Source organism: Heteronotia binoei, chromosome 1, assembly GCF_032191835.1.
Source record: "Heteronotia binoei isolate CCM8104 ecotype False Entrance Well chromosome 1, APGP_CSIRO_Hbin_v1, whole genome shotgun sequence".
NCBI classification, from domain to species: Eukaryota; Metazoa; Chordata; class Lepidosauria; order Squamata; family Gekkonidae; genus Heteronotia; species Heteronotia binoei.
The window spans coordinates 102,534,935-102,607,023 of NC_083223.1; the positions used below are offsets into that span (position 1 = coordinate 102,534,935).

The following is a 72,089-nucleotide window of genomic DNA, read 5'->3' on the forward strand; positions in this document are numbered from 1 at the left end:
GGAAAGAGGCAGTTCTTCAAGTACGTACTCCAGTCCAAATCATTTAGAGTCTTAAAGATTAGGAACAACATGATGCATCCTGTGAGGAAATAGATGGGCAACTCTTTTACCAGAGGAGTGATACAGTCATTGTATTGGGCCTTCAACAATAATCTAGCCACTATATTTTTAAACCATCATTAATTCAATCAATCAAATCAGACAGATTTTGAAGACGTGTTTCTAATATCGAATTCAAATGTCAAATTCTGAAGCCAAAAATCATTCTAACTCTCTGCATTTTCTTCCACTGTGCTGGTTAACTGTAGAAATAATAAATGAATTTTTAGGTACAAAGCAGCCTATAACTTCCTGATAACAACAGGTGTTTTTTCTCTCTCTAAGTATTATAGTCTCATGAAATAACATAATGGTCTGTTCATATGCCCAGAAAGTCTGCAGATGATTTTATCTTTTCTTACATTTTCACATGTTCAATGAAGATGTAATGTAAACAGCAAAGCAAAGTAACTCACCTTTGGGGCTCTGCAATTTAATGTGATTTCAAGATGATGCTTCTGGTCCAAACCATCTCCTTTGTCAGCATCATATTGAAATCAGGCCTAATTCTGCTGCCTAAGGGGTCTTAGTGTCCCTGTCTCCCTGCCACATGACACTACTTTAAAACTATGGGGAAGGTCAAAAGAAGTTTGTGATATGACACAAGAGTCTTTTTTAAATAAAACAATTCCACTATATATGACCAAGACCTTTGATGCACCAAAAGTAGCTCATTGACTGATGGCCTTTTTTCAGTGGTTTTCTTTTTTGCTTTTTTTTCAGTGGGAAGTACAACAGAATTGCCATGCATTATACTCCTTCAGTCAAGGTTATTATAGTGCTAATTTCAGTGTTATTATAATGTTAATTTCGATATTTGAATACATGGATACAGGGGGCAAATCTCTCATGTTTGCTTACAGTGAAGCAGGAATTTGCAGAGATATTCTCAAAAGTTGCTGTATCAGCTCCAATGTTAATTTCATTTGGACTGATCCCAAACATGAGGCAACTCTGACTCTCATGTGTAATGTATTGTCTCTATGAAAATAAATCCATTGTAAAAGCTATTAAATAGCCATTAACAAGGAGAAACACGTATTCTTTTGTATGACATCATGAAGAAAGATTAATTTCATTTGGAACTCTGCTAATGCCCCTAGTGTTGCTTATCAACACTCATCAGAGAAAGAACAGGTCAAATTTTTGTTACAATAGAAACAAACATTGCTTGCTTTCATAACCCTGATCTATATCTTGGTATAATTTTATGATCCAAAAACATCTGTAAGTTAACTGCAGCAGAGTATTGTTGTTGTTTATTATTGTATAATGTTTATACAAATTGCTCCAGACTTTTTTTTTTTTCACAAGGCCTGCCCAGGGTACTGTTAAAAGTGTGATCATGCTATAGTTTACTGGTCCGTGTTGAGCTTTTGTCAAAGATATTCGGGGACAAGGACACATCTGTCCACACTTATGAACAAATGGGATCCCCACATTAGTGGACCTGACTGTCTGATACAAGGTAGAATATCAGCTGAGGGAGCATGGTGGGGGGCTGCAGAAACTGGTCCTATGTAATGCTCTAGGGATTTCTCAGACCAGAACTTTTCACAATACCAGAGCTTTAAACAAAATCAATTTTTCCTCATTTTTTCTCCTGCTGCTCCACTGAGCAGCAGCAGGAACTTGGAGGCTGAAAGGTGGAGGTGGCCTGCCATAGAACATAAAGAAACACAAGGACAAGTAAGCATCATATAAAACTTCCTGCTGTCCTGTCCACTGAAATCAGCAGGAAACTGTTGAGAAGAAGAAGACAGAAAGGCAGGACAAGATTGGATTTATACCCCTCCCCTCTCCACAACAGACACCCTGTGAGGTAGGTAGTGCTGAGAGAGCTCTTCAAGAACTGCTCTTGGGAGGAACAGCTCTGAGACAATTAGGATTGACCAAGGTCATATCATCAAGGTGGAGGAGTGGCAAATCAAACCTGGTTCTCCCAGATTAGAGTTTGTGCACTTAACCACTATACCAAACTGGTGCTCTGAATGCATAGAAGGCAGAATACCAACAATGGGATTTAACTGAAGAGGACTGTCTCCCACAGTCCCCATGCAGTAGTTTTAAGTTCTAAGTACAAATGTACATTCGTGAATGATGAGTGTTCTGCACAATTCTGGCTTTGTGGCTTGTCAAGTATGGTACCCAATTTAACCTGTAACTTATTATGTTTGAAACTAATGGGGTAGGAAGAATTGTCATATAAGAAGGAAAGGGCTGGGGAAAAGAATATGCAATTGTACAGCATGCTACTAATTTCTTAACAATGGATGGATATTAAAGGTGTTATGTGTGTTTGGGTCCCAGTCTACCGCATTTTTTGATCCCTGCCTATGATACAGTATGATATGGACTGTAAAATAATAATTTTATTAGGCCTAGCCAATGTTCCCAATATCATTGTGACCTTTTAGTTTATGTAAAACTCTTCATCAGGATGGAAGGTATTTAAAATTTTAACGAAGAAAAAATATATTTTGGGAAGGGAGAATGGTGTTGAAATGTTTCTGTCATTTATTTCAGTCTAATGATAATGGGGAGGAAGTCCTCTGCAGACTAATTAAGCTGAAATATCTGAAGCATACTGGGATACAGAAGCATAGAAAAGAGGGGGAGGAGGAGGAGGAAGAGATTGGATTTATACCCCACCCTTCACTCTATGTCTCAGAGCATCTTACTATCTCCTTCCTTGCTTCTTCCCACAACAGACACCCTGTGAGGTAGGTGGGGTTTTGAGAGCTCTTTCAAGAACTGCTCTTGAGAGAACTGTGACTGACCCAAGGTCATCCAGCAGCTGCATGTAGAGGAGAAGGGAATAAAATCTGGTTCTCCCAGATTAGAGTCGGCCCTCTTAACCACTACAACAAGCAGACCCCCCCTTTGTCTCTTTGAAAATATAAAATATATAGCTATCCCTTTGAAAATATAAAACCTGCAGTTATCCTAATTTGTCTCTGGCATTAGTTCCATGTGTCTCTCATTATGAAATTATTGTAAAAAGTCTCCACTGAACAGGAGATGCTTGTTCACATCCACCTTTTCCAAGACTTGTGTGCAGAATTAAAACTGAATTTTGCTTTAGAAGGAGGAGGAGATTGGATTTATACCCCTCCCTTCATTACCTGAAAGAGTCTTAGAGTGGTTTATAATCTCCTTTCCCTTCCCCTCCCTGCAACAGATGCCCTATAAGGTAGGTGGGGCTGAGAGAGCACTCCCAAGAACTGTCCTTGAGCAGAACAGCCCTGAGAGAACTGTGACTGATCCAAGGTCACTCCAGCTGTTGCATGTGGAGGAGTGGGGAATCAAACCTGGTTCTCCGAGATAAGAGTCTACACACTTAACCACTACACCAAACTGGAGATAGAAAGTATATTTTATTATTTTCAACAACTATAGCATGATAGAAAGAACTCCAACTATAACTATATCTTGATAGAAAGAACTCCAATCGCAGATCATATCATATTTAAGAGTGTGTTAAAAGCAAAAAGTTTCTTAGGTTGAATAGCTCAGGCTCCCTGAATATGATCCCAGGGTGAAAATTCTAAAAAAAACCCACATTGGCCTGTTGGTTCACTTTCTTATACATTCCAGAATCCATGAACAGAGCCTATGTACAAATGTTGTACATAAGTTGGAACAAGTTCTGCAACATCCACACAGGGGAGCTTACTTATGTATAAACCCCTACAAACACTTGTTCAGACTTCAGTGGAGATTAGCTTGTGTGTTGGTGCAAGGAGTGGAAAACCAAGATCTTTTACTTAAAGAGGTAGTGGTGAGTAGCAAGTTTTCAGTAGGGAAAATCCGGCCCCTTCCTGCCCGTGCCACCGCTCGGCGGCATAGGGTGGGGTCCGCGTTTGCCTCCCTGGATGGAGCCGAGGCAAATGGACCGCAGCCCATCCGGGTAGTTGTTGGGGTGTGGTCTGGGGCTTTATAAGCCCAGCCGCGCCCTGAATTGCACAGTTCTTTGGCGCTTTCGGCAAGGGAGCGTCTTTTCCAATGCTGCGACAGCACGGCCTTTGGGGCTTGTCAGCGGCGGCGGTTTCAGGCTGGGAGCCTCGGATCGGGCCAGGCATCTTAGTTTCTTCTTTTTAAGGCGTCGGAGGCTGCATGGGTCAGGAGTGGCGTTGGCGTGGTCGCGTTCAGCGGCCTCCCTCCCTTTGTTATTTAAGGGAGGGAAGCAAGTGGTTTCACCTCCCCCCAAGCGGCATCGACTGTCGGGTTGGGACCCCCCCTTTCCCCCCCCTTTTCTTTCCACACTCTCCTTTGGGGATTGTGGGTTGGGTGTGTTTCTTATTGAGTATATTGTTGGGGGTTTAATTACCTTGAGTTTGGCTATGGCACCCAGGAAGGGCCAAGGGAAACCCAAGGGCAAACAGCCTCTTAAGGCTGTGCCCAAGTGGCCTATTCCCGCGGAGCGCCCGGGGGAGGAGGAGGAAGCACGCACCAGGCTTGCTATTGGGAAGTGGCTTGCCGCTTTGGAGCGTCAGCAAGGTCTGGGTCCACTGGGCTTCCATGGGGGCGTAAAGCCTCTCGGACTTCCACCAGGGCCTTCGAGCAGGAGGTCCTGGCTCGTCTTTCTCATTTACAGGATATGTCCGCTCTGTAGGGGTCCTCTGGGAGCACCGGGCCAGGAAGCAATTGACAACTGCCCTGATTCAGATGAAGAAGGTAACACCCCTAATTTGCCAAGTCGTCCCGGGGGAGGTGGTGGTTCGGTACCTGTAGTTTTGGCAGTCAACGTTGATGACTCTGAGGATAAGTATTCGAGGCCAGGTAACACTGGGTGGCCCTGGCGGGGGGGCTTGGGGGCCCCTCTACTTGTCAGGAATGGCGGGCTCCATGGCTACATGAAGTCCTGGTGTGGTTGGTGGGTCCTCTGGCTTGCCCGGGGTTGCTGGTGGTTGGGGTCTGGTTGGTCATGGGCAGATTTTGCCTTGGAGCTCTGCGCAGGTTTCTGCAGCTCCCGCTATTCCATCTACATCACAGGGAGCTTCAGTACAGCAGTCCCCGGGTGGGTCCTTACCATGGGGACATCAAATGTGTGGGCAATGGTCTTCCGGATGGCCTGTTACCCAGTGGGGTGGTTGGGGTTTGACCCTGACCCCCTTTGGGTCAGTACCTTTTCAGTGTCATCCCTTTGGCGACACTGCTATGCCGTTGGGGGATCATTTAACGGTGGCTACTAGAGAAAAGATACTGCGCGGGGAGTATGTTGATGTCTTTAGTCTTCTTTATAGGGAGCTGGAGAAGAAGGACAAAGACAAACTTGAGGAAAAGGATAAGGAGAAGCTTAAACACAGAAAGGTTGAAAGGAATTGGGCTAACTGGTTGCCGGGGTTTCTGATTTATGCTGGGGTAATAGCGTGGGCACAGCCTTTATGGATGGCTCCGCTGTTCCAGTATTGTGATATCATATATAAGGCCTATATATATATGGGGCCTATATATAAGGGGTTTTTCTGATGCTTCGGATGTTTTCAGGCTCCGCAAGATGTTGGAGGGTTGGGCTCGAGAGCAGGGTCCACGGCCCGATACCCACCAGCCCTTTTCTCCATCTGTTTTAAGGGGACTTCAGGCTATGTGGCCTGCAGTTTGTTTTTCAAAGTTCGAAGCATTATTGTTTCATGCGGCAGCTATGACTGCCTTTTTTGGGGCCCTTAGGGTTAGCGAGCTGGTCGTTAGCTCGTGCCAAGATTGTTCGGGTCGCGCCCTGCAGTCTGGGGATTTAAAAATTGACTGTATCTATTAAGGTATGAAGATCCAAGACTGATCAGAGACAGAGAGGTATGGTACTTACCTTGGGCTCATGTCTTGATCATGGAATTTGTCTGGTAGTGGCACTGAAGAAATACATCATGGTGAGGGGAGATTACATCGGCCCCTTATTTGGTCATGAGGACCGGTCCCCAATGACCAAGTATCAGTTTTGGTCCATCACCAGCAGGGCCTTGGAGAGGCTTGGTCTCGGTGGGGTCAGGTTTGGGACCCACTCTTTCCGTATTGGGGCGGCATCTACTGCGGCTGCCATGGGGTACACTGGACCGGCCATACAGCATGTGAATCGTTGGAGGTCCACCGCATATAAGGGTTATGTTCGCCCATTGTTACCCAGCGGGTGATAGTTTGATTGTCCTGTTATGCAGTGTTGGTTCAGTCTGTTCTTTCTATTTTTTTTTTTTAGGTGCTGTGGTGTGGCGTGAGAGGTGGAGGATTTTGATCGCTGGCCACAGCATGTTTTGGGCAGCCCACCAGGCCTGGCGCTCACCAGTTGGATTGCAGTTGGGCCTCAGCGAGTGGGCAGTTGTTGAGTGGCAGGGGCATCGGGGCGCCAAACTCCTGCCTCTCCTTTTTCAGGGGAGGAATGGTCCTCCGCCTCGTGTGTTGGTCATCCACCTTGGTGGTAATGATCTTGGCCTGCTGAAGGGGAAGGCCCTTTCACTCCAGGCGATCGAAGACCTCAAGGTGATACGGAGCAGGTGGCCCGAGGTGCTTATTTTGTGGTCTGCCATCCTTCCTTGCAGGGTTTCGAGAGCCGCCTGGGATCCCGCTGGGGTCGAAAGGGCTAGGCGCAAGGCCAATGAGGTGATTAGGAAGGCGCTGTGTGGTGGCCTTGGCGTTTATTTGCCTAACCTTGCTATAAGGTTGGATTTGGCGGACCTACATCGGCAGGACGGTGTCCCCCTGTTTGTTAAAGGCAACAGGGCATTTTTGCTTGAACTACGGTGGGCCCAAGTGCCTAAGCTGAGGCTTGGCATTGTGGTGGTTGGAGTTTGATTTAGGTATGTAGGTAACTGGTGTGCACCCTTGGTTTTCCCAGTTTCAAGGGAAGTAGCGGGATGGGATGGCAGCGGGCTGTATGGCTCTCTGCTGTGATGCCCGCTATAGGGTTCCCTCCTCTGGCAGGCTGTTCCTGGGTGGGTGGCATTGCCACTTGGGGGTATACCCAGCCTTCGCCAGCCTGGCAGTAGCCTGTACAAACTGGCTGCTGCTGGGGGCTGGGTGGCTCGCCATATCCGGACAGGGAAGGGTCAGGTGTTTTTCCTTGGCCTGTCCGGGAGTTTTAGGTTGCCCCATGCCGTTCTTGTTCAATAAAGTTGCCCTGTTTGTTTACCCAATATACCATGTTGTCTCATTCTTCCGACTGGGGGGGGGGCAATCCGGCCCCTTCCCGCCCATACCACTGCTTGGCGGCATAGGGCGGGGGCCGCGTTTGCCTCCCCGGATAGAGCCGAGGCAAACGGACCTCAGCCCATCCGGGTGGTTGTTGGGGTGTGGTCTGGGGCTTTATAAGCCCAGCCACACCCTGAATTGCGCAGTTCTTCGGCACTTTCGGCCCATCCTCCCACCCTGCAATAGTACAGGCTTCTCCAGTCGCTGTGTTTATGGGGCCAGGTAGGAATTTTTTCATCTCAACTATTGGCTATGGTTGGGATGTGTTTCGCCTACCTTGTACTGTTTGCTTTGAGGTTGGGTTTTTTTATTTTGGTAACTTTAGTTGGCTGGAGTTTGATTTAGGTATTTAGGTAAACAGTGTGCACCCTCAGTTTTCCCAGTTTCAAGGGAAGTAGTGGGATGGGACGGCAGTGGGGCTGTATGGCTCTCTGCTGTGATGCCCGCTATAGGGTTCCCTCCCCTGGCAGGCTGTTCCTGGGTGGGTGGCATGGCCTGTCCGGGAGTTTTAGGTTGCCCCATGCCGTTCTTGTTCAATAAAGTTGCCCTGTTTGTTTACCCAATATACCATGTTGTCTCGTTCTTCTGACTGGGGGGGCAATAATTGTTTATTTATTTATTTAGATGGTTAAGCCACCCTCCCCTGAAAAACAAGACTCAGGGCGGCATACAATAGTGATAAAAATTTACAAAGATTTTGAAGATAAAATAATACATAAAATACATTTAACAACAACCTAAACTAAACTGATGGCAGAGACCTGATTTAAAGCAATAAAAAGAAATTGGGGGTTTATTGAAGGATTTGGTATAATAGGGAGATTTTTCCAAAGCAAATATTAGCAGATACTAAATCAAAGTATAGACAGTACATTTTTTATACAAACTAGCAATATAACAACAAGAGCAACTCCAGTTTAGAGTAGGAATTACATTTAAGTTAATGGTGTAAAATGTAAGGAAAATGGGCACTAGGGCAGAGGAGAACTGAAATCTGTTGGAGGAGAGGTTTTCAGTCTTCCAGATGCGAGGGTCTAATTAGCAGAGAAGAGTAAAATAGCCACTCTCTGTATAATGCAGTGTTGGTTTGGAAAATAAAGAGAGATTGAACAAGATGGTGAGCAAAGATATACCCATTGATGTCTGTGAAGAAATCAGATTAATGAAGGAGGAATCCAGTATGTTAGAAATCTTTTTTGCAGTCAGACTCAGTGATTTCAGCAAGGAAGTAGACCAGCCATGAAACTGGGATAACAGGTTGGATCCAGAAATCAGATACAAAAGTTTTGGGGATCCGAGGTGACTTATACACCTTTAATCACATTGAGAAGGGGACAGCTAGAAACTTTGAATCCTATTGGAAGGTATGAATTTTAGGGGAGTTGAAGTTAGAAAGAATTCCAAATATAGGCATGATTAACAATGTTTAAAGTATGAGGAAATACGGAAAATTTCAACTTGGGGTAATTATGTTACCTGACTAGATTACCACCTTGGCCTGGTTTAACAAAGGGCTAGGTAGGGATCAGTGGCCCTTCTGGAGTCTCTGATTATGTTTTTTATGCGCAGTTGTGGAAGCAAGAAAAAATACCAGAGAAATGGGATTGGATTGTAAAAGTTATGACATGGAGTGAAATGGACAAGTTGACAAGAATCTTAAGAGATTATGATTTAGAAGTATTTAAGATGGAATGGAAAAAGTTCAGAAGAGTCGTAGAAAAAGAGTGGAAAATAAAAGGACATTGGACAATTTTTGATAATGACTAAGTACAAGAGGGTTCTTGGTTCTTATTAATTAAGGGTACCTTTAATATTAAGATTTTAAGTATATAACAACGGCGGGGGTCAAGAGACAGGGGGAGGGTGGGTAGAAAGTAATATATGGGATAGATTTAAAAAAAGTAATTATTAATGAAGTAAGAAATTGAAATTTATTACCATATGTTACTAATAAAATTGTTTAAACCACAGAGTCTCTGATTGTGTTATTGGCAGGGGTTGTTTTGTAGAAAAATAGGTGGTGGAGCTCACCCAGGGATTGTTATGCAGCTGCACATACTATTCAATGGACAAGAAAGTGGAACTCTTAGAAGGAGGAGGTGGAACTCTCAGGTTCAGGAGCTATGCTCCTGTGAGCTCCCACAGAATCTGAGGCCTGTTTATTGGAGTGGCAAGCTTGATTAACAAAGGTAAGGAGATGGCTTCGTTTGTTACTGTATAGTAAGAAAGATTTCTTGATGGTCCTACAAGGCAAGGTACTCTTCTGCAAATCCTTCCCCATCCTCACTTGTGCCACTTCAGATACTGAAGAGGGAGAGGGCTGGGCAAGGGGTGGGATTCTCACTCAGCCCACCCCTTGTGTAGCCCTCTTCCCCACTTCAGAGGGAGCTGGCTGGGTAGCAGCCGCCTGCATCTTTCTTCCTTCACTCGAAGAAGGATGCAGGTGGCCGCTGCCCAGCCAGCTCCCTCTGAAGAGAATGCTCGGCCTTCCCCTTCCCCAGCCCTCTCCCCTGCTTCAGAGGGAGTTGGCAGTGCACCATCACGATTATGTCACTTTCAGATTAGAGTCGGGGGGGGGGGGTTGCGGGGTTCTGCCTAGGGCAGCAGAACCCCTAGCACTGGGGCTGCTTCTGACTCAAGGCTGCTTTTAGAGTTATACATGTAGATGGTTTCAAATCTATATGTATTACATGTGTATCCAAATAAAGCTTGAAGGGTTGTTATTTTAATGTCTGGATCAGATTTGAATCAGCAGGTCTACAGAGAGACATGACTCAGGAATTTTTTGAAAAACTGCAGTACTCCAAAATACTACAGCAGGTGAAATCAAGTTTTCTCTCTAGGAGGTTATCTAAGTTTTAAAGGAACAGTGAGGACAAATGATGATATCTGAAAATTGCAGCTCAGTTTCAGGAACATTAACAGAACAAGACTAGCTGCTGTTCATTTTTAAATGGCACTTTTTGCAAGTGGAAACTAATGGGATATCAGCATACAGTGTATATGCATACAGTTATCTTCTGCAATTACAGCCAGTAGTTTCTGCTGCCAAAGAGACAAACCCCTTTTCAAAAAGAACACCTTCATGCATTTTTGTGGCCATGGTAGCTGCTGCACTGAAATAAGTAAGAGATGTACACACATAGTGTCTCATGCACAGTCACATATTTTGTAATCAAAGTCCAATTCCAAAATTATGCATAAATTATGGAAATAAAATAGATTGTGGAAATCAAATTAATTTCCAGTTGCAAACTAGTCTTGTGAAAAAATAAGCATTTTGCATAGTACTGGAGTACAGTTTTAAAAAGCATGTGTAGAAACAGGAGGATGGCCATGGCCATGGACAAACCGTATTAGGGATACCAACATAGCTGATTCTCAGTGTGGCCCAATACTCCCTGTAAGCTGTGGAGTGTTGTGAGCAAATTGTTCCAGCCTTAAAGTTGTGAGTTTCTGCATAAATTAGTTTGCTCTGGGGCCATTTTTCTTGCGCTAAGAGAAATGTGTGAGCTGGAGACTAAAAACTGTGAGCTAACTCACACTAACTCAGCTTAGAGGAAACACTGGTGTGGTCCCATCTGCAAATATTTAAAATAAAGCATTGAAATCACAGACAAGACAGAGTTTTCTACAAACCTGAGGAAAATGCCAGGTATGTAGAAAAATCTAAAAACTAAACAAAAATACATCAGAGGGTTAAAATAATAACAAATAGTATTAATAGTTTTAGTTTAGTTTATTAAATTTATACCCTGCCCTCCCCGCTGAGGCAGGCTCAGGGCAACTTACAACATTGGTCATAATAACAATAGTAATAAAATTTAATCTCACATTAGTAATAAAATCAGCCAGTTAATAAAACAACTTAAAACAGTTGGTGCTAATAACATTTTGGTATTATCCAGTTACCCTGGCATCATTATTTCCTGGATTCCTCAAGTCAGAAGAGTATGATCTTACAGGCCTTGCGGAACTGAGTGAGGTCCCGCAAGGCCCTAACCTCTTCCAGCAGCTGATTCCACCAATAGTGAGAAGGCATGATTCCACCAATAGTGAGAAGGCATGATTCAGTAGTCCAGAAGGCTACTGAGAAGGCATGATTCCTAGTAGTCATCAGTCTCGCCTCTCTCGGCCCAAGGAACACTAAGAGATGTTGAGTTCCCGATCTTAGTACCCTCTGGGGACAGACAGTCCCTCAGGTAGGCAGGTCCTCAGCCATAAAGGGCTTTAAAGCCACATTCAATGTCGGTTTAGAAGCAGTGCCTATAGCTTTCAGAAACAAATGCCCTCAGTGATCATCATTAGGAAACCATAACAGTATTGACAGCCTTTCACCCTTGGTTTCTATCAGTAAAAGGCAAGGGGAAGGCCACAGAGCCCTTTCCAGAGCCTTTTTGGGTGTTTGATGGAGGAGTCATCAGGACCAAGCAACTATATGACTAGCTACCATGTGATTCAGGATTGGATGTTTGCTAGTATTCAACGGAACTGCAGTATAGTGGTTAGAGTTTTAGACTATGATCTGGAAGTCTCAGGTTTGAATCACCACTCTGCCATGTAAGCTCATTGAGTGACCTTTCACCAATCACTCTTCCTCAGCCTTGTTTATTTCACAGGATTGTTGTTGTGAGGATTACTAGATAAGAGGAGGAAGGGAAAGAGAAAATAGCAGGGAAGGGGGAAATTAGATGCCCCCAACAAATCCTTGTGGACTCTCTTCTTGTAATTATATTTAATTATATTTAATTTTCAATATGATCTCATTTGTGGATATTTAAAGCCTGATACTGTAACCATAAGCAAACAACATGCATCTTTCTACAAACCTGAGATACCCCAAGTTTGCAAAAAAAAATATGGAAATCTAAAAAAGAGGAGTAGTTAATTCCCTCCCCAATATTAGAAGCAGTGCGTGTAACTTTAAATAACAAATGCTGTCAGTGGGAATTGCTAGGCAACCACAACAGCATTGCCCGCCTTCTAGCCTTTGTTTTTTATAAATAAAAAGTGGGGGAGGGGTCCAGGGCCCTTTCCATGGCTGTTTTAGCCTTTGAGGGCCTATTCACCAGGACCAGGACTGGCAGCAATCACCAGAAGACTTGCTGCTACCAGGCTTACATGACTTAACCCAGCTCCAGCTGCTTACTTCAATGAAACGAAGTATAGGGAAACAAAACCGTGGAAACATAATAATTATATAAATCATAAATCTAAATACATACTCAACAATTTGCAAATATAACAAACATCCTAAACCAAGTTCATATATCTTAATAAAGGACGGAGGATTGCTCTAAGCAATAAGTATAAAGTCAGTAAATCCAAGACCAAATGGACTTTTCAGCCATAGACAGGTGTGAGGTCAAATAAGTCCAAGCCCAATAATCATTTTGATTTAGTTTCTCTTTCTCAAGAGCTTGGCATTTCCCCCACATAATTGTGGACAAATTAATCAGCTTCAAAGTGGAACAGCAAAGCCTTAAAACAATAACTGATGCAATGCAAAACGTTTTCAGAATAGGCTACTTATTCCCCCAATTTTTTGGGCTTCCCCCTGATGCCAGAGAGCTGGTTGGCAGGGAGGAAGCCCCACCCACAACAGTGGTCTGCAGCCCCACTTGAAAAGAATGGTACCACTGGCTCCTGTCCTGAAAGAAGCAAGCTCACCTCTTGCATGGCAGGTGCACATGGTGCCCGTTCTTTCCAAGTGGGGGTCACTGGCACCTGTCTTGCAAGAGGCAGGCTTGCTCTTTCCCTTTAAATGGTTGAAGGAAAGCAGGAGGGTGCACATGTTGCATCTGGAATGTGATGACATTACTCTGTGTGATTTCATAATGTCAGGGATGGCCATGCACCCTCCTGGAACACCCCCAAATTCTGGCAACCCTAGTTCTCACCAATATGTGTTTGACTCTCAGCTCTATCTTGCACTTCTAGCTTATCCCAGGGAGGCTGAATAAACCCTGAACTGGTGCCTGGAGACAGTTTTGGAGTGATGCCACCTAATAAACTGAAGCTTAATCTCAACAAGAAAGAAATGCTACTGGTGATTTTACCAGGAATTTGGTGTGTGTTCCCCCCCCCCCCCCCGCCTTTCTGGATGGGTTTGCACTCCTCTTGAAGGAACAGGTCTGTAGTCTGAGGTTGCTCTTGGACCCAGGCCTACTAGTGGATTAGCAGGTGGTAGCTTGGCCAAGGCTGCCTTTTACCAGCTACAACTAGTTAGCCACCTGCAGCCTTTCCTCTTTTTATGTTTCTGTATGTACTTTGGCTCTGCTTTTAATTGTTTTAATGATTTTTTGGGCTTTTTTGTTTGTCTTATTGGTTTTAATACATTATTTTATTATATATGTTTTAATTTGTTAGCCACCTTGGGCTGAAAACTGGGGCAGAAATAAAATAAATAAATAAAATAATTCAAAATAAAAGGCTATTTTGAGAATGGGGACCAGACATTGCAATCAGATAATGAACATGCAAACCTATAAATTTTCAAGTCAAAACGCATGCCCTAACCCTTCTGTATTCTCATATACAGCAGCATATATACACAACCTTCTAGTTGTCTAGGATTGCTGATGGTGAAAGTCCCACTTAGCTGACTTTACACTGTGCTTTTAGTAATTCTCTGCCCATCAACTTTCATTGCAGTATTTGGAGGGAGAGCTAGAAAATTCTCCTTTGAAAGTAAAATGGAGAGTCTTGGGATATACCACTACAATCTAAGCTAGTAAAACAAATTATGTACTATGTAGGGTTATTAAATTATTTCTAGAATGTGACCCCAAATACAAGCATTGGAATACACATAATGTCTGAAAAGCACCTTTCTTGAGTCTGTGAACTTATTATATATCTTTGCTTTGTTCTTCAAAGCAAACATGTATCATAAGTTCACAGACTCAGGGAAGGTGCTTTTCAGATATTATATGTTTTATCAGTATCAGCTATCTAGGGTGTAATGTATGTGAACTCAAGTGAGAACTGAGTTGGGTTCCTGCCTGGCTCATTGGAGCCTGACGGCCAGAGCTTGGGGACTTGGGAACAATGAGCAGCAGGATCCTAAACCCTGCTGCCCTGCTCCAGTCACGGGCCCCCTACTGGTTTGAATGGTCCAATCAAACGCTTGCGCGGGAACATGGGTGTGTATATTGGTGGCCGCATTGGCCCAGTTCGGCAGTCTCATGCTTAGCCTTGATTATGCTGAAATCAATAAAGAGCTGATGTTGCACTGCCACCTTGCTTCATCATTGCCTAGAACCCACTATATTATATAGGAATATTTCTAAATTTTCACATTCAGAACCTTGTTCCCAGCTTCACTCTTATACACCCATATGCACACAGACATAACTCTTTATTACACTGTGAGTGACCCAGATTTATTCATGTCTTCCTGGATTTCAGAAAGCACCTCATTATTACCAATGCTGCCAAATCATCTCCTTGTTGAGTTAAGTGCAGTAGAGATACTTAGTGACCTCATACATGAAGATGTCAGTACATTACTGAAGCTGTAAAGAACCACTGAAACACAAAGCACACTTATGCATCAAAGTCGTATCTGAGAAACATATTTCAAAAGACACACATTTTATGAATTATTTTTTTCACATTCTCTTTTATTAGAGGCCACCCAATTTAAACTGAAGAGTAAACATTCTATGCATTCCAAGGCAAGAACAAGGTCCCAAACCCATATTTGTTTCTAGTCAATTACGTGGGGTGTGGGAAGGAATTTGTAGGGAGTATATTGTTGAATAGGAATGGGTGCTTCTCTATCTACCAGATCTTACCAGCAACCTGAGACAAATATATGATTGAGAATCAGTAGTTGGGAGAATATTTAAGTGTCCCACCCAATACCATTCACATGTTTAGATTTGAGAACCCATACTGATGTGATAATCTGTGTCTAGTTCAGAGCAGCATTTTTACTTAATTTGAGAGAGAGAGAAACCTGATATTTCACCTTGTCTTTCCTTCCCCATCTCTCTCATTTTCTCTGAGTAGGCAGTAATATATCTGGAACCAGTTCTTTTAACCAATAGAAAGTGAGGTTAGTTAAAAAAAAAAACACCTGGTTACAGATGTGAACTCTGACCATTTCCACACCTTAGTGTTGACATAGTTTGCTGATGAGTTGAATCCCCAGCTGATGCTCTGACTTTGTGGCACCTCTTTTGCAAAAGGAGATTTAGAGGAATTTTTGTCTTGAATTTGGATACGACCCTCTCCATGTGTTCCAAACGTCCTTTGAAAAGGGGTTATGTGGCCATTCTGTCATGTACTTCATCAGTGGTGGAGCCTCCTTTTTTGTGCATGTGCTGTAATGTTATAACATCATAACATTATGAAAAGGACAGGATGTATCATGGGGAATAGAATGGTTGTTGCAATTTCAAAGGCCCTCCTTACTTGTCAACTAAGAAAATGGCTGGCAATTGTCAAACTGGATACACCAATTCATAGCAGTCAACAATTATGGAGCATGCCAAATGTGTCATCATGAACTCAGAACCTCCTAGGGTTTTGTTTGTATTATTTTGTTTTCTTGGCATATGCAGTAATGTTATAACATCATAACATTGTTTTTAGGAGGCTGGGTGTATCATGAGGAACAACATAGTTGCCATCACTTCAAAGATCTGCTCCTCCTTACTCACCAACTAAGGAAATGGCCATCATAGATTTCCACAAAATCCTAATGAAAATAGTATCCCATTCACAACCATCAAACTGGATACACCAATTCATAACAGTGTTATTCAATAATTAAAAGCACACTGAATGTGTCCTCATGTACTTCATCAGGAACAGAACCTTCTTTACAGTAATGTTAGTGTAGCGTATTGCGATAGCATAAGGCAGCAACCATTTCGTTATAACACAATACAGCAACCATTTCATTATGACGCAATAGTGTTAGTCCGCGTAGCCGGACAGCGGAGGCGACTGGGGACACCCAGGCGACTCCGTGGGAAGCGCTGAGCCCGCCAATCAGCAGCAGCGGCGGGAAGTTCAACAGGCCAGGATTGGGCTGGCCTGTCGGGGAAGAAGTTCCGGGAATGTATATAAGCGGAACCCGGCCCGTGTGCTCGCTCCCTTGTAACGTGTCTCCATTAAAGCATGTTGCCCTACCAACGTCTCCCGTCTCAGTACGTTACAGTGGCGACGAGGATGGGATTCTAGCCACGTCGGCTACACCGGAGACAGGGCAACCCACAGGCTACGATCGCCGCCGCCATCAGCATGGCTCACCAGAGCGGCACCATCGGCCACATCGAGACCTTCAACCCCGCGAATCCCGAGGCCTGGGAGTCGTACTCAGAACGGGTTGAGTGCTATCTGAGAGCCAACCGTATCACAGAGGATAGCATGAGGAGGGACGTTCTCCTGAGCGCCTGCGGGGCGGCCACATTCGAGATCACCAAAGGTCTCTCGGCCCCCGCCCGACTCACGGAGAAGTCCTACGAGGAGGTCGTCAGGCTCCTCACCGGCCACTTCTTGCCTCAACCATCGCGAGTGGCCCGCCGGTTCCTCTTCCATAGGAGGGATCAGGCCTCAGGGGAATCGGCCGCCGACTACCTGGTGGCCCTATGCCAGATCGCAGGCAACTGCAACTTCCCCCACGTGGAAGAGACCCTGGCCGATTGGTTCACGTGGGGCCTTCGCGACGAGAGGCTCCAGCAGAAGCTCTTTGCGAAGGAAGAGCTCACTCTCCAGAGCGCATTCAGCGAAGCCATAGCATTCGAGAGGACCTCGAGGACTTTCCCCAGGGTGAAGACTGATGCAGTCCACCACGAGGAGCTGGACCCCGACCGTCAGGACGAAGGAGAAGCGTTCCAGTTGCGCCGCCCAGCAGGGGCCACCAACCGCACACCACAGCGATCCCGAGCCACCGATCGACCCCCAGCAGCGGAGAGAGCACCAGTCACAAAGTGTGCCAGCTGCGGTGACCCCCACGACATAAGGGATTGCCAGTACCGGACCTGGGACTGCCGGAGCTGCGGAAAGACCGGCCACATAGCGAGGGCTTGCCGGGCCAAGTCCAATTGCCGGAGGACGACCACTCACCACGAATCGGCGGAGTTCTACTCCACGGCCTCCACCACACTACAGGTACTGAACTTGCCCCTTACCACCCCCAACAAGATCAAAATGGCATGTCCTCATTGAGGGAGCCCCATGCCAAATGGAGGTGGACTCAGGCTCCTTCATTTCCATTATAGCAGAGGAGACCCTGAGGAAACTGTGCCCCCACCAGCGGCTTCAACTAAGGCCGGCAGAGTTCATACTGCGGGACTTTCAGAAGAACCCGGTTCAAATCGTGGGGTGGGCCCGGGTGCAAGTTGAGAGGGGGTCCTTCAGCGGCCTGCTGGACAGCCTGGTGGTAAAGCGCCAGCTTACCACCCTGCTAGGACTGGCGTGGTTCAAACCCTTGGGGATCCGCGTGGAGGGGGTGGGGCAAACCCTAACACCCAGGGGGTTCGGGGAGGTATGCCAAGAGTTCCCTGACGTGTTTGATGGTTCCCTGGGGAGCTACAAGGGGCCGGCCATTTCCCTATCGCTCGACTTGACGGTCAGGCCGATCTGGCTTAAGGCCAGGCGGGTCCCATTCGCCTTGAAGCCAAAAATCGAGGCCGAACTGGACCGCCTCATTGCCCAAGGTGTCTTGGAACCGGTGGACTACGCCACGTGGGAGACCCCCATTGTAACCCCGATCAAGCCAAATGGGGAGGTGCGGATTTGTGCCGACTATAAGTGCACAATAAATAAGGCACTGCAGGATAACCCCTACCCCGTGCCAGTGGTGAGCCACGTCCTGGCAGCCCTAGCAGGGTCAAAGATCTTTGGGAAGCTGGATCTGGCACAGGCCTACCAACAGCTTCCGGTAGATGTTAAAACGGCGGAGGCCCAAACCATTGTGACACACAGGGGGGCCTTCCGAGTGCGGAGGCTACAGTTCGGGGGGGATTTTCCAGAGTATAATGGACGCTCTCCTTAAAGGGATCCCCGGAGTCCAGCCGTTCTTCGATGATGTTTTGATCGCTGCCCCAGACCCCGAAGAATTCGGCAACTGCCTAAGAGAAGTGCTCCGCTGGTTCCAAGCAGCGGGGCTCAAGGTCAAGAGGGAGAAGTGCTTGCTGGGGGTACCAAGGGTGGAGTTCCTAGGATTCGCCGTAGACGCAGCGGGAATCCACCCAACGGAGGAAAAGACACGAGCCATCGTGCAAGCCCCGGCCCCCATCTGCAAAGCGGAGCTACAAAGCTTCTTGGGGGTGCTCAATTTTTACCACTCGTTCCTCCCCCACAAGGCAGCCCTTGCAGAACCCCTACATCAGCTGCTGGACAAACAAGCCCCTTGGGTATGGGGCAAACGGCAAGCCGCCACGTTTCAGGCGGTAAAAGACATTCTGGTTTCCAATGCGGTGCTCCACCATTTTGACGAGCGCCTCCCGGTCATCTTGGCTTGCGATGCATCGCCATATGGGGTGGGCGCAGTCCTGGGGTACCAACTCCCGGACAGGAGGGAGGTACCGGTGGCGTACTACTCCCGTACACTCACACCGGCCGAGCGCAATTACGTGCAAATAGATAAGGAGGCCTTGGCAATCGTGGTGGGGGTCCACAAGTTTCATGATTATCTGTATGGGCGGAGGTTCACAATAGCCACTGACCACAAGCCGCTCTTAGGTATGCTGGCCCCTGACCGCCAAACCCCCCAAATACTTTCACAGCGCGTGTTGAGGTGGAATCAATTCCTCAACTCTTACATGTACACACTAGTCCACCGAGCCAGCAAGGCTATGGGCCACGCTGACGCGCTCAGCCGTTTGCCACTGCCCGACACAGAACCTGACCAGCCCCAGCACACCTGGTCATGTTGGTCGAGTCCCTCCCGAAGCCGCCCCTCCATGCCGCGGAGGTTCCGAAGGCCACTGGGAAGAACAAAACACTGGCAAGGGTTCTCGACTGGGTGGTGAGAGGGTGGCCAGAAGGGAACATGGGGGAAGAGTTTAGGCCCTACAAAACGAGGAGAGAGGAGCTAGCAGCTCACAAAGGGTGCATCTTGTGGGGAAGCAGGGTGGTGGTTCCCGCCACGCTGCAGAAGCGAGTTCTAGAGTCGCTTCACGAGACTCACCCCGGCATAGTCTGAATGAAGGCTTTAGCCAGGAGCTACGTCTGGTGGCCAGGGATGGATGAAGAGATCAAGAACTGGGTTCGGAGGTGCAGCATGTGCCAGGAGTTGCGGCCAGAGCCACCCAGTGCCCCGGTTACACGATGGGAAACCACTAGGAAACCCTAGTCCAGGCTCCACCTAGACTTCGCGGGGCCCTTCCAGGGACAGATCTTCCTGATTATGGTGGACGCCTACACAAAATGGCTGGAGGTCATTCCAGTAGCGTCCACTTCATCAGCAGCCGCCATCCGGGCACTGCGCAGGGCACTTAGCACCCACGGGATTCCAGACACTATTGTCTCTGACAATGGGGCGGCTTTCACCTCCGGGGAATTTCAGGCGTTCCTGCAGAGGTACCTGATCAGACACATAAGGTCAGCCCCGTTTCACCCGGCCACCAACGGACAGGCAGAGCGCATGGTCCGAACTACCAAGGAAGCCCTGGGCCGGATAGTACAGGGCGACTGGGACCACAGGCTGGCCGCCTTTTTGTTTGACAACCGGGTAACCCCCAACCCAGTCACGGGAGTGAACCCGGCGGAGCTCCTCATGGGGCGCAAACTCATTACGAGTCTCGACAGGTTACACCCCGACCGAGCCTCCGACATCAGGGGGTCCCCGGAAACCAGGGACACAGCCAGGGGTTTCTTCGCGGGGGACCCGGTGTTCGCCCGTAACTATGCCGGGGGACCGGGGTGGCTAGCAGAACGGGTGCTGCGGGTAATAGGGTCCCGCCACTATGAGGTGTCCACAGAGGGGGGCCAAGTCCTACGGCGGCACATCGACCAAATGTGCCGCCACACTTTACCGGAGGGGCCCACCAAAGCGGGAGAAGCAATGCCAGGGGAGGAGCCAGCGAGGGATCTACCCGAGGCCGCCGAGCCAGCACCGCACCTGCCCACACCAGCGGAGGCCGGGCGATCAACAGAGCCAGACCAGCAGCAAGCCGACGCATCACCCCCCGGAGATGCCCCGACCGCAGAAGCCGCCCCCATACCTCAAGCAGCACCAAGGAGGTCAACACGGGAGCGTCGGCCTCCTGCCTACCTCCAGGACTATGTACATTAACTATGGAGGGAGGAGTGTAGTGTATTGCGATAGCATAAGGCAGCAACCATTTCGTTATAACGCAATGCGGCAATCATTTCGTTATAACACAATACAGCAACCATTTCGTTATGATGCAATAGCGTTAGTCCGCGTAGCCGGACAGCGGAGGCGACTGGGGACACCCAGGCGACTCTGCGGGAAGCGCTGAGCCCGCCAATCAGCAGCAGCGGCGGGAAGTTCAACAGGCCAGGATTGGGCTGGCCTGTCGGGGAAGAAGTTCCGGGAATGTATATAAGCGGGACCCGGCCCACATGCTCACTCCCTTGTAACGTGTCTCCATTAAAGCATGTTGCCCTACCAACATCTCCCGTCTCAGTACGTTACAGTTAGAATGTTATTACATTGTAACACTGTAAAAAGAAAACATACTGGGAACTATTGGGAAAGAGAAGAGTGGGGAGAGAGCAAACAACACAAACATGTGGCATCAAACCCTCCCCCCCCCCAAAAAAAATGGAAAAGAACTCAGGGGACAACCTGAGAGGTGGTGACATGTGACACTGATGACACTATGGCATAGCAGGAAACAAAATTAGAAATTGGGAATTTCTCACTGGAAAATTGCAAGTTAGAAATTGGGAATTTTTCACTGGAAAACTGCAAATCACCAAAAAGTGAATTTGGGAAACTTGGGGTAATGAGACACTAAATCTGGACCTACTCCTGAGGGGGCAAAAAGTTGTGTGGAAAGTTTTACAAACTTTGATTATTTAAGAATGCAGACGTGAAGATTTGCACTTGTGCAGAAATGGTCTCTGTTTTGCCAAGATGCTGATTTAAAAAAAAAAAAAACTCAGGGAGAGTAGATTGAAATAGGTAAAGCAAGGCTGGATCTGTTTAACTCCCATCATAGTGGTTAAGAAATAATTTGTTCGAACAGGTTCCAAAGTTTATCAGTTTTTACATAGCTTCCTCACTGTCTTAGGACAGTGGCATTTCAAGAGACACTCCCCCCCCCCGCTAATTTCAGTCCAGTGCTTATGATCGTCAAAGGTAAGCAACAGACTAAAAAGTAAACACTTGTTTTCTGATGAGGTTATCTCCCAGTTTTCTAAATAAACATAATAGCTACTTCTTGGATTGGGGCCACAGCACTGAGAAAGGGAGTTAATCCTTTCTCTCCATACTATTTTCCTGATGAAATAGTCCATCATCCGGAAACTACTACAGAATTTACTCTGCAGGAGAAATCATACAGAAGCCAAATATGGGAAGGAAGCCTTTTATCCTTAGTCAGCATGATTTCTTACTTAAGTGATCCTTATGCTATAGGCTGCCAGACCAGAAAAATCTAATGATCCCTCATTCATGCACAATTGAATTTATGTTTTAACATAGATTGCAGACCTGTAATTAGATGAAATTGCAGTTTTGACTCAATGAATCATTTTCATTGGCTTGCTTTTGCTTCAAAACACTCAGAGGATAGAACACTGAAACTGACTTAGATTTCTCCCTCCTAACTCTGTCTAAGATAATGTTATATTGGCTGAAATAAAGACAGCTCATGATCTTTTTTCATCAGTACCCTATGAGAACTGGATCAGGAGCCATGAAATCCCCTGGACAAAATATTATGACCAATGGTACTGGTCTTGCATGAACTACAAGCTCAAGCCTAGCTCAAGTCATTGGGCAGCTGCAGGAAGCCAAGTGATCTTCCAGGTAGCCTCATCCCAAAACCTTCACTTACTGCAGGTGCTACTCCAGTAGTGACTCAGTTTTCTGTGCTTGCTCATTGGAGCCAAAATATGTGTAGAAAAGACTGCATCCACAACGCAGAGAGCACAGAAGTCCACAGCAATGCCCCCATTGAGGGAGAGCCAGTTTGGTGTAGTGGTTAAGTGTGCGGACTCTTATCTGGGAGAACCGGGTTTGATTCCCCACTCCTTCACTTGCACCTGCTGAAATGGCCTTGGGTCAGCCATAGCTCTGGCAGAGGTTGTCCTTGAAAGGGCAGCTGCTGTGAGAGCCCTCTCCAGCCCCACCCACCTCACAGGGTGTCAGTTGTGGGGAAGGAAGGTAAAGGAGATTGTGAACCGCTCTGAGACTCTTCGGAGTGGAGGTCGGGATATAAATCCAATATCTTCTTCTTCTTCTTCCCATCACAGATCATGGAGCAGCGTGCTAATAATGCCCTGGAAATAGTCAGATATTAAAGTAGTCATGAGCTCCATGCTGATGTGGCTATACTCTCTTAATTTGGCAATTTCACCCTCCAAAAAAGAAAAAAATTCATGGCAGTATACCATGAGCAAATAAGTTTGTGAGAGAACTGGCAAAGGTGGTATGGTGGAGAGCCCAAAGATGGGGAAAGAGAACTCATGAAAAATCTAGGGTTTTTGTTTGTGAGAAACCATGGGACAGTTGTATTATTTTTAAAGGAAATATTAGAAAGATATCTGCATTCCCCCCCCCCCTTAGAATCTGATATACATTTTGGTGTAGTAGAGGGCCTAAGTGCATGACAGTATTGCCTATTTGAATTTCTTTTTTCATGTATTTACATTTGGCAGGAAACTTGAAGATCTACAAAACTCATAACACTGTGCAACTTTGGAGTTGATTCATTGCTAGGTTTTGACACAGCATCTTTGTTTGTGACTTTCCATTAAAGCTTATTACTACCATTTAAAAATGAGCCAACAAATTTTGAAGGAGGATGCAGTAACTTGTATCCATCAGTCACTTTCACAGAGGGAAGAAATTTCTATCCAGAGAGTGAGGTTTCCCTGTGGACTCCTCCTCCTGCCCCCCAAAATGCCCACTGAAAAGCTTGCTTTACCTAATTAACAGGGGACTCCCAACATTATGAGGGTACAGCCAGAGATAAATTCCCCCTGTCTGTTAGTGGAAATCCTCAGATGGACCCAAGCTACAGCTTAGTGTGACAGCATGGCAGAAATCCTAGCATCAAACCCCAACACTTTAAAAGGAAGAGGTGATCAGAAAGGCCCTTGGAGGGCTGCTGCAGCTAAAGGTATTGGGATAGAAACACTGAAAGACAGTTTATTATCCATATTGAATGTGTTTAACTATTCCATAGTTTAAGCAAAATACATCCAAATATAATGCCCAGATGAAATGATGAGATTTGTTGGACTAAAGGAGTCACAGTAAAACATAAAACTTTCTTTTATGTAAATGATGCATAAATGAAAGTGAAGGGTAGAGGGGAGCTGAATAAATAAATGTTTTTAGTGAGTTAGAAAAATTAAAAGAACCACTGTTGATGCAAACAAGTCATCAAAATGTGACACATTATCTTTTCAGCATTTTGCTGAACAAAAATAGTAAAGCTACATAATGTTTGAGTCTGCACTCTGGCTTTAATAAAGATAAGTGCTTTTTTAAAAAAGAAAACTTGACATTGTTCAGAGTTAAGGTTGGCAAGTCCCCTTGTTGCTCTGGCAAGGGCAGGACATCATGTGAAGCGCTGACATAAAACAGAAGTGATGCCATTGCATTGGTGACCCAGGTGGTGACACTGGTTTTTGGGCAAAATTCTATGGTAAAATTGGCATTAAACCATAGCATTTCCCCCCAAAACCAGAGCATCACCATGCAATGTCCCCAATGTAATGACATCACTTCCATGTCACATCATCATGTCAGGGATGTTGTGTGGCAATGCTGCTGTTTGGGGGTGGGGTTTCCCCTTCCAGTCAGCTGACTGGTGGTGACCAGAAGCCTCCAAAACCAGAAAATGGCAACCTTATGAACCAAAGTATACTTTCCCCTATTATAGAACTTTACACTTTATGTTGCTAAATATGTTCTTTGACTTGATTAATTATCAATTGAAACTCTAGGACGAATTCTCAGGGAGGCATCTAGATGAGCAGCCAACCTAGCCAAAATGGCCTGCCAACCAACCACCTCCTCCTCATCTTCTGTTGAGGACTGGGCCAGAACAACAGTCTTTTGTGGTTTCTTGGGAGCAGGTCTGTGATGGATAGCAGGAATATGCATGCTTAGAGTCAGTGCATATTCATGACAGTTAATGGAACTCACTCTGATTGGGAAAAAGCAGTTAACTGTTGAGAAAGTGTATCAGGCAGTTGGAGAAACAATTGGAGAGTTAGAGAATGGATGAAGAAGAGAGTTGTTGCTTGTGAGACTGAAGTGTGAGAGTCTAAAACAGAGAGTCTGTTTCAGAGCCAGAGTGGTGGGGCTTTTGTCAGTCTGGAAGATAAGGATTGGGCAAAAGGGTTTGAAGTGGCATTGAAAGGCCCTCAACACACCAAAGACCCAGGTTATTTATCTTAAATAAGATATACTAATGATCTTACCAGGAAAAGGGGTCTAGTTGGAAGACCTTAGTTTTAAACACATGGACAAAGCTGACTAAGCTCTCAAAACTGTGTTTATCAAGTGGGAAGTTCACAAGGAACTCTATAGCAAGCAATCTCTAAGAATAAGTTTCATAACATCTGCAACACCTTTAGTGAAAGCCAAACACCTCTCATGAATTCAGCAACCTAAGAAACAGTTCTGAATTTATATTTAACTTTCTGCCTATCTATCCCAAATCCAAAACTCTATGTAAATATTGATTCCCCTCCCTGCCAGATTGTTCAAATAAAACAAAAAACTGTTTCGATCTTTACCTGTGCCTTCCATGCCAATTTCTGAAGGGAAATATTTAACAACTGAAGAAAACACAGGGTAATCAATTTAGTGGGGTGATTAATAAAATGATCGCCAACCAGCCACCTTATCCTAATCCTCTGAGAAGGATTTTGCCAGAACCACTCTCTTTTGTGGTTTCTTGGGAGCAAGTCCCTTCCCCTTTGACTGATCCTGGCCTTTTTAAGGGGTGGATGCCCTATTGACTAGATGCCAATTAAAATTAAAAAGTTTAAATAAACTTATTTTAAAAATAAATAAATAATAAAGTTTAAAATGGCCACCTGACATAAAATGGCCATCACTTCTACCCCAGCCCCCCTAAAATGGTTGCCAGAACAAACCTAGTGCACCAAAAGGAAGGATGCGGGCCTAAAAGGAAGCACTTAAGCAGCCCACCTCTGGGGCTAGGGGTTTTGTTTATGCTGGGGAGGGGGGGAATCAAGCCCTAAACAAATCATCCCCAATAATGCCCACAGACATAATAAAAGGAAAGGCAGGGGGAGTAAACATCACCATGGCCACCACACCAGGATGAATATGGGATTGTCAGACCCTGAGATGACTCATGGAGCCCTCAAGTGCATCCCTTTCAAGAGGGAGAAGAGAGAGGGGCAGTGAGGAAAAAAGCCTGCTGCTGCTGTTGCTACCACCCTCAATCCCGCCCCCCCCCCCATGGAGCCAAGATAAGAAGAAAGGAGGAAGGGTCAAGGAAAAAATGCCTGCCACAGCCACAACCGCAGATAGCCAAAAGGGAATAAAGGAAGCGTGGGAAGCATTCCGCTGCTGGAACAACTGTCCTCTGCTATGTCCAGGAGCCTCCTTCACCAATCCGTGTTGCCCTACAAGGTCCTGGTTCCTTCTCAGTCTGAGCACATGGCAAAGACTGAGAGGGTGGGGGTGAAGCTGGCCATGAACAAATGCTGGCTCCTCTCCACCCAGAAGGACCTGGCTGCAAAGCACAGCCCAAACTCTTCCTCCTTCCATAGGAGGCAAAGGTGACCCAACGACAGCATGTCCTCTGTCCTGCTGCAGGTAGGGGCTGAATTTCCTTGGCATACTAAATTTCTACGTGTGGTATGTGCAAAGATATTGGTGAAATGGTCAAATAAAGCTGGGGCAGGAAAAGCTGAAAGAGTCTGAGTCGAGATAAACAGACTTGAACCAGCAATTTTGGCAAGACATGTACAACACACATACATATATATACAATTATATTTTATTGCTTGTTCCCTGGAAACCACGATATTATCAGGAACTATTTTAAATAGCATTATAAAACAATCTTAACCTATTATTGGCTTTGTCTGTTGAATTTCTACCTGCTGTACAATCATTTAAAACCCAGGAAACCTGGTATGAATTTTTATGTATTAAAGGGGCGAAAGTTTGGTATAGTATTGTTTAGAATGTCAGATGCTTTCACACATGCTAAATAATGCAGTTTCAATCCACTTCAGCAACCGTTTGCAAGTGGATTTTGCCATTTCATACAGTAAAATCCAGTTGCAAAGTGCACTGAAAATGGACTGAAAGTGCATTATTTAGTGTGTGTGAAAAAGCAAGACTGGGAAGATTATAGTTAAGGTTGCCAAGTCCCTTTCATAGAGTCTTAACAGGATCTTATATACTTTCATGTCATTAAAAGCTTCAATGACTCATTTTCACACATAAGCCTATATTAAAGGAACAGGCATTATTATTTGTTATTTTGTGCATGTGCGTGTGTGTGTGCGTAGATGGATGAATGGCTAGACACATTTTTATCAAGTGTGTCTAGTATTTTTGTTAAACCATCTGGCAACTCTGGAGGATAACACAGGGTAAGTGGCAGCAGAGTTTTCTCTCATTTCTGCTTTAACTGAAACCTCAGTACAACTGGTTATAGAATGGAAGCCAAGAAAACTGTCTCTATAGCTATCTCCTGTATACAGGCAGAGGCCATGTTAAAGCTCCATTTGCTAACTGAATTAATTCTTTGAGAGTGAATATTTCTGAATTCAAAACGTAATTGTATCCATACACAGAAATGAAAAATTAACTCTCATTAAATGTTTATGTTTTATTTTTAAACAATATGTTTTAATGAGAGAAGTGAAGGGGGCATTAATGCTTGGCTTTTATGACTATTTCCAAATGGCGTTAAAGAAACTATTAAATGTGATTCCAGGAGTAGGAATGTGATCTATTGCTTCATAAAGGACTTAATGCTGTGAAATGCAGTTTCACAAGGGACTCATAGAACTATTTGAGCATGAAAGATGACACTAAATAAATATGATTACTGGCATTTGCTCTCTGTCTTCTGGAACTTCAGTGTTTATTTTTGCTTACACAATAGATAAATAGGGATGGAAACTGGCATCTCACTAAAACCCATCATTACAAAATTCAGCATTTCTTACAGGCTTCTGAGATAGTCCACTTATCTCCTGCACAATGCCAGAACACAAAAAGATGCATAACTGGTTAAAAAAAACCCCATGATTTGGTCCTAAGCTCTACAATGGAATCCTGACTGTGGGTATTCCAAGGAGGCCTCCCAACCAAGTACTTGGCAGAGTTGGCCCTGCTTAGCTTCCAAGATCTGAGGAGATCAGGGTTTCCTGGGCTATCCAAGTCAGGGCTGGTTTCATTCTGTTGTTGCAGTAGACCATAAAAATGGAAGTTTTTCAGGTATTTACAGATGCTAGACTTTCTCCTGTTAATACGGCTCTGTTTTCCAGAATGTTCCATTTTTATATTTCTTAATTATCTGTGTGTGCACGCAGACACACACGTCCAAGAGTGATAACTTATTAGCTTGATCACTCTGTGTACAGTTTCCTGAATCAATACTACCACTTTAGCAGCAACATAGCATCAGACAATTGCATAATGAAGCTGTCTGTCTTTATTTACACAATGTATTTTTGTATTCACTAGGCCAGAAAGAACAGTTCTGTGTAGCAGCTGTCATTGTATTTTTTTCCTTATCTATGTCCTGTCTGCCAATTTTATAATTCACCAGCTGACACCCGCCTTGGCAAAGACCAAGTGGAGTTATTTGGTGCCAAAGCAACAACAGCACTCTGAACTATGACACAATTCTTCTTAGTTCTAGTTAACAACAGGGGATTCTTTCTGGCTTTTTCACTGTTCTGTTGATACACTTCACTGCCATGGGGGGTGCAGTGCAAATTAGTGCTGAGAAACAGTTACAGCTCTGTTACACATGGTGGATAAAGGCCATGGGGAAAGAAGACAGGACCAGCTGAAAAGGGAGAGAAAAAGAGATGGATGGCCCAGAAAAAGAAATTCCAGCTTTTTTTTTTTTAATGCAGAATCAGACAACTAGAAATACTGTACCGGAAACTAAACATATTTGTTTCCAACATGCAGTATTATGATACTCTAAGCTCCTTGCTATTGTAGCCTTATGTATTTTACTAAAATTAGTCACTTTTGCAGTGTCATTATTCAGAGGCTTACATCCAAATAAAAGCACACAGTAAAAGCACAAAAACCAAATTAGATTAGCATAAGCAGCAAAGAAAAATTAAAGTAGAGGCAAGTTGATCAGAGCAGTGTCAAGACAATCAGTACCACTAACATATACATCAGCCTGGTGTTTTTTTTTCAATTTAAATTCTATTGAGTTTTCAAGTTTACAGCAAAGTTTCAAGCTTACAATAAAGTCAAATACCATAATAAGAACAACATAGAGCCAGGAATTTGAGATTATACAGGTGAATACATCATATGTAAGATTGAGTAACCGGTAAAAATCCCAAAGGAAAAACCCCATGGACATAAATGCTCACAGGAAAAAAAGCCCCCATGGAAAAATACCCACTTGGAAAGAACCCCACATGGAAAAAAGCTCATATTGAAAGAAGCCCACATAGAAAAAAGCCCCCATGGAAAAATATGTAAAGCACCATAGATGTTTATAATTGTGGATAATCATTAATAACATTTTGTTGTTATTTTAGGATTAAAATAAGTCATATTCACATGCAACAAAAAGTGACCATTTTGTTATCAATGAACTTTATTAAGAAGGAAAAACAGAAATTAAACTCTACATAGAAATATATTTAAATAAAATTAAATACTTTAATTAATTTACAATTTGTCAAACTTTTTAATGTTAATACACTGTGGTACATCGAGTGACCACAACAAAAGACTATCTAACCCTAAAAGTAAAAACAATAATTATTTAACAACAATAATAACTCAGATATAATTCTTCCATCGAATAGAGACCACCATACATTGGGATGACTGAAATGGAACAAGAAATTAAGAGCATTATGAAATCCCTCACAACAGTTTATAGTATTTGGTGACCATTCTTGGGCAGGGGGAGAAGGGTTTTTTTGGTAGTTGGTGATTCGATCCTTAGGCAAGTAGACAGCTGGGTGGCGAAACCGCGTACTGACCATATGGTGACTTGCCTGCCTGGTGCAAAGGTAGCGGACATTACACGTGCAGTAGATAGGCTGATAGACAGTGCTGGGGAGGAGCCTGTTGTTGTGGTGCATGTTGGCACCAACGATGTACGGAAATGCAGTTGTAAGGTCCTGGAGGAAATATTTAGGCTGCTAGGCGGGAGACTTAAGGCCAGGACCTCCAAGGTAGCCTTCTCAGAAGTGCTACCTGTTCCACATGCAGGGCAGGAGAGACAGGCACAAATTAGAAGTCTCAATGTGTGGATGAGAAGATGGTGTAAGGAGGAAGGGTTTAAGTTTGTTAGGCACTGGGATGCTTTCTGGAACAAGTATGAGCTGTACAAAAGAGATGGTCTCCACTTGTCCCCGGATGGAACCAGGCTGCTGGCGCTTAAAATCAAAAAGGTGGCAGAGCAGTTTTTAAACTAAATCTTGGGAGAAAGCCGACAGGAGATGAAATGTCTCTGGTTCGGGAGGACTCGTCTCAAAAAGATGAAGGGTTGGCTGCTATTTTTCTACCGGGTAATGGATCAGAGTTGTCCACTGTGATGGTGACAAACAGTATGGACTGTCTGCCAGAGTCTCGAGGCGGCAGGAGGAAGGTGGCGGGCCTAGCTTGCCTGGGAAATTATAGATGATTGTATGCAAATGCTAGAAGTGTTCGAAGTAAAATTGGTGAATTGGAATGTTTAGTGTTGGGAGAAAATATAGACATTGTGGGAATTTCAGAAACTTGGTGGAATGAGAAGAATCAGTGGGACATGGTGATTCCTGGATATAAGTTATATCGGAAGGATAGGGAAGGAAGGGTTGGAGGTGGGGTGGCTCTGTATGTCAGAGAGGATATACGGTCCAGTAAGACTGAGGTCAGAGAATTAGATTCACTTTTAGAAATGCTTTGGGTTGAAATAGAGGGCCCAAAAGGAAATTTAACTATGGGAGTTTGTTATTCCCCACCAAATCAAAAGAGAGAGAATGATTATAATATGATGGAAGGCTTAAAGATAGTGGCTAAACATAAAACTGTGTCGTAATAGGTGATTTTAACTACCCGCAGATTGATTGGATCAATATGTGTTCTGGTAGAGAGAAAGAGATTGAGTTTCTTGATGCTCTCAATGACTGTGCTATGGAGCAGATGGTCTCAGAACCTACCAAAGGTGGGGCGATCCTGGATTTGGTCCTAAGTAATGCCCAAGACTTGGTGAGAGATGTAAAAGTGATTGCGCCGCTCGGGAGCAGTGACCATAATGTTATTGATTTCACCGTTTGTATAAATAGGGAGTTGCCCCAAAAGACCGCCACAACCATGTTTAACTTTAAAAGGGGTAAATTCACTGAGATGAGGAGGCATGTGAGGAGGAAACTGAAAGGAAAGGTAAATACGGTCAAAACCCTTCGGGAAGCTTGGAGACTATTTAAAACTATAATCCTAGAGGCTCAGATAAAATACATACCACAAGTTAGGAAAGGCACAAACAGGCATAAGAAAAGGCCTGCATGGTTAACAAACAAAGTAATGGAAGCTGTAAAAGGTAAGAAGGACTCCTTTAAGCGGTGGAAAACCAGTCCAAGTGAGATTAGTAAAAGGGAACACAGGCTGTGGCAAATCAAATGCAAGACTGTGATCAGGCAGGCAAAAAGGGACTATGAGGAGCATATTGCAAAAAAACATAAAGACCAACAATAAAAATTTCTTCAAATATATTAGAAGTAGGAAACCAGCCAGGGAGGCAGTGGGGCCCTTGGATGACCATGGGGTCAAAGGATTACTGAAGGAGGATAGGGAAATGGCTGAGAAGCTGAATGCATTTTTTTGCCTCCGTCTTCACTGTGGAAGACGAGAACTTTTTGCCCGCCCCAGAACCACTAATTTTGGAAGGGGTGTTGAAAGACCTGAGTCAGATTGAGATGACAAGAGAGAAGGTCCTACAACTGATAGACAAATTAAAAACTAATAAGTCACCGGGTCTGGATGGCATACATCCGAGAGTTCTGAAAGAACTCCAAGTTGAACTTGTGGATCTTCTAACAAAAATCTGTAATCTTTCATTGAAATCTGCCTCCGTTCCTGAGGACTGGAAGGTAGCAAATGTCACCCCCATCTTTAAAAAGGGTTCCAGAGGAGATCCGGGAAATTACAGGCCAGTCAGTCTGACTTCAATACCGGGAAAGTTGGTAGAAAGCATTATCAAGGACAGAATGAGTAGGCACATTGATGGACACGGGTTATTGAGGAAGACTCAGCATGGGTTCTGTAAGATCTCGCCTCACTAACCTGTTACATTTCTTTGAGGGGGTGAAGATCTTGCCTCACTAACCTGTTACATTTCTTTGAGGGGGTGAACAAACATGTGGACAAAGGAGACCCAATAGATGTTGTTTACTTTGACTTCCAGAAAGCTTTTGATAAAGTTCCTCATCAAAGGCTCCTTAGAAAGCTTGAGAGTCATGGAGTAAAAGGACAGGTCCTCTTGTGGATCAAAAACTGGCTGAGTAATAGGAAGCAGAGAGTGAGTATAAATGGGCAGTCTTCGCAGTGAAGGATGGTAAGCAGTGGGGTGCCGCAGGCCTTGGTACTGGGCCCCATGCTCTTTAACTTGTTCATAAATGATATAGAGTTGGGAGTGAGCAGTGAAGTGGCCAAGTTTGCGGATGACACTAAATTGTTCAGGGTGGTGAGAACCAGAGAGGATTGTGGGGAACTCCAAAGGGATCTGTTGAGGCTGGGTGAATGGGCGTCAACGTGGCAGATGCGGTTCAATGTGGCCAAGTGCAAAGTAATGCACATTGGGGCCAAGAATCCCAGCTACAAATACAAGTTGATGGGGTGTGAACTGGCAGAGACTGACCAAGAGAGAGATCTTGGGGTCGTGGTAGATAACTCACTGAAAATGTCAAGGCAGTGTGTGTTTGCAATAAAAAAGGCCGATGCCATGCTGGGAATTATTAGGAAGGGAATTGAAAACAAATCAGCCAGTATCATAATGCCCCTGTATAAATCGATGGTGCAGTCTCATTTGGAGTACTGTGTGCAGTTCTGGTTGCCGCACCTCAAAAAGGATATTATAGCATTGTAGAAAGTCCAGAAAAGGGCAACTAGAATGATTAAAGGGTTGGAACACTTTCCCTATGAAGAAAGGTTGAAACGCTTGGGACTCTTTAGCTTGGAGAAATGTCGACTGCGGGGTGACATGATAGAGATTTACAAGATAATGCATGGGATGGAGAAAGTAGAGAAAGAAGTACTTTTCTCCCTTTCTCACAATACAAGAAGTCGTGGGCATTTGATGAAATTGTTGAGCAGACAGGTTAAAACGGATAAAAGGAAGTACTTCTTCACCCAATGGGTGATTAACATGTGGAAATTCCCTGCCACAGGAGGTGGTGGCGGCCACAAGCATAGCCACCTTCAAGAGGGGTTTAGATAAAAATATGGAGCAGAGGTCCATCAGTGGCTATTAGCCACAGTGTGTGTGTGTGTGTGTGTGTGTGTATATATATATAATTTTTTTGCCATTGTGTTACAGAGTGTTGGACTGGATGGGCCATTGGCTTGATCTAACATGGCTTCTCTTATGTTCTTAATCATGATGATTCCATATTTTTATAGGAAACTGATGATCTCTACCTGCTGCACCCTCAATATATGTTGAAAAGAAGTACCTGAGTACTGCATTGTAGCTGTCTTCATCCGGAAATGTGGCAGCAAGCTCATCAAAAACATAAGAACATAAGGACATAAGAGAAGCCATGTTGGATCAGGCCAATGGCCCATCCAGTCCAACACTCTGTGTCACACTGTGGCCAAAAAACCCAAGTGCCATCAGGAGTTCACCAGTGGGGTTAGAAGCCCTCCCACTGTGCCCCCCCAAGCACCAATAATACATAGCATCGCTGCCCCGGACAGAAAATTCCAACAATACACTGTGACTAGTAGCCACTGATGGACCTCTGCTCCATATGCTTATCCAATCCCCTCTTGAAGCTGTCTATGCTTGTAGCCATCACCAATGAATTCTCACTGCATTCATACAAGTTCTCTCAAAATCTACTAAAACCTTTTGAGGTGACAGATCTGGAATCAATAGCTGCATTATTTCAAACATTCTATTATAGGTGTCCATGTTCTTTTTTTGAAGTAAAATGTAAATACATGGTGAGTATGAATTACCCACCTTGGCATGCCATGTGTACAGTTGGTAAAACATATTTGGCGCTTTATCAGAAGTGCCGTCTCCATAGATGGTGTCTGTTTAATGCAAGCATAAGATCTCTATCACCTAAACCCAGAATTCTGTCTGCATTTTTCCACACCGGAATTGTGAAGTATCAGTTGCCTATACTTTTCAGGAATGTCAAAATGTCTGGTTTCTGTTTTAGGTAAATTACTGCCTGCTCTGTGATAGCTTCTCTTTCTTAAATAGCAGAAGTAGTTATGGCCTCATAGATCTAACAAGCTAAGCAGAACTGACTCTGGCAAGTATCTGGAAGGAAGAAATAAAAAAAAAACATAGTTGGAATTAATTTAAACATGGTATAATGGAGAATTGATTCATGGGTATCTGGGGCTCGGGGGGGCTCTTTTTTGAGATAGATGCACCACATTTGCAGCATGGCATCCAGTGCCTCTCCCTAAAATACCCTCCAAGGTTCAAAAGGATTGGACCAGGCAATTTTATGAGCCCCAAAAGAAGGTGCCCCTATTGTTCATTATTTCCTATGGAGGGAAGGCATTTAAAAGGAGTGTGGTCCCTTTAGATGTGATGGCCAGAACTCTCTTTGGAATTCAATTGTGCTTGTCACAACCTTGCTCCTGGCTCCACCCCCAATGTTCCCAGATATTTCTTGAATTGAACTTGGCAACCCTATTCCATGTGGGCTTCTTTCCACATGGGCTTCTTTCTATCTGGGCTTCTTTCAGTGTGGGTTTTTTTCCATGTGGGATTCTTTCCATGTGGGTTTATTTCCATGTGGGCATGTTTCTATGGGGGCTTTTTTCCTGCGAGTATTTATGTCCATGGGTTTTTTTCTTTGGGCTTTTTCGCTAGAACCATAGGATTGTTACAATTCCACATATTTACATTAGCATGTTTGATGTGATACATTTTCCCCATGTTCTATGAACAAGACTTTACAATTTATACTCTCACAGCTGCATGGACCCAGGGGTGGAAGTTATTTCCCACTTTTTGTAGCTGCCTGTGCAGATTTCTGTGCACATACAGCTGCAAAAGGGTGAAAATAACTTCCCATGATTCTGTTTTGGCTTGGGAAAATGAGGGGGAAGGCAGGAGTCCTTTATCTACCATGCTACAGTTTCAAACCTAATCAGACTTTCTCTCATTTGTAAAGAGACATTGGCTATAGTTGCTGTGTACTGGCAGGGACAGTGAGTCGGGTACAGGGAACCCAGACCATACTCTTTAAAAAATGTAATATCAGTTTGGTCCTAAGTGTCGACTACTTGCACTGACTAACGTTTTAGCACTTAGTTAAGCACATATATGCATTTCATCTGGTATTGTGATCAGGCATTGAGACACAACTATAGACACAATCGTGCAGGGAATTATGGCATCCTCATACTTACCCTCCAAGTGAGTTGGGAGAATTGACCATTAATGTATTATCTTCTGCAGAAAACAGAATGCTCAACAGGTATTTCATCTGGAAAATGCTAACAAAGCAAAAGTGATGCCACAACTAGGAGAGCACTTATATTAAAAATGTTTCCTGGAAGCAGAAAAAATAAAGCATGCCATTGTTCCTTAAGTGACAGTGTTAGGCTGTATGTACAAGGATGGAGAGAAATGCAAAGGAGGATTGTTCATCTCTGGCATACTGAACTGATTTTCATTGGAATTCAACTTGCACAATGAAAATAGGCCTTAATGGTATCGTTGCAGGCCTCAGATTTAGCAGGAGCTGGGGAGGATGGTTCCCCCTCTTCCTCCCCACCTACCTTGTCCATTGACCAGTAGGTGAAGCTGCATGACAATCCCTGGATTAGGAAAGCGGGCAGCCAGCCAGTCACCAGGAACTTTGCCACGCCCCAGCAGCCCTCATTAACCCCTGAAGAAGCCCATGCCACCCTTTCTCCACTTCTTATGTGATTTTGGGCAGTGGGTGGCTTGCTGGCTTTTGACTGTGCAGGGGAGCGGCCCACGAGAGCCCCAGGTGAGCAAGGCCAGCTTGGGCTGGCTGGATCTCTAGCCAGCCCAAACAGGCCTCACTCGCCCATGGCTCTCCTTTCTTGCATCGAGTTGCTTTTTGCTGGGGAGGGATATGCTAATAAGTTATGCTAATGAGCTCCGCCACCTATTTTTCTACAGAACGACCCCTATATAGTTGGAAGCATATTTCAAATTGCACTCAAAGCATACAAACACCACTTTTTCTGATTTAGCTAATGTATAATTTCACCCAATCAGATGTTTGTAATGCACCCAATTTATGTATAGAGTAGGAATTTTGCAGGCTGTACTTTGGCTTTATTATGCATTTGGTGTAATCCAATTATTAACCAATAAACTGATTTATACCTTTAAAAAAACAGACGTTTTTGTATGCACTAGCAGATTATAGTCCCATTTTGGAGTACTAAGGGAGAAAATCAATATATGCCTATTTCTGTCAAATATACCTAGAAATATTCTGTCAAATACACCTAGAAATATTTTGCCACTTCAAATAATCTCCCAATCTTCACTCCCAGAAGTAACAGTAGTACTGTGTCAGGAAGCATAATAGAAAGTATCTCATAGGAGCATTTCCAATTGCAGAGATTTAGAGCTCCCACAAACTGTTTTGGCAACATGGCAACTGTGGCATTTCCTATGCTGATCCTGGAAGTTCGTCTGCAGTGGTGCTGATCAGCATGGGAATCAGCACTTTGAATGGCAGGATTTAAATTGATGTAAGGTGGCAATTACTCGCAAATGACTCTGTCCGGAAGCATCCTTTAACTGGAGATGCCAAGAACTGAACATAGGACCTTATTCATTCTGAGCATGTACTCTACCATTGAACCACAGTCCCTCTGTGATTATATTGTGCAGAGAGTAAAAAATGGATGAATTTAAATGTAGGTTGTTCCTTCACTCAGTTTTAAAATCCCATTGCTCAGAATAGTTATTTGGGGATAAACCAATTATTTGCATGCAGCAGTCCACTGAGCAAAAACATTAAGAGCATGCCAGAAAAAGGCATTATATTAGGTGCAAGGATGACAGAAAAGGAAAGGAAAATCCAGAAAGTAGACTTCTCATGCCCCTGGAGATTCATGACAAATGCAATTAAATTCTGACATGAAACAAAGCCCTTATGAAGTTTGTTTCATAAACTGCTTCACCCCTGGATAACAGCTAATGGACATTATGACTCACTATTTCTTACAATATTCTCAGAGGGTGGTGATTTTATGGCCTGTATTAACCACAGCTGAGAACCCAGACAAAATGCGATCCACTGGAGAAGGAAATGGCAACCCACTCCAGTATCCTTGCCAAGAAAACCTCATGGACAGGAACAAAAGGCTAAAAGATATGGCGCTGGAAGATGAGCCCCTCAGGTCAGAAGGTGCCCAATATGCTACCGGGGAAGAGCGGAGGGCAAGTCCAAGTAACCGCAGAAAGAGTGAAGCGGCTGGGCCAAAGCCGAAAGGATGCTCAGCTGTGGATGTGTCTGATGGTGAAAGAACAATCCAATGCTGCAAAGAACAATACTGCATCAGAACGTGGAATGTAAGATCTATGAATCAAGGTAAACTGCATGTAGTCAAACAAGAGATGGCAAGACTGAACATTGACATCTTGGGAATCAGCGAACTAAAATGGACGGGAATGGGTGAATTTAACTCAGAGGATCACTACATCTATTATAGGGGCAAGAGTCCCATAGAAGAAATGGTGTGGCCTTTATAGTTAACAAGAGAGTGAAGAAGGCAGTAATGGGATACAATCTCAAAAATGACAGAATGATATCGGTCCGTAACCAAGGCAAACCATTATCACAGTAATTGAAGTCTATGCCCCAAACACTGATGTAGAAGAGGCTGAAGTGGACTAGTTCTATGAAGATCTACAACACCTTCTAGAATTAACACCAAAAAAAGACGTGCTCTTCATCATAGGGGACTGGAATGCCGAAGTAGGAAGTCAAAAGGTGACCAGAACAACTGACAAGTTTGGCCTTGAAGAACAAAATGAAGCCAGGCAAAGGCTAATAGAGTTTTGTCAAGAGAACAAGCTGGTCATAGCGAACACCCTCTTCCAACAACCTAAGAGGTGACTCTACATGTGGACATCACCTGATGGGCAACACATAAATCAGATTGATTACATACTCTGCAGTCAAAGATGGAAAAGCTCCTTACAGTCAGCAAAAACAAGACCTAGAGCTGACTGCAGCTCGGATAATGAACTACTTGTTGCAAAATTCAGGCTTAAACTGAAAAACTGAAGAAAATTGGGAAAGCCATTAGGCCATTCAGGTTTGATCTTGATCACATCCCTTATGAATATACAGTGGAGGTGAAGAATAGATTTAAGGGACTAGAGTTGATAGACAGAGTGCCTGAAGAACTATGGACAGAGGTTCATGACATTGTACAGAAGGCAGAAACCAGCACCATCCCAAAGAAAAAGAAATGCAAGAAAGCAAAGTGGCTGATGAGGCTTTACAAATAGCTGAGGAAAGAAGGAAAGCGAAAGGCAAAGGTGAAAAGGAAAGATTCACCCAACTGAATGCAGATTTCCAGAGAACAGCAAGGAGAGATAAGGAGACCTTCCTGACGGAACAATGCAAAGCAACAGAGGAAAATAATGGAATGGGAAGGACAAGAGAACTCTTCAAGAAAATTGGAGAAATCAAGGGAACGTTTCGTGCAAAGATGGCCATGATAAAGGACCAAAATGGTAGGACCTAACAGAAGCAGAAGAGATCAGGAAGAAGTGGCAAGAATACACAGAAGAATTATACAAGAAGGATCTCAATGTACTTGACAACCATGACAGTGAAATCGCTGACCTTAAGCCAGACATTCTGGAGTGTGAAGTCAAATGAGCCTTAGAAAGCATTACTAACAACAAAGCGAGCGGAGATGACGGTATCCCAATTGAGCTTTTCAAAGTCCTAAAAGATGATGCTGTTAAAATTATGCACACATTATGTCAACAAATCTGGAAAATGCAACGGTGGCCACAGGATTGGAAAAGATCAGTTTATATTCCAATCCCAAGGAAGGGTAATGCCAAGGAATGTTCAAACTATCGCACCATTGCACTCATTTCACATGCCAGCAAGGTCATGTTAAAGATCCTACAAGCTAGGCTTCAGCAGTATGTGGATCGTACCAGAAGTTCAAGCTGGGTTTTGGAAAGGTAGAGGAACTAGAGATGAAATTGCCAACGTTCGATGGATTATGGAGAAAGCACAGGAGTATCAGAAAAATGTCTATTTATGTTTCATTGACTACGCTAAAGCCTTTGATTGTGTAGATCACAACAAACTGTGGCAAGTCCTTAAAGAGATGAGAGTACCAGACCACCTCACTTGTCTCCTGAGAAACCTGTATAAGGGTCAAGAAGCAACAGTCAGAATAGGATATGGAACAACTGATTGAATAGGAAAAGGAGTTCAACAAGGATGTATATTGTCACCCTGCTTATTTAATTTATATGCAGAGTACATCATGCGGAATGCTGGCCTGGATGAAGCACAAACCAGAATTAAGATTGCCGGGAAAAACATCAACAACCTCAGATATGCAAATGACACAACTCTAATGGCAGAAAGTGAGGAGGACCTAAAGAACCTCTTGTTGAAGGTGAAAGAGGAGAGCACAAAAGTAGGCTTGAAACTCAACATCAAAAAAACTAAGATCATGGCATCTGACCCCATCACACCTTTGCAAATAGAAGGGGAAGATATGGAAGTAGTGACAGACTTCACATTTCTGGGATCCAAGATCACTGCAGATGGTGACTGTAGCCATGAAATTAAAAGACGTTTGCTCTTTGGGAGGACAGCTATGGTGAACCTGGGCAGTATAATAAAAAGTAGAGATCACCCTGCCAACAAGAGTCCATATAGTCAAGGTGATGGTATTCCCAGTAGTAATGTATGGCTGTAAGAGCTGGACCATCAGGAAGGCTGAGTGCAGAAAATATAGATCCTTTTGAGCTGTGGTGCTGGAGAAGAACCTTGGACTGCAAGAAGATCAAATCAGTCAGTCCTAAGGGAAATCAACCCAGACTGTTCCCTGGAAAGTCAGATGCTGAAGCTGAAGCTCCAATACTTTGGCCACCAAATGAGAAGGGAGCACTCACTGGAGAAGATCCTGATGCTGGGAAAGACAGAAGGCAAAAGAAGAAGGGGATGGCAAAAGATGAGATGGCTGGACAGCATTACTGTTGTAACAAACATGAATTTGAGCAGACTTTGGAGGATGGCGGAAGACAGGAGCACCTGGTGTGACTTTGTCCATGGGGTCACAAAGAGTCAGACTTGACTGTGCGACTGAACAACAACAAATTAACTGAAAAAGTCTTCTGCCCTGTTATTTCTCATCTACTTTGGTAAGCATGTTCAGCAACCAGAACTTCCATTCCAGTGGGTTGTTCCAGTGAAGGAGATTTGGAGAGGAGCCATGGCTCAGCAGCAGAGCTCATGTTTCACTGGCAAAAAGTCCCTAGTTCAGTCTCTTAGCATTTCCAGCTACAGGATCTCAGATCCGATAATTTCATAGTTACCTGCCTCAGGAGTAATAACTAAGAGGAAGCATACAGATTCCCATTTAAACTTGGTTGGGATGGATCTGAAATGTTTCCCAAGGTTTCTGGGTTGTTGTTGTTGTTGTTTTTACCTCAAGTGCTGCTTCTAAACATACTTTCTGTATGCTTGCCATGAGCAGGACCTGGTAGGGCCAAACCTCCACTGACTGATAAGTCTGTGGCAAAAATACTTCGGCTGGATATAGTCAAGCAGGAAGCTTAGACTGTTGTTCTGTCTGAAGGCTTTAGTAGTCCTGAAGGGACAGTTTATCTTCAAGACCTGGATTTCAGGAAGAAGACAGTGCTGAATATCAAAGTTTCCACAATCCACTATGAAGGAGATGCTCCAATAAAACTCAGAAACTTCCAGAGTTTGTGGGTTTCAATATTTCCTTTGAAGAAATGCATCTGAAGTGCAGCTTTCTGTTCTATGGTGAGTTTTTTAGGAAAAAAAAACATGGGGTACCTCCAAGATCCCAGCTGCCTCCTCATTAGAGTCTTCACATTCTCCCACTGGTAAAGAGGAGCTAGCATCCATGTCCATGTTGACTTCTGCCCTGTCCACAAACTCAGCACTAATAAGTTGTTCCACTAGTAAATTGTGTGCCTACATCCTGCTTCCATGTGTTAAAATCTAATTCCACACTAGCATTAGCAGTGGAATGGAGTAGGATGTCAACAGCCGTCTTTAAAAACCAGACAAAGGGAAACAAAAGCAAACCAGCAGCTCTTTTTGTACTCCATTGCTTATCTCCGCATTCTCTTATCAGGTTGCATTCCCATGGCCATCATTCTGCCAGTTCCTCTACCCTCATCCACTGGAATGTCTCCAGGTCCCTGAAACAACTCTACTTTTTCTCCTTTGCTTATTCTTGTGCCTGGATGCCTTCCACACCACATGACACCATCTTTTCCCTTGCCTTCAAACCCTTCTCAAAATTCATCTTTTCTGTGAAGCCCCTTCATTCCACCTCCCCTACTGAAAAGAAGCTTTAAAATATATATTTCAATGAATAAATACTCTTTAACTGCTTGCATCCACTTACAGGCTTTGCTCTCTCTCTCTCTCTCTCTGGTGTCTACTATACCTCAGCTTTGGAATATAAGTACCACAGGGAAGGCTCTCTGCTGTTGTTTTCCATACAGTAGATAGTAATATAGGAATAATTATTCTTTTCTTTCTAAATACATTGTAGGGATGGCCCAGTAAGGGTTCCCTCATGTAATGTATCAGCAACAACATGCGCCCGCGCGGAGGCAACTGGGCTGTCCCAGAAGCCTCCAGCGCAGGGCGCGGAATCACCCGCCAATCAACAGCTGCGGCGGGTAGTTCAACAGGTCAGGATTGGCCTGACCGACCCAGTAGGCTGTACCGGGAATTGTATATAAGCGGGGCCCGGCCCGCGTGCTCTCTCTCTTGCAACGTGCTCCTAATAAACTATGTTGCCCTACTCTCGTCTCCGCTTCGAGTACGTTACACTGGCGACGAGGATGGGATCATAGCCTCAGTGGCTAACACGGAGATCTAGGGCAACCACGAGTCCTGACCGCCGCCGCCATGGCCACACAGAACGGAACCACCGGCTACATCGAGACGTTCGACCCCGCCAATCCCGAGGGCTGGGAGTCCTACGCGGAGAGGGTCGAGTTCTACCTCAGGGCCAACAAGGTCACCGACGCAGGCACAAAGAGGGACGTTCTCCTGAGCGTCTGTGGGCCAGCCACGTTCGAGATCGCCAAGGGTCTCTCGGCTCCCGCCCGCCTCACGGAGAAGTCCTACGAGGAGATCATCAGACTCCTCACCGGCCATTTCTCGCCACAACCTTCGCGGGTGGCCCGTTGGTTCCTGTTCCACAGAAGGGACCAGGCCGTGGGGGAATCGGCTGCCGACTACCTGGCGGCTCTCCGCAAGATCGCCGGGAACTGCAACTTCCCCCAGCTGGAAGACACCCTGGCCGACCGATTTACGTGGGGCCTCCGCGACGAGAGGCTCCAGCAGAAGCTCTTCGCCAAAGAAGAGCTCACCCTCCAGAGCGCCTTCAGCGAGGCGGTGGCATTCGAGAGGACCTCCAGGACCTTCCCCAAGGCCCGGACAGAAGCCGCCCACCACGAGGAGCTGGACCACGACTGCCCAGAGGAGGAAGAAGCCCACCACCTGCGCCGCCCAGCCGGGCCACCCAGCAGAGCCGCCCAACGCCCCCGAGCGGCCGAACGACCCCCAGCGACGGAGAGGGTCCCGGCCACCAAGTGCGCCAGCTGCGGCGACCCCCACGACAGGCGGGACTGCCGATACCGGACCTGGGACTGCCGGAGCTGCGGAAAAACGGGCCACATTGCGAGGGCTTGCCGAGCCAAGCCCAACCGCCGGAGGCCGACCACGCATCACGAGTCGGCGGAGTTCCACTCCACGGACTCCACGTCCCTGCAGGTACTGAACTTGCCCCTCTCCACCCCCGATAAAATCAAAATGGCGGTCCTCATCGAGGGGAACCCCTGCCAAATGGAAGTGGACTCTGGTTCCTCCATCTCCATTATAGCGGAGGAAACCCTGAGGAAGCTGTGCCCCCCCCCAGCGGCTGCAACTAAGGCCGGCGAACTTCATACTCCGGGACTTTCAGAAGAATCCGGTGCAAATCGCGGGGTGGGCGCGGGTGCAAGTCGAGCGGGGGTCCTTCTACGGCCCGCTGGACATCCTGGTGGTAAAGCGCCAGCTGGCCACCCTGCTAGGACTGGCGTGGTTCAAACCCTTGGGGATCCGGGTGGAACGGGTGGGGCAAACCCTAACACCCAGGGGGTTCGGGGAGATATGGCAGGAGTTCCCTGACGTTTTCGATGGTTCTCTAGGGAGCTACAAAGGGCCGGCCATCTCCCTACCGCTAGACCCCACGGTCAGGCCGATTTGGCTCAAGGCGAGGAGGGTCCCGTTCGCTTTAAAGCCAAAAATAGAGGCCGAACTAGACCGCCTCACAGCCCAGGGAGTCCTGGAGCCCGTGGACTACACCACCTGGGAGACCCCCATCGTAACCCCTATCAAGCCAAATGGGGAGGTGCGGAACTGTGCAGACTATAAATGCACGATAAACAAGGCACTGCAGGATAACCCCTACCCAGTGCCGGTGGTGAGCCACGTTCTGGCTGCCCTAGCAGGGTCCAAGATCTTCGGGAAGCTGGACCTGGCACAGGCCTACCAACAGCTCCCGGTAGATGCTAAGACGGCGGAAGCCCAAACGATAGTGACACACAGGGGGGCCTTCCGGGTGAGGAGGCTTCAATTCGGGGTTAGCGTCGCTCCCGGGATCTTCCAGAGTATAATGGACGCTCTCCTGAAAGGGATCCCGGGAGTCCAGCCGTTTTTTGATGACGTGCTAGTCGCCGCCCCGGACCCCGAAGAATTCGGCAACCGCCTAAGAGAGGTACTCCGCCGGTTCCAGGCAGCGGGGCTCAAAGTCAAGAGGGAGAAATGCCTGTTGGGGGTCCCACGGGTGGAGTTCCTGGGGTTCGCCGTAGACGCAGCGGGAATCCACCCAACGGAAGAGAAGACCCGAGCCATTGTGAAGGCACCAGCCCCCACCTGCAAAGCGGAGCTACAAAGCTTCTTGGGGGTGCTTAACTTTTACCATTCATTTCTCCCCCACAAAGCGGCCCTAGCAGAGCCCCTGCACCGCCTGCTGGACAAAAAAGCCCCTTGGGTTTGGGGCAAACGCCAAGCAGCCGCGTTTCAGGCAGTCAAGGATGTTTTGGTGTCTAACGCGGTGCTCCACCATTTTGACGAGGGCCTCCCCGTCATCCTGGCTTGCGATGTGTCACCATACGGGGTGGGAGCAGTCCTGGGGCACCAACTCCCCGACGGGAGGGAGGTACCGGTCGCATACTACTCCCGCACACTGACACCAGCCGAGCGCAACTACGCGCAAATAGACAAGGAGGCTCTGGCAATCGTGGCGGGGGTCCGCAAGTTCCATGAATACCTGTATGGGCGGAGGTTCACCATAGCCACGGACCACAAGCCCCTCTTAGGCCTGCTGGCCCCCGACCGTCAAACCCCCCAAATACTGTCGCAGCGCGTGTTGAGGTGGAACCAATTCCTCAACTCCTACACTTACACACTGGTACACAGGGCCGGCAAGGCTATGGGTCACCCGGACGCACTCAGCCGCTTGCCGCTTCTGGAAACGGGTCCAGACCCCGCCCTCGCACACCAGGTCATGCTAATGGAGAGCCTCCCGGAGCCGCCCCTACATGCAGCGGAGGTCGCCAAGGCCACCCGGAAACACAGGACACTAGCACGGGTGCTAGACTGGGTGGTGAGGGGCTGGCCGGAGGGGAACATGGGGTAAGAATTCAAGCCATATAAGACCAGGAGGGAGGAACTAGCAGCCCACAAGGGGTGCCTGTTATGGGGAAGTAGGGTGGTGATTCCGCCCCCGCTGCAAAAGCGTGTCCTAGAATCCTTACACGAGACCCATCCCGGCATAGTCCGAATGAAGGCCTTGGCCAGAAGCTACCTCTGGTGGCTGGGGATGGATGGGGAGATAGAGAGCTGGGTCCGACGGTGCCAAACGTGTCAAGAGTCACGGCCCGAGCCCCCCAGCGCCCCCGCCACTAGGTGGGAGTCAACCCGGAAACCATGGTCGAGACTCCACCTCGATTTCACGGGGCCACTCCAGGGGCAGATCTTCATGATAATAGTGGACGCCTACACCAAGTGGTTGGAGGTCATCCCCGTAGGGTCCACCTCATCCGCCGCCGCAACCCGAGCGCTGCGCAGGATCTTTTGCACACACGGTATCCCGGACACCATAGTCTCAGACAACGGGGCCGCGTTCACGTCTGCAGACTTCCAGGCGTTCCTCCATAGATACCTGATTAGGCACATAAGATCTGCCCCCTTCCACCCAGCCACCAACGGCCAGGCGGAGCGGATGGTCCGCACCACGAAAGAAGCCCTGGGCCGAATTGTGCAGGGGGACTGGGACCACCGATTAGCGGCGTTCCTTTTCGACAATAGGGTCACCCCCAACCCGGTCACAGGGGTGAGCCCGGCAGATCTCCTAATGGGTCGCAAGCTGACAACCCGACTGGACAGACTACACCCCGACCGGGCGTCAGACACCCGCGAGAGCCCCGAGGTTCGGGACGCAGTCAGGGGGTTCTTTGCGGGCGACCCAGTTTACGCCCGGAACTATGCAAGGGGGCCTGATTGGGTGGCGGGCCGAGTGCTACGAGTGACGGGGTCCCGCCACTACGACATATCCACCGAGGGGGGCCAGGTATTACGGCGGCACATAGACCAGTTGCGCCGCCGCACGCTACCGGTGGAGCCGGCGGATGCAGAAGAGGCGTGGACCGGGGAGGGGCCAACCGAGAGCCGACCCGTGGACGAGGCCCCGACGCCCATCACGCCAACGCAGCGAACACCAGAACGGTCCGAGCCCGAAAGACCCGCGGAACCAGTCCCGCCGCCTTCGGCCACACCACGGGTCGCCGAAGCACCAACCGCGGAAGCAGCGCCTCCCCCACCGGACCTCCCCAGGCGGTCCACCCGGGAGCGCCGACCTCCCGCGTATCTCAAGGACTATGTTCCTTAACTAGGGGGGGAGGGGTGTAATGTATCAGCAACAACATGCGCCCGCGCGGAGGCAACTGGGCTGTCCCAGAAGCCTCCAGCGCAGGGCGCGGAATCACCCGCCAATCAACAGCTGCGGCGGGTAGTTCAACAGGTCAGGATTGGCATGACCGACCCAGTAGGCTGTACCGGGAATTGTATATAAGCGGGGCCCGGCCCGCGTGCTCTCTCTCTTGCAACGTGCTCCTAATAAACTATGTTGCCCTACTCTCGACTCCGCTTCGAGTACGTTACACCTCAGCTTACAAGTCAAATGTGGATCAGAGAAAAACCACCATCATGATGCATTCAATCTATCAGCTTCAATTTTTTTCTTTGTGTTTGTGTGTGTGTGTAATTTTGCATCCTTGATCAGTATCACTCATTCTCCCAAGGGAATACTCCTTTCTCCTCATAAAAATGCTGACTCATGGCTGAATAGTAGTTGCAGGCCTAATTCAAGAGGTATGGGAAAAGGGAAGAAGAGGAGGAGGAGGAGAAAGTTTTTATACCCCACTTTTCTCTGCACTGAGTCTCAAAGTGGCTTACAATCTTATTCCCTTCCACTCCCCTCAGATAAGAAGATTAGTAAGAACTTCATAACTACATGTAAAACAACACTGCATTGCATTGGAGCCCTTCTCCTTTCATGATGTGGTGATTTAGCTGTATACTTGTGAAAGCAGTATAGTGGAGATGTCAAATGTTGAACTTTGCCAGATCTTATGGATTTAAAAACTGCAAATTCCTGGTACACTTTATCATCAAGTAGTTTTAAAAAAACAAACAAACTACACCCTAAATTGTTTTTTTTAAAGATGTCCACGTTCTTTAGAAATTACATTTTGATATCCAAAAACAAAATGGGAAAGGGTAAGGATTCAATTTCAGACTGTCCAAACATGATGTATTTGCTTTTAGACTGCCAGCTGGTCATGTTAAAAATTACAAAGATTCACAGGGCACTGTGAGTGTGTGGTAGGTAATAAATCGCCAAAGATTATGGAGGTTTATATATTCTAACATACTGTGATGTGACCTTAATCTCCCTAAGTCTGAAGAAAAAGGAATTCTGTCTCTTTATGAAAGATCCATTATCTACTCATAGCTAATGCTGTGGCAATTTAATTCTGATGTTGAACTTTATTTTTGCTGATGGGCATTTGGCATGCAATATAAAAAGATGCAGCAGAGAGAAAAGGCTCTGCTGTGTAGTCTATAATAAAGCAGAGCATATATTTTTGATAGGATGAATAAAAATTTGCATACTGTCTCAAGAGGCATCCATTTTTGGAAAAGAAACTGACACTTGCAGATGCTGCTGCTGAATAAACGAGAGGAGAAAGTGTAATTTACAAAATTACAAGTGCATGAAAGAATGGAGGAAAGTACATTCTCTTTGTTTGGCTTGTTTCCTGAAGGGAATTTAGATACAGATTATTTCTGGTGTTCTGATTCCAGACATAAAAGTTTCTTTTTTAGGAGTACCACACTATCACATTGAATAATAGAAACTCAGTCTTACTAGCATTCTGTGAGCCAGTACAACAGCTTTTAATAGCATGCTGTAAATGGATGGGAACCATTGGAAAACTTGAGTGAAGTGTGCATTACAGGATATGGAAAGGGCAGAAAATGGAATTCTACATATGCACCCCAATCCAGATAGAGAGAGACCATATGTGCATGAAAGCAGGCTGCCACATGCATATCTCTAGCTGGGTAGACAGATTTGGGACTTCATAAATTTTTGCCACATAAATTCTGGTACACAAATCAAGTGGGTTAAAAGAAAATGATTTTCCAGCATGCTTAATGCAATATTCCTTCTGCTCTGTGTATTAATCAGAAGCACAGGATTGCTTCTACTGTACAGCAGATAAGCACATATATGAATGAGCTTCTGAATGCCTACATAAAAAAAAGAAATACCATTCTGAAGGAGAAGAATTGATTTTTATAAAATGTAAATTTCATGGCCAAACTGCATGTGACATTCTATATTGCTAAAAGGGTATTCCAGAAGTGTTCTTGTCCTTGGAAAATCCATGGTAGTTAAATGAAATCTACCAGAAGAATGATGTTGTACAACTCAATGACAAAGAATATTACACATTCAGTTCAGTCAGAACTGCACACAGGCAATTGAATCTAATGAAATATTGACCAGGCAATTTTATTACATATTTATATTACTCTTTTTGGCTTTGTCAGTGCTGTCCATAAGCAAGTTCAGCATCTAGAACGTCTGTTTCATAGCAGTTTGATCAATGAAATACATTTGAGTGAGCAGGTGGTTTGTATGTATATGTGCTTGTATTTTTATAAAATATTAAAATGGAAAGTCAATTTTGCAAACTATTCAGAATATTTGTTATTAGTAGATAAACAAGGAAAGTTTACAGTGTAATCATACCATTCTAAGTCTATTAAAGTCAATGGTCTTATAGAAGAATTCACTGTGTTTAGGATTGCACTGTGAATGTTCCAGCGCTGCTTATATGAGGTCAAATGACATCAGATTACATACAGTATTTTCCCTGTTGTTTGCTTCAATTTTTTAAAAGAACAAACATATTTGTAGACGCTGCAGTCTTCAATGGAAGGCCAGACCTGTGGGGGTGGGGGGGATATATGAGTGGGTGGGTGGGGGGTTGGTTGGTTCATGGGAATTTTTTAGGGGACTGTTTGGTTATTTGTTTATCTCATATGCTTTTGCTTTATTATTGTATCTTTTGTTGTTGATTTGTTTTCATCATTATATTTAGTTATCATTTCCCATTTGTTTGTATGGAAGACTCTCTCTTTTCTCAGGTTTTTCATCCAACTGGACAAAACTCAAGGGGATTGTTTTATTCCCTGAGGGAATCCACACAAACAAATTTCAGACAGACAGGGTGAAGACTCCCCCATTTTTTAAGCAATTAAAGGCGGTGGGAGTATTGATAGAAGAAGAGCCCAAACAGTAACACAGATAGCGCTACAGTCACAGAGCTTGAAGAACAGTAGAACAAGGAAGAGGGAAACTTTAAAGGCTAGGGCATTTGGTGACAAAATAAGGGCAAGGCATCTGGGTAATCAGGCAGCTAATTTACTTGATGTAAGATAATGTGTGGAGAGCAGCATGCTAGAAGAAGAGTACAGACTGCAAGAGACTGATGATTACAAAACTCTACCAGGGTGGATTTCACAACAGAATTTTTGTCTGTCCCTATTAGTCTACTCTTCCAATAAAAAAATCTGTAGGAGATCCAAATCTAACAGCACTGGGTGCATGGGAAGCTTCTCAAATTGGACTGGTTCAAAACTCTTCGGAGTGGAGGGCAGGATATAAATCCAATATCATCATCATCTTCTTCTTCTATTGTACAGTTATCTGTCTTTAACATCTTAGAGGTGTTAACTGTATCCTTGTGGGTCATGAATCAGGGCAATAGTGTGGGTAGAGTGGAGAGTTAAATACCCCCTTTCCACCAGCATGACATGACCCAAATCCATGCTGGTTGTCTCTTCTCCACTAATCTCCAGCTGTTCTTTGCCATCACCCATTAGGTGATTCAATCACACCATTCATACCAGTTCATACTGGAAGTTATTTTGAAAGGTATAGGTATGAATATTTTAAATTTTAAATTCTATCATGTTTTAATTCTGTGACATTCTGAAGGGAAAAACAAAAAAATGACCGTTATTTGAAAAGTTGTTGAAAGTAAAAAGTACTTTTTAAATTTGGATTTAATGGGAGACGATGAACTTCTGTAGAGAATTAATTTTTTATAGATCTTCAGTCATCCATGGCATTGTAAAATCAGTGCAGAAATTCAGAACAACCACCAAGGCTAAAGAGAATTTAGAATTCCCTAGCTTGAACACTTTGTTCTTCAAAAGATGGAGTTCATTTTGACATCCATTCTAATCCTATGCATGTTAATATGTAAGTAAAGTCCAACTGAGTTCAACAAGTCCCTCTTCTGAATAAGTAAGCATAGGATTGAGTACACTGAAGTCAACTGGAGAATCTGCATAGAATTACACTGTTATCAGTTGAGCACTCCCCCCACTACACATTAAGAACATAAGAACATAAGAGAAGCCATGTTGGATCAGGCCAATGGACCATCCAGTCCAACACTTTGTGTCACACAGTGGCAAAAAAAAAAAAAATCACACACACACACACATAGTGTGGCTAATAGCCACTGATGGACCTCTGCTCCATATTTTTATCTAACCCCTTGAAGCTGTCTATGCTTGTAACTGCCACCACCTCCTGTGGCAGTGAATTCCACATATTAATCACCCTTTGGGTGAAGAAGTACTTCCTTTTATCTGTTTTAACCTGACTGCTCAGCAATTTCATCGAATGCTCACGAGTTCTTGTATTGTGAGAAAGGGAGAAAAGTACTTCTTTCTCTACTTTTTCCATCCCATGCATTATCTTGTAAATCTCTATCATATCACCCTGCAGTCGACGTTTCTCCAAGCTAAAGAGCCCCAAGTGTTTTAACCTTTCTTCATAGGGAAAGTGTTCCAAACCTTTAATCATTCTAGTTGCCCTTTTCTGCACTTTTTCCAATGCTATAATATCCTTTTTGAGGTGCGGCGACCAGAATTGTACACGGTATTCCAAATGAGACCACATATCGATTTATACAGGGGCATTATGATACTGGCTGATTTGTTTTCAATTCTCTTCCTAATAATTCCCAGCATGGTGTTGGCCTTTTTTATTGCAATCGCACACAGTCTTGACATTTTCAGTGAGTTATCTACCACGACCCCAAGATCTCTCTCTTGGTCTGTCTCTGCCAGTTCACACCCCATCAACTTGTATTTGTAGCTGGGATTCTTGGCCCCAATGTGCATTACTTTGCACTTGGCCACATTGAACCGCATCTGCCACGTTGACGCCCACTCACCCAGCCTCAACAGATCCCTTTGGAGTTCCTCACAATCTTCTCTGGTTCTCACCACCCTGAACAATTTAGTGTCATCCGCAAACTTGGCCACCTCACTGCTCACTCCCAACTCCAAATCATTTATGAACAAGTTAAAGAGCATGGGACCCAGTACTGAGCCCTGCGGCACCCCACTGCTTACTGTCCTCCACTGCAAAGACTGCCCATTTATACTCACTCTTTGCTTCCTATTAATTAGCCAGTTTTTGATCCACAAGAGGACCTGTCCTTTTACTCCATGACTCTCGAGCTTTCTAAGGAGCCTTTGATGAGGAACTTTATCAAAAGGTTAGGCTGAAAATGTATAACTGGCCCAAGGTCACATAATGAATTTCTACAGCAGAGTGATTATCCGGACTTCTTGAACAGCCCAAGCCCCTGTAATCTGGACTCAAAAACAGCCCATTTGTGGGGACAGGAACTAGAGCCCCTCCTTCCCCCATGCTGCAGTCATGATCAGGATCAGACCCCCACAGGTTTTGTAAACAGAGGGAATTTTATCTCTAAAATGGTGGAGACATCCCTATGAGGGACTCAGGAATGCCGTCATATCAAGTTTGGGTTTTTGTATTACACAGATTAAGCATTTATATGGTGTTTTCCCATAAAGAAATTAGGCTGATTTAAGAAGACTGACTTTTTTACTTTTGTTACTTACAAATTGATAGCTTGTCTTGAAAATAAAAATTTATATATACAAATTGATAGACTGAAGGACAGACAGAAAAGAAATTTAAAAGACAGCTGGCAATAAAAATATTTGGCAAGTAACATGCTTCGACACTCTTAATTCAACAGTTACTAAGATTTTTAATAATTAAGATGATGTCTCACTCATGGCTAATTCGTAAGAGAATTGAGTGGATATGTGTGTGTGTCTGAAGAACATGGAAGAAAAGCTAGATGAGAGAGGAAAAGAAAACGGAATATAATGTGGAAAGGAAGTTTGGGGATCTGAAAGAGATGGTTATGCTGGAGACATGGAAAAATGGTGGTGGTGGGGGGCTGTCATGAGCTAGAGAGCCAAGAGATCTCCAGAAGGCTTCTTGAGAGACAAAGGGAAGCTTCATGGGAGCAACCAGCACCTATATCAGAACAGTGAGGAGGAAAAGCCTGAGAGGGACACTAAGGAAAGGGAGCAGGATAGCAGTGCTGGTGAGGGTTCACCTGCTACAAGAGGTAAATGGCAACCCTAAGTGCATGGCTAATTTCCCATCATTTGAGAGAAAGGTATTTTGTAATAGTTCTTGGAGTCAAATTAAATTATCTGCTAGTTTCATAAGAACATAATGGAATGGATGAGGTTTTCTAGTTGTGGATTGCAGTCACTATGTATTGTGTCTGGGGCAGTGTTCCTTCTAAGCAGAGTTAGTGTGAGCTAGCTCACAGATCTTTAGCCTCTAGCTCACACATTTTTGTTAGCTCATGAAAAATGCCCCTAGGTCACAATAATTTCATTTTAACAATTTATTAATAACACATGGTTACAATATTTAATTAACTCTTTCTTATACTAAACCATATGATATTTCACCCCCCTCCCTCCAATGTTGACTTCCCCAAAGTTATAAATTTCCAGTTAATTCTAAAGGTACCACTAATCTATCAAAATATAATACTTTTAATTTATACTAAAAAATTGTCCAATGTCCTTTTACGCTCCACTCTTTCTCCATATATCCTTTGAATTTCTTCCACTCCTTTTTGAATAAGTCTAAATCATAGTCTCTTAAAGTTTTAGTTAATTTGTCCATCTCACTCCATGATAAAACTTTCACAATCCAGTCCCATTTCTCTGGTATTGTTCCTTGTTTCCAAAGCTGCGCATACAATAACCTAGCAGCTGAGAGCAAGTACCAAATTAAAGTCCTGTCTTCCTTTGGAAATTTTTCTAATTGTAATCCAAGCAAAAAAGTCTCTGCAATTTTCTTAAAGTCATAGCCCAAAATTTTGGAGATTTCTTGTTGTATCATATTCCAAAGTCCTTCGCTTTTTCACAAGTCCACCACATATGGAAGAAAGAGCCTTCATGTTTTTTACATTTCCAACATCTATCCGACATCTTTTTGCTCATCCTAGCTTGCTTTTTCGAAGTCATGTACCACCTATACATCATCTTAAAACAGTTCTCCTTAATACTCTGACAGGTTGAAATCTTCATCGAGTTCTTCCAAAGGTGCTCCCATGTATCCATTTGTATTTCTCTATTCACATTAATTGCCCATTTTACCATTTGAGATTTTACTACTTCTTCTTCTGTAAACCATTTCAATAGTAATTTATATACTTTCGATATTAATTTTTCATTATCTCCAAGCAGGATCCTTTCCAATTCTGTTTGCTCGCGTCTAATTCCATCCATTTTAATATCATTTTCCATCAAGCTTTTAATTTGTTGCATCTGAAACCAATCATATTTATTATTTAACTCTTCCGCAGATTTTAATTCAATTATGTCTCCTTGAATCTTAAGCAGTTGATTGTATGACATTGCTCTTTCTTCATCAGACTCAGCTGTTATTTTTATTACTTCCACTGGCACTATCCAAAGCGGCTTTCTCTTGTTGCCATATTTCTTATATTTTATCCAAGTGTTTAACAAACTATTTCTTCTTTCCATAACACATATATGCGTGCCAGCCGAATTTATTCCCATGAGCTTCTAACCATAAAGGTTTTTTATCTAACAGCATTATCCAATCTTTGATCCATGTCAAACAGACTGCATCATGATACAATCTTAAGTCCGGGAGCTGAAAACCACCTCTCTCTTTGGCATCTATTAAAATCTTCATCTTGATCTTTGGTTTCTTTCCAGCCCATACAAAATCAGAAATTTTCCTTTGCCATTTGTTAAATTGTTTGGTATCTTTCACAATCGGGATAGTTTGGAACAAATACATTATTCTTGGCAAAATATTCATCTTTATTGCAGCTATCCTGCCCAATAAGGACAAGTTAAGTCTATTCCATGTCCTCAAATCTTTGTCCATCTTACACCATAATTTTTCATAATTATTTTTAAACAAATCAATATTTTTCATAGTTATTTCCACTCCAAGATATTTAACTTTAGTCGCAACTTCACAACCCGTCACCGTTTGCAATTCTTTAAGTCTATTTGGTTGCATATTTTTACATAAAAATTTCGATTTCTCTTTATTTATGTATAGTCCTGCTAATTCTCCATATTCTTTTATCTTAGTTAACAGCAATGGTGACACTTGGATCGGATTCTCTATTATAAACACAATACCATCTGCAAAGGCTTTATATTTATAAGAGAATCCTCTAATTTTTAATCCTTCTATTTCGTTGTCATTCTGTATTTGTTGTAGTAGAATTTCAAGAGTCATTATAAACAACAATGGTGATAACGGACATCCTTGTCTTGTACCTTTGCTTACCTTCAATTCTTTTGTGAGATCTGCATTTATACACAATTTTGCATATTGTTCCGTGTATATTGCTTTCGTCATCTTTATAAAATGTTCCCCTAAATTTATTTTTTCCATTACTACAAACATAAAGTCCCAATTTAAATTATCAAAGGCTTTTTCTGCGTCCACAAAAAATAAAGCCGCTTCCTTTTCTGGATGTTTCTCATAATATTCCACAACATTTATAACAGCTCTTACATTGTCTCTTATCTGTCTTTTAGGAAGAAATACGGCTTGGTCTTTTTTTATAAAATTAATCAAATATTGCTTCAATCGTTCTGCCAAAATTCTTGTATAGATCTTATAGTCATTATTTAGCAAAGAAATTGGTCTGTAGTTCTTTAGATTTGTGACATCTTTATCTTCTCTGGGAATCAAAGAAATTACAGCTTCCTTCCAAGTATTTGGAATTTTTCCATTTTCTCTTATCATGTTTAACAATTTCATCAGTTTGGGTGTTATCTCGTCCTTGAGGATTTTATAAAATTTAGATGTAAATCCATCTGGCCCAGGGGCCTTACCTTCTTTCATTGCTTTTATTGCTGCTTCGATTTCAATTTTCTCTATTGGATCATTTAAAGTCTTTTTCATATACTCAGTCAAAGGTGCCACTTGAAAATTCCGTAAATACTCTTCCATTTTTCCTTTCTTTATTTTCACATCCTTAAATAAATTTGCATAATATTTAAAAAATTCTCTTTTAATTCTGTCTTGATCTACTATTGGTTTTCCATCAGCCATAATTTTATTAATGGTTTTATTTTCTTTCTTTTTCTTCAGTTGCCAAGCCAAATACTTTCCAGGTTTATTCGCACTTTCAAACGATTTCTGTTTCAGACTTTTTTCCCATTCTTAGGAAGCATAAATTATTGTGACCTAAGAATGGAACTTAGATCACAATAATTTATGCAGTAGCTTACAACTTTAATGCCAGTAGCTCACAAAGTAGAATTTTTGCTCACAAGACTCTGCGGTTTAGAGGGAACATTGGTCTGGTGTATAAAATGCCTTCAGAGAGAGATCACATAAAAAGCAGGAATGCAGGATTTCTGCATTTTCTTTGTAGTTGCTTTGCTTTAAGAATTTAACTGTGGCCCTGTGACTAATGCAAGAGAATAATAATATACTGTAACATACTGAATATAATCCAAAATTATACTGGCTCCACCAGTATAATTTGGAATTATATTCAGAACGGTGGAGCCAAAAAGTTTGCCTTGTCAGCTTTTGCATAGTTAAAAATTCAGCATTTGTCAAAATTTAGTTGCTGACCAGGTTGACTTCCAAAATGCTCAGGACATTTTATGCTATGCAGTGTTCAACGTATTGATTTGTTTCTTTATGTTCTTTTCATGCTTGCATTAATCTTTGGGAAGATTTATTTTTAAGATAGTTGTAGGATATTATGCTATCGTAATCATTCTCACCCTAGACTTCCCTGTTCAGGTGTGACTGACTACAGCAGCTCAATATTCAAGGACAGTTGTCCTGTTTACATGTTACAGTGAACATACATACATCCTACCTGTATGTGCATATATCCATAACAAAAAGCTGACACATGTTTTCTTTACTAAAGAAATCAGGGGCAAGAACCTGGATAAATGTGATGCTTAAATCACATGTTCAGCTGTGCATGCATTAAATGTAGCATGAGAATTCCTCAACACATGTATAAAGAAAAACCAAGTGTACACTCTACACAGATAAAACATGCATTCAGCGTAACTTGTGAATAGGGCTAGTCTGTCTTTGTAGACAGTGCTAGACCAAGTTTCTGACTCAGTGTGGGGCAGGTTCCCCCCCCCCCACACACACTTAGATTTAAGTTGATGCTGATGACAATTATAGTACTACAACAAATAGTACTTACCCTTGTTTGTACAAATTTAAATAAACATAACTCTCGTGGAGTGCAAAACTGGACAACATCTTAAAAGGTCCCAAAGCAACAAATATACAGTATTTAATGCAATGCACTGGTGAGATTTATTTAACCAATAAATATTGATGCACAGCCAATTGAAAATGTGCCTTCTAGTATCATCACTAGGGGGATGTACTTTGTAAGAAGAAGGTGCATAGAGAAATATGAAGGGTATTCTTGAAGAGTATATTGTTTTATTTTTGTGCCACTGCAATGGATTAAATTGAATTCTACCATAAGTGATGTTGTGACTGCTAACAAAGGAATTTGCCCACACATTCCAGAATGAAGGCATAAGATATAAATGTATGGGACAAATTCACTTTTCTTTTCAAAAAAGATCTCTGGCAGAAATAGTAATTCTATTTAACTTCTAACACTCCCACTTATGCAGATCAAATCCAAAGCAGCCCACTCAAAGCTGCTTAAATAAGGGCAACCCCACTCTGGCTCCATACTCAGTGCAGCTGTGCCTTGATTCTCATTGCCTTCTCAGAATTATGCTGCGAGCTGTTGAGCCCCCAACAAGAACCCCCTCTGCCATATAGCAGCTAGGAGAAAGTTGAATGCTGTCCAATACCAATGGAGTATCTTCCCCACACTGTACAGCTGATAAGTGGCTGGCTTGAGTAAGCAGCCTTCATCAGTAGATGCCTCAGGGTGCTGACCATGTCTTCCTGCCTTTATTTTATTATTAACTCACACATTCCTTCTACAGAAAGCAACCAGTTTAGTTCAGCCACTCACTCCCCACCTGACAGATATATTGTCATCCAGGTCATGCTGCAGAAACAGAATTACATCCTTCTGAGGAAAGATTCCCCCATCCTCTTTTTGCAGGTGGAAAAGGCAGAAGTTGTCCAGGCAGGCAATAACAGCCCCCTCAACTGCAGCCACTAATTACTGAAAGTCCAGATGTACATGTGGGAGCCCATGTGACCCATGGGGAAATCTCATCTTTCCCCTTACTTACTTGTTAGGGTGACATGGCTCCCTGGCATCAATGCAGCTGCTGCTGAGCCCAGAAGCCACCAGACCCAAAATGGCTCCTAAGCTCCATTGCAATACTGCTAGACCCCATGGCTCCAAAGCTCCACTGCAGCTGCCACCAAGCTGCCAGAGCAGATTCAGGCCTCCATAGCCATTACTGCTAGGCCTCGGGCAGGTCCCAGGTTTTGCTGCAGTCACCTACAGGTCTACAGTGGCTCCAGGCTTCCATAGTCACTGCAGCTGGGCCCAGAGTAGCTCCCTAACTCCTGTGACAATGACACAGGATGCATGTAGGCTTGCTAGTCCCAAAGTCCTGGTGAGGGATCACTCAGTTTTGCAGGCTTCTCCCCATTGCCAGTCAGCTGGTCAGCAGGGGGGAAGCCCTGCCCAAACAGCCACAATGTGCCTTTCTACATTGGAAGGCTTAGAAGAAGCTTGGAAACTTGGAAGGTGTGTGTGCCTTTAAATCACAGTAGGAGCAAGGCTGATGGGGATGGGATGAGCCGGCAGAGCCATGTGGTTGTTCCCAGTAAATCTGTGAAGCTGTGAGAAAGGACAGCCCAATCCTTCCATTTGTTTTGCATTCCTTTCAGAAGTTATTTGCATAATAAAGAGTAAACTAGAATCTTTTGTTTCCTGTGTTAGTTTGAATGTTGGTGGAAATACAGCAGATAGTTACATTCAGCAACTCTTGTGAGTAAGTTGCTCCAGTGAGATCACAAAAATGTGTGCTTGCAAACTGCATTTATTTTGACTGCTTTGTGAGTGCGTGTGGATGTGTTTGCTTTCATGTAGCAGAAGTGCAGCCAGCTTCTGGGGAATGAAGAAATGAAGACTGTATTCAGGAGAACTGCACTATTGTATTTTAAATTATTTATTTTAGGGAATGAGAAAGTTTCCTGGCTCTACCCCCAAAGTATCCAGATATTTTCTGAGTTGGACCTGGCAGCCCTATGCAGGACACAGGGTATATTCTCTGTGCTAGTACAGATACCACCATTTTATTTGAGACATATCCTCCCAATGAATTTTTAATTTGTGTCTGCTTTTTTTCTGTCAACCTGCGGGTACCCTGAGTTCATAGAACTATCTGCTTTCTTTTCTCTGTGACCCTGATCCTTGGATTTAGACATCCACAGATAGGGCCACGCTTCATTAGTAGAATGTATGATTTATTTTTTTCCAAGTCAGCTAGTTTGAAGGCCATCTGGGACCAGAACTGGGGCAGGAAACACACCTGTCAGCCCCAAACATGCTTGATGTGCCAGTAATTAAAACCTTGATTGGTGCACATAGACTCTTGAACCTGTAAAAACCAGGTATTTTATAAGTGTAGAATCTCCACTACTTAGAAAATAGATCTTTTGACATCCCCCAAAGTCCTGAAACTGACAAGCTGCCCCAACTCAATTCATATGTACCAAATTCCCTCAGTACTAAGCCAGTTTTCCTAACTACAGCTTTAATGACTGCACATCACTGAAACTGCCCAGTGTCCAAGATAATTTTATGAGTCAACCCTGTAACTAAAGACAAATGTTGAGAAGTGCTACTCTTTCACTGATTTGATCCCTGGCCTAGAGCAAACCCTGTAGCTATATATGCAGCACCAACTTGGAATGAGTGTGCTCCCCAGTACAAAACTGGTCTTACTGTGTAGCTTACCATCAACAAAAGTTTTGTAAGTAAGCAGGAAAGCTCAATCTACACAACTTAAATGTAAAATTCAGTCTTCCCATAAAGCCAAAACTAGGCCACACAGATTCAGAAAGAGTGAGCTCTACCATTACTCAGTGAAAAAAATTGTCATACACATTATCACTGCCAAGCTAAAGACAAATATAAGCTTTTAAAGTTTGGCTACCATAGTTTTGATCTCTGGCCTGACCCCAAGTCCAGCATCAGTATATGCTCCACCAAGTTTGAAATGATTGCATTCCAATTCCTCTAGCACAAAACCAGCCTTAGCACACACCACATGCTCAAATGGAACTTTTGTAAGTATCATATCTCCATGTGTCCACTGCTTAATTATCCAGGTTGAAAAAAGCCCTGTACCCAGTAAAGCCCACCTGATTCTTTTAGTAGGAAATGCAAGGGAATGAGCTCGGGACCTTCTGCATGCAAAACTAATGTTCTACTCCTAAGCTTTACCACTTGAAACCATGGGCCAATGAGCTCCCCCAAGATGCCCTCAAAGCACTCCATAAGGCTCAGTCCTGCCTCCCAACCCAACCTAGCCCTCAACTCAGTTAAGGCTTTGTGGTATCCCTCCCCCCTTTAAATTAGCATGTGTGTTCACAACCCCCTATAAAGAGAGGAAAATGGTGGAGAAGAGAGGTGGATAACTGCAAAACCACCAGCTTGTTTCATGGTCAAACAGTTTTCAACCCAGGCTTTAAGAAACAGAGTGGAAGGGAGATTAGAAACTGCCCTTGGTATGAAGAGACCTTAAAGAGATACCTGGGCTACTGTAATTGACCCATCCTTATCTCCTCATAGAACTGGAGTCTTAGGTGGTAGCACCATCTGAGAATGTTTTATCTATATATTATTTAAATTGTTTCACTATTCATGAATGTTTTTACCAAAGTGTTGTTCACTGCCCTGAGCCTTGTGTGTTCAGAGGAGGGCAGTTTATAGATTGAAATTATAAATAAATATAAATAAAATATTGGCTGCCCTACTCAGTATTTGCAGCTACAGAAATGAAAGTGCTCCCAATGAAGCTTACAGGCCGATTAGTCTCCTATCTACCATTGGCAAATTATATTCTAAACATCTGTTGAGTAAACTTGAACAATGGATGACACGAGAAAAAATTCTTGGTCCGGAACAACTGGGATTTTGTAAAGGCAAAACTACTCTTGATCATTGTAATATCTTGTCTCATCTAATTTCCAAATACACTATTAGGAAAAAGATGAAATTGTATGTAGCCTTTTTAGACTTAAAGGGAGCATTTGATTCAATTGACAGGGACCTGCTTTGGGCTAAACTTGAACAAACAAGTATTGATAAAAGACTTCTCATGCTTATTAAAAAATTATATACTTCTAACTTTTGTCAGGTCAAATGCTCTTCATCAGGCAATCTTACATCAAAAATCCCGTTAAACAAAGGGGTTAAACAAGGCTGTGTGTTGGCCCCTTTTTCTGTTTAACCTCTTTCTTAATGACCTTGCTCCCTTTTTTGTCAAATATCGATCATCATAGTCCTAAACGCGGTGCCAGACACGTTCCCTTACTTTTATATGCAGATGATACAGTTTTACTATCTTGTTCCAGAATTGGAATAAAACGCTTGCCTGCCCGTTGTATCACTTTCCTTAACCACAATAAGCTCTTTTTGAACTATGACAAATCAAAAATTGTTGTATTTTCCAAATCTTGGAAACCAATTAAATGGTCAATAGGTGGCAAAGAGATGGAACAAGTAAAATAATATAAATATTTAGAAATTCATTTCCAATATAACTCACTTTGGATTAATCACTGTAACTGTATAATTAAGTCAGTCAATGTTAACGTTGCAGCTATTCAGCACTTCTTTTATAGTAGAGGCAATCAGTTTGTCCCAGCTGCGCTAAAAATTTTTACAGCTAAAGTGATACCACAACTCTTATATGGGGTCCCAGTTTGGATCACAGCCTTGGACAACAACATTGAAGGTGTCCAATCAAAATTTCTATGGAAAATCATGGGATTCCCAAAGTGTGTACCATATGCAGTTCTATGTTTAGAAACATGGATGAATCTTGTGGAAACACAAGCATGGCTAATGTTATTTAAATATTGGTTATGGCTACATCTCTACTCTGATTCAGAGAGCCTTCTATATCAACTGCTCTCAGAATCCAATATGTCAAATTGGTTAGTATTTATTGAGAGGAAAATTAAGTCTATGGGCATTGATATAGATTCACTTTTTATGCTATCCCTAAAAGATGCATTCTTGAAACTTAAGCTTAGAATCTTGGATATCGAAATGCAAACATTATATAGCCTGGCCAACAAAACTTGCTCCCCGCTGAATTTTGAACTTCCTCTTTCTATAGGGAAATTAGCGTCATATTTCTCTTCTCTGCAAGCACTACAACAACGGCGTGCTTTCTCGTTAAGGAGAAGCAATGCATTATCATCTGCTATTTTATTTGGCAGATTTAACAGGATTGATTACTCTGCTAGACATTGTCTTTGTAATCCCAAATGTATCGAAACTATCTCCCATGTATTATTGAATTGTCTCCTTTATGATGACATTCGTCATACATATTTGAAAGATATTTTAGCAGATATGGTGAGCTGTGCTGATTCAGGCAAAGTCTGACACCTGCTCTGAGTTAACTTTAACGGTTGCCGAATTTCTTCAACAGGCCATGGAAATCCGACAGAGACTGGCTCTGGAATGACCATATCTTATTTGTTTTGTTTATTTAATTTTGTTAAACTAGAAATTATATATATTTTACTCATTTTATGTACATAAGCTCCCCTGCATACTCTATTATCCAGGATTTTATATTACTTATATTCTTATTTGTACTGCTAAATCTGTTTTATGCCAATAAAGGCTTGTTGTTGTTGTTGTTGTTGATAAGCCTTTAGAAAAAGGAGCCATAAGAAATGTCTCCATGCTTACAGCAGCTTTACAAGATTCCACAATGCTAAGCATTGCAAAAGTCTGACTGAAGAAGTGGAGTTACTCCTATAAGAGCTCTCAAGCCAACCCCAGTTGGATTAAAATGCCACCTAATGGACCAGTTATCCAGAGTGTCTCATTTCCTTCCTTCCTTCCTTCCTTCCTTCCTTCCTTCCTTCCTTCCTTCCTTCCTTCCTTCCTTCCTTCCTTCCTTCCTTCCTTCCTTCCTTCCTTCCTTCCTTCCTTCCTTCCTTCCTTCCTTCCAATTGGGGGCAGGCAAAAAATGCTTCCACTCCCATTTAGGGGCAGGAAATGAACTTCAGTGAACCTCAGCTATGATGAAAAACATAACTGTAACATTTTTGCAGTGAATCTGAAAACTATCAGAGCACTGAAGAAGGACCCTGAACGTCACACAGCAACTTTAAAATCTCATGATCTTCCTTATTCTTTGAAGGATAACAAATAAAATCAGTCTAATGAGATAGGTTATTTTAAGCAAAGAAAGGCCCTTACAGTCTACATGTATTTGCTTTCTGTTCTGTATTCATATGTCAATACATATACTGCCACTCTAGGGCCTTGTTTTGCTATGTTAGTCAAAGCTTCTTATTTATGCTGCTCACCTCACCTGAGTCAGGGCTATTTATTTCCCTGGAGGTTATAGCTGCTGCTATAAGCTTATTGTTGCTTCTGCCACAGATGATATATTCCTAATAAAAGGCTAACAAATATTTCAGTGGTGTACCTTGGTGCACCATTTAAATGGCAGCATTTCTGGGTGTCAGGTCACCAGAAACTACAAGCAAATAAATGTCTGCTTAGCATCTGTGAAGACTCAGAGATTCTCCAGTCTCTCCACTTCTAAATTTAATATTTTCAGACAATGGTAATATCAAAGTATTTTAATAAATGAATGAAGTTACAAAAGAGGCCTCCTCCCAGGGCTTTTTTTGTAGACAAAGCCCAGCAGGGATTCATTTGCATATTAGGCTATACTCCCTGACATCACCATGGTTTCACACAGGCTTTTTTGGTAGAAAAAGCCCAACAGGAACTCATTTGCATATTAGACCACACCCCTGACACCAAGCCAGCTGGAACTGCGTCCCTGCATGTTCCTGCTCAAAATAAGCCCTGCCTCCTCCTATATGAGGTATTAGGGATGTGCACAAACAATTTATTAGGTTCAGATTCAGCTCATTGTGTTTGTTAAAATGTTTGTTTGGATATTTCAGTATTGTTACATCATGTGTATTTGGATAACAATACCACTGAAGAATGTTCAGAAGCTGTGGCTAGTGCAGAATGCTGAGGCTAGAACACTGATAGTGGCCAGCAACTGGGAGAACATGACCCCAACACTGCAGCAATTACACTGGCTGCTGTTCCATTCCTAAATCCAATTCAAGATGTTGACTTTGTCCTTGAAAACCCCACAGAGATTGAGACCAGGGTGTCTGAAGAACTGTCTTCTCCCATATTTTCCTGTCTGGGAATTAAGATTCCAGGGAGAGTCTGTTCTGATTGTCCCACCAATCAAATAATCTTATCTGAGAGGGTCCTTTTGGTGCCGGTCTCATGATAATGGAGCAATCTCCCCAGGGAGATCCACAGCCCCCTCAATGTCAATCTTCAGAAGGCAGCTGAAGACAGCTTTATCTAGATTTTGAATCCACTCAATAGCAGCTGGGGAGACTTCAAAGAACTCTGTTACATCTCCCTAGAAAGTATGATGATCACATTCCTGTGACAGATGGAAAATAGTTTGGAGGGCTGCATCACAACAGAGGCAATTAAAATTCTCTCTTACAGACCAATTTTGGAGGGGTGGGGGAAATGCTTGATAGAGTCCAATATTCATTTCAGGGAGCAGAGAAGATTTTGCTTTCCCATACTTACATAGTCTGTTTTTTTAAAAGCTTTTTGTGTTTTACACGTGACTGGATGCACTTGTGCATACCAGAGTCCCTTCAGAGCTGTTTGTTTCAGTTACAATTTAAGGAGGCATCTGAGACATACCTCAGCTCCTGAATCACCAGTTCTCTGCACTGTGGTCCTTCATTATCACTGATCCCTGCAGTATTGTTCTGTGTGTGTATTGCTTACTCTTTGCCAAATTGTTAAACCTCGGTTTCTCCTTAATAATAATAATAATAATAATAATAATAATAATAATAATAATAATAATAATAATAAACTTTTATTTATACCCCGCCCTCCCCGCCGAGGCAGGCTCAGGGCGGCTAACAGGACATGGTGAAAACCATGATACAAATAGACAATAAATAATACAGTTAATAATTTAAAAATAAAACAATAAAACAGTAAGATATTAAAATACAGTCAAATAGCGTATAAGATGGCTCGGTATTACTGATCTTATCAAGAGTTCTGTCTTAAAAAGCTAGCTGGAAGAGGGTAGTTTTGCAGGCCCTACGGAACTGGTTAAGATCCCGTAGGGCCCGCACCTCTTCCGGCAATTGGTTCCACCATTGGGGGGCCTTTGTAGAGAACGCCTGTTCTCTGGTAGCTTTTAATTTAGTTTCTTTCTTTTGGCCCAGGGATTTCAAGAAGATTTTGTGCAAGATAGGTGAGCTATCCATGGTCAGGAGACTCTGCCCCTGTCTCTATCACCTAGAAAAGCTCATCCCTTTTGTGCCTGGCAGTTAGACAGCTCCAGTCAGCAGCATAACTCAAGCTTTTATGTATTTTATTGTATAATTTTAATTGTATTTAAATCGACCTTTGTTAGCTTTTATTGTTGTAAGCCGCCCTGAGCCCACCTCGGTGGGGTAGGGCGGGATATAAATCGAATAAAGTAAAGTAAAGTAAAGCAAAGACACCCTTCTTTAAAAGTCCCCTGGCTCCTGAATTGGTGCAGTATTTGGGTATAATGCTTGCTACTTGCAGGAACACTGATCAGAATTACCCTACTTAATGTAAGCATAACTGAAATATTCTAGTTGGAAGATGTCCCTCTCTCTCTTTTGCCCTTCAGCTTTCGCCTCTAAGCCAGTATGACTCACTGTATCCCCTGGTTTTCTTGCAGGCCAGTGTGGTTCTCCTGAAGGCAAAATTGGTGTGATATTCAGTTTCCAAAATGAGGAGCTTGGGGTTTGTGGTGGAAAGTGCCATCAAGTTACAGCGGACTTATGGCAACCCCACAGAGATCTCAAGGCAAGATGTTCAGCAGCGCTTTTTTAATAGAAAAAAGCCCAGCAGGAACTCATTTGCATATTAGACCCCACACCCCTAACATCACCATTGTTTCACACTGGACTTTTTTGTAGAAAAAGCCCAGTATGAACTCATTAGCATATTAGGCCACACCCCCTGACACCAAGCCACCCGGAACTGTGTTCCTGTGCGTTCCTGCTCAAAAATAGCCCTGCTGTTCAGAGGTGGCTTGCCATTGACTACCTCCCTGGACTTTCTTGGCAGTCTCACATCCAAGTAATAATCAGGGCTGATGCTGCCTAGCTTTTCAGATCTGATTAGTTCAAGCTAGCCTTGGCCATATAGATACTTAAGCACCTTAAAATAAATATTAATTTCTAGACTAAAACATACTATTAAACTGTGGTAAAATCCCTGAATTAAAGCCTGGAAGAAATGGGAATGTTTTGATCTAGCACCTAAAACAGAGTAATATAGGCACCAGGCAAGCCTCAATGGGAAGGGCAAGTTGCCACTATTGAAAAAGCCTTGTCTTTTGGTTGCCACCTGTGTCACCTCTGAAAGCAGTGGCACAGGGAACAAGGATTGTGAGACAGATCTTAACTGTTGGGCTAAACATATGGCAGAAGGCATTTATTCAAGTACCTGGCCCCAAGCTGATACCGGTGTAGTGGATAGACTGCTGAACTAGGATCCAAGACAACCAGCTTTGAATCACCACTCTGCCATGGAAGCTTGCCAGATGACCTCACTCTCTCAACCTAGCCTAACTCACAAGGTTCTTGTGAAGATAAAAACAGAAGAAGGGAAGAATTGAGTCTATTGATAACATTGTAATTCAGAAATTATTCAAGATGAATGAATTTGTTAAGTCTTCAAGGTTCCACAAACCTTATTTTGTTTATAAACAAGGAGAGTAATTGCAACAGCTACTAAAATGTATTCTGCCATGGAGCTATAATCCTTTGCCTTGAATTCTCCTCTTATATCTTTAAACTAGAGGAAACAGGGGGGGAAATATATATACTCTACAATACAGGAGTTCTTTAAAAAATCTAAACTAGCCAGCCTCAGAGAAAAGGAAACCTTAGCACTACTAAAAGCCTCTCCCCAAGAAATGCCACAGAGGTATGAAGCAGCAGCACATGTCTGAAGTGTTGCATTGCATAAATTCCTGTTTGGTGTTTGGGAAAGAATGCATAAAATGTGGCAATGATTTGCTGAAAATATGCGAACTAGAAGAAGAAAATGCCATGGCAAAGACGTTATTACATTGGCAGAAAGATAAAAATCTGCATAATTTTCCAATGCTACACTGAATTTTACAGCTTAGAAAGATAAGTGGTTCCTTGAAATATGATCAGCCTCATTATAAAATACAACTGAATGCAATGCAAATATGCAGCATACAAAATTGCAGAGGAGCCTGTGCAACAATCCAGAGTGTACAATATTTTTTTAAGATTTCATAAGTAAAAACAAATGTACTAGTTCCCACACTGGAGAGGGTGGTGAGGGGAATTATATATTTATGACTGTAGAATTGGAAAGAAACAGAAGCAATACAAACTATTTAAATCTATTAAATGTTATTGCTTGTGCAAGCTATAAAGACTCCTATCCAATCATTGTTTGTAATAGGTAAATACAATTATGAGTCTTGCCGCATGCTTCAATTTCTTGTTTTAACAGGAAGCAGTATTTAAATGGCTTTGCTATTATTAAAAAATCCACTTTTTATGGTTAAAAAATAAGCAAATAAGCACACCATGCAGTACCCCTTTTCTGTCTGCAAAAGCATCCTGGGTGGAAAGCAAGAAATAACTAAGCATCTGTTGCTACTGTGCATGCACCAGGGAGCTCATTCCCTTTCACATGCACCATTTTGACAGTCACTGCTGGTTACATGAGTCATCTAATCAGACCCATGGGTCTAGTCAACTAAATAAGATTCAAGGATGCTCTGACCCATTTGCTCCAGTTTTCTCCACAGTACTTAAACAGCATTACACCCAGGCCTCATTTTGAGTTGGAGCTCACAGGAGTGGAGCTTCGGAACCTCTAAATTTTATCATGGTCTGACTCTCTTACCCCCCTCCCAATACGTGTTTCTGGGCTCCAGTTTTCAAACTCCAAGAATTTTGCTGAACTCTAAGATTTGACACACTTTCAAATATTTCCCCCCACAAAAAATGGGAAAATAACCAAAACATATAAAGCAGACAGATGGAAATCTTCGTCATGCCACTGTGGCCACATAGGAGAAAATAATTTAAAAAGTATGCTGGGAGTACAGTTTTATTATGATAATTATAATTCAAGAAGCATTTTAAGGTAGATTTTGAGCTGATATAATTTAATACACCTTCCAGTGATGTCAGGGGTGTGTGGCATATGCAAATGAGTCATGCAAATGAGTTGTGTTAATGAGCTCTGGCACCTCTTTTTCTGTTAAATAACCTGTTTACACTCTTTCAAAAAGGGACATGTAAAATCATCAGAAAGCTATTAGTGTACTTCTCAAGGGGTGAAGCATTCACAATATTAGCTATCATTTTGGTACCATTAGTTATGCTGGGATGTGAAAGGAATATTTTAGAATATAAACTCTTCCAATTGCTGTTATTCATTAAGGAATATGAGAGAATGGATATTTTGCCCCTTCAAATCCAAAAAGCAGAACCATTGGACAACTTAAGCTTCTTTCTTTCTTTCTTTCTTTCTTTCTTTCTTTCTTTCTTTCTTTCTTTTTTTCTTTCTTTCTTTCATCAGCTTACCAATTAAGAGAGACTTTCACTGGTTGGAATGTAATGAGTCCAGCTGGAATTTTGCCAGAGCCCTGGGGTTAATACACAGATTCTTAAGGGGGGGGGGAGGAGTCAAAAAATCTTAATTATCACAAGTGGTCAGGATTGGGATTTAATTTGAGTGATGACACCACCAACAATGAATGCCACCTCCTAACCATACAGCAGGACTGCTTGGGCACTCTCAGTATTATATATGCTGATAATAATTCCCCCAAACCATATGCTAACTCCAGATAGAGCGTTGTAACATGTCCACCCAAATGTTCTGCTTTGAAAAAAAATATTGACTCAATGCAAGCAATCAGAAGGACAAAACAATCTGTTCCAAATGATTCACAACATCCTTCCATGAAGCATTTATTTTGCTCTGCTCTCAGTTGTGGGGAAAAAAAATAAAAATTCACAGATCTATATTGGTTTCAGTTCATTGATGTTTGTACTTTTTTTTAACTGGCAAAGTTAATGTAAAAGATTAGAGCACTAAAAGATTACCTCACTATTTTAAAAAAATTGTGGGATGAAATAGTACTAAAGGAGCATTATTACTCAGAGAGCCTTTTATTTTTTTTTAAATGATAGTGCTATAATGTTTAAAGACTATAGCATTGCATGAAACTGAGCAATGCCTGCTGAAATTGCTAGCAAAATTGCTACTAAAGTATGAGCAATTCAGCTGAACCCCAAATACATGCTTGTTCTCAGGCTTCAATGTTAAATGAGTATGTATTGAAAATAGAAAGCTATAGAGTGATTTGAGAAGCTACAAAGAGAAAATTGGGTTACATAGTTGAGATTAAATTATAGATGGCCATGCTGGTCCATGAAAAAATTCCAAAACCAACCCACCAAACAAACAAAAAACTTAATAACTTTGTATTAGGTCCAATCAAAACACGGCAAGATAATAATTACAAACTTTCAAGTTTCTGAGAACTGTTTATCAGATTGCAAGTTATGTACAAAAAAGATTTTCTGGGCATGATGAAAGTGCTCAAGCCTGGAAGAATTTGTAGTGGTCTTAAAATGGAGATCCAAGGAGTTGCAGATCAATAAGATTTCATGGTGGCAGGTGCAAACTGTGTTTGTTCTCAGCACAAATGACTCAATTGGCTGCTTAAGGTATCTTTGTGAACAGGCAAACTTTGCTTTTGGTCACTGCTTCTGCCTCCTTTCTCCTTCTGTTGTACAGTGTAGTTATCCTCCTACACAGTTACTGGGAAGACCATCTTTCAGGAGTCCTTCATCATCTCCCCCTTCCTTTTTTGTATTATATGATGTCTAAAATTACAACCAAGAACTTTACAAATAGCTGTAGTTCCCAAGTGCTGTGTATATCCCTCTCATTTGAAGCCCAAGATTATACTGATACTGTTCTCTTCCTTGCTCCTCATACCTGTTGGAAAAATATATGGAGATATAAAGAGAATCTGGCATAAAATGAATGCCGTTAACTACATATGCAGACTTTCTTCTCCCTTAACTTTCCTCCAAGAACCCTCAATGTTCAAAGTAAATTAAATACATTTAATATTTGTTACATGGGTTTGCAAACTCTAGGTTGGGAAATTCTTGGAGATTTTGGGGTAGAGCCTGGGAAAAGTGGGCTTTGGAGAGAGGATGGACCTCTGGGTATAATACCATAGTATCCAGCCTTCAAAACAGCCATTTTTTGAAGAAGAACTGATCTCTGTGGTCCAGAGAGCAACTGAAAATCCAAGAGATCTCAAGGGTCTGTTTGGACTTATCAGTTCTAGTCTCCAGCCCTTTCTGTAGTCCTTGAACTCATCCATGGTTACATTCACATGAAGTTTTTTTTCTCTGTCTCTGCTTCCAAACTGCAGTTCTCCAAATGTCCACTTTTCATGTTTTCCCCACCTTTGGTACATTGTTTCTCAAACCTGGTTTGATACAATCTTTAAAAAAAAATCAGTCTAGCCATGATGGGAAGGTGTTTGTTTTAGAAGGTCCTGCTTACACTGGAGCCTTTTTCCTTGCCTGAGTGTCCTGCAGCTACTATTTCTCTTCCATGCCAACAGAGAGCTTTTAAAGGCTTTAAAAAAAAATTGGTAATTGCTATTGGAACAATAATGAAAGCTGACTAGGGTTGGGGTCAGACGTGCAGAAAATCCCGACATGGGCATGGATGCATGCCGGATTTTATGCGGGTGTCCAAACATTAGCATCTGGGAATGGTGAGTGACTCATTCAGGTCCCGCATTGCCTTGACTTGGACCCGGGCTTTAAATCCAGACCAAGAGCACTCCTGATGACTCAAGAGCAGACTTTGCATGTTTGAACTCTCCTCTGTTACTGGGTCGTTGTAACCACAGAAGCGGTTCCCGCCCAAACCTCAACCAGAAGTAATATCAATGCGTGAGCAGACGTGAGATTGAAAACTCTGTCAACTGCCTGGTAAACCAACCACCTGAGTGGAGAATTATTGTGTGCAATTTGATGGGCTATTTCTGCACATGTTGCGATCATGCAGGGAAAGTAGTTCCGTGGTAGAGAAAAGTAGAGTCGTGGGGCACGTACTAAAACAAATAACAAGATTGCCCATAGGAAACAATGGGAGAGGTTGGATTGCTCACTGAATATAATGGGAGACATGATTGACAATTGACTTGCATGGGCTCCATTGAAACACATTGAAGCACAAAAATGGCTGCAATAAAAAACTGAAATGGATTTTCCAGGAAAGTCAATACAACCTACAAGTGCACAGGAATGGGATCGCTGGGGGAAGGGCAGATTTCCAGCCCTTGAGACTGGCACAGGTGTTCTGGGTTGTTCTGGACAATCCAATCCCAGAGCCTGGCAATCTAACGTTTTCCTTGGCAATCCAGTCCCAGAGGGTAGTAATCCAGTCAGCCACCCTGCAATCCAGTCCCACAGGCTGGCATTCTGCCCTGTCCCCTTGGCCATCCAGTCCCAGAGGGTGGCAACCCACCCTCCCCCCTGGCAATTCAAACCCAGAACACCTGCAAGCCATTGGGAATGTGCCTGTGCAAGTCCAGAGTGCTACTGTCAGAAAATGAGGTCCGGTAGGGACGTCTGATCAACCAATCACGAGAACAACGTGGGATATAATGGATGGCTGTTGGGATGTCTAATCCAGGAAATGCATTGATAATACACACAGACTATAATAGCAACACGTTTGTGACGGCTTTATTGGTGACTGTGACCAGGGTCAGGAAGAAAGTTAATTCATTTGAAATGTGGAGTTGGATAAAGGAGTTAGGGAGATACAGGCTATGTTTGTATGTTGGATACAAAGCTATATGTGGAGTTGAAAGAGATCTCCAACTCCTTTATCTTCCTCCCTCACAACAAACACTCTGTGAGGTGGGTGAGGCTGAGAGGGCTCTCACAGCAGCTGCCCTTTCAAGGACAAGCTCTGCGAGAGCTATGGCTAACCCAAGGCCATTCTAGCAGCTGCATGTGGAGGAGTGGGGAATCAAACCTGGTTCTCCCAGATAAGAGTCTGCACACTTAACCACTACACCAAACTGGCTCTCCAACAGAAGCTTTAAAACTAGGATCTTTGAGCACAAGTCAAGAGTGCATAAAAAATTATTGATGCATCAATTGTTTCCCACTTTGTGGACTTTAGGCACACTCTTAAAGGTTTAAAAAGTGTTATTTTATATAAAATCTCATCCCTACAAAATGGAAGACACAACCAAGATTATGTTATGCAAGGAAGCTTACTTTATTTACAGCTTTCAAATGTTAACACCAAATGGGTTGAATTAATCATTAGTGTACTGGTGCAGCTTTCCCAGGAGGCAAGGACTGGGGTTCAGCAGGGCAAAGTTGCAGAGAATAACTGAAGTCCAGTCCAAAAGTCAGGAGGTCCAGAGAGCAGGTTTACCAAAGTCTAGTTTAGGATCACAGAGTCCCAGGCAGCAAGTCCAAGTCCAGTCCAAGGTCAAGGGTTCCAGAAAAGCTGGTTGTCAGGTCCAGTCCAAGGTTACAGAGGCCCAGTAACAGCAAGGTTGGCAACTCAGTAGCAAAGTGTACTTGTTATATCCACCAACCACTGCTTCTTCTGGCTAAATTTATAGCCAAGTCTTAATGAGCTAAACTCCCTGCCAATCCCTCGGCAGTTATCCTGAAA

General features: G+C 43.5%; 1 protein-coding gene across 1 annotated transcript; it reads left to right on the plus strand.

Moving 5' to 3' along the window:
* Positions 1–16,533: 16,533 nt before the first annotated feature.
* On the plus strand, positions 16,534–57,245 carry LOC132569275 (uncharacterized). Its single transcript, XM_060235378.1, is given in 7 exon segments — positions 16,534–16,642; positions 19,986–20,185; positions 20,279–20,524; positions 42,004–42,330; positions 42,805–42,975; positions 42,977–44,890; positions 57,186–57,245. Coding segments are annotated over 7 exon segments (3,027 nt in total).
* The last annotated feature ends 14,844 nt before the right edge of the window (positions 57,246–72,089 follow it).